The 70,609-nt window shown below is 34.3% G+C and overlaps 5 protein-coding genes and 1 long non-coding RNA gene across 8 annotated transcripts; 3 read left to right on the top strand and 3 right to left on the bottom strand.

Moving 5' to 3' along the window:
- Positions 1-10,559: 10,559 nt before the first annotated feature.
- Positions 10,560-14,375, top strand: TPR10 (ankyrin repeat family protein). Its single transcript, XM_016349919.3, has 13 exons — positions 10,560-10,764; positions 10,852-10,914; positions 10,992-11,162; positions 11,276-11,407; positions 11,520-11,659; positions 11,848-11,934; positions 12,218-12,343; positions 12,553-12,705; positions 13,036-13,098; positions 13,445-13,546; positions 13,672-13,842; positions 13,948-14,027; positions 14,132-14,375. Exons 1-13 carry the CDS (start codon positions 10,734-10,736, stop codon positions 14,187-14,189), a joined length of 1,377 nt encoding a protein of 458 aa, XP_016205405.1. The 5' UTR covers positions 10,560-10,733; the 3' UTR covers positions 14,190-14,375.
- A 220-nt stretch (positions 14,376-14,595) lies between these two features.
- On the bottom strand, positions 14,596-17,995 carry LOC107645802 (E3 ubiquitin protein ligase DRIP2). 2 transcript variants are annotated; one of them, XM_016349920.3, is made up of 7 exons: positions 17,545-17,995; positions 17,364-17,463; positions 17,061-17,295; positions 16,436-16,920; positions 16,302-16,352; positions 15,615-15,687; positions 14,596-14,997 (listed from the first exon to the last, which is right to left on the bottom strand). In XM_016349920.3, the coding sequence occupies exons 1-7, from the start codon at positions 17,651-17,653 to the stop codon at positions 14,824-14,826; spliced, it is 1,227 nt and encodes a 408-aa protein (XP_016205406.1). In that variant the 5' UTR covers positions 17,654-17,995; the 3' UTR covers positions 14,596-14,823. The 2 variants fall into 2 exon arrangements, with proteins under 2 accessions (XP_016205406.1, XP_016205408.1); XM_016349922.3 differs by having other exon boundaries at positions 17,061-17,290.
- An 878-nt stretch (positions 17,996-18,873) lies between these two features.
- On the bottom strand, positions 18,874-21,114 carry PR4 (pathogenesis-related 4). The gene is made up of 2 exons (XM_088489462.1): positions 20,842-21,114; positions 18,874-19,131 (listed from the first exon to the last, which is right to left on the bottom strand). The coding sequence occupies exons 1-2, from the start codon at positions 21,107-21,109 to the stop codon at positions 18,941-18,943; spliced, it is 459 nt and encodes a 152-aa protein (XP_088345588.1). The 5' UTR covers positions 21,110-21,114; the 3' UTR covers positions 18,874-18,940.
- Positions 21,115-26,693: 5,579 nt separating this feature from the next.
- Positions 26,694-28,811, top strand: LOC107646452 (uncharacterized). The gene has a single exon (XM_016350635.1). The coding sequence runs from the start codon at positions 26,694-26,696 to the stop codon at positions 28,809-28,811; it is 2,118 nt and encodes a 705-aa protein (XP_016206121.1).
- Positions 28,812-39,477: 10,666 nt separating this feature from the next.
- Positions 39,478-45,257, top strand: LOC107646453 (mediator of RNA polymerase II transcription subunit 14). The gene is given in 8 exon segments (XM_088491265.1): positions 39,478-40,058; positions 40,316-41,392; positions 41,932-42,029; positions 42,118-42,292; positions 42,427-43,420; positions 43,527-44,527; positions 44,686-45,056; positions 45,058-45,257. Coding segments are annotated over 8 exon segments (3,990 nt in total). The 5' UTR covers positions 39,478-39,845; the 3' UTR covers positions 45,119-45,257.
- Positions 45,258-59,817: 14,560 nt separating this feature from the next.
- Positions 59,818-63,949, bottom strand: LOC110263189 (uncharacterized). Of its 2 annotated transcripts, XR_002348376.2 has the most exons (4): positions 63,647-63,949; positions 62,511-62,615; positions 62,311-62,419; positions 59,818-61,815 (listed from the first exon to the last, which is right to left on the bottom strand). It is a non-coding gene; the product is annotated as an uncharacterized LOC110263189 (long non-coding RNA). The 2 variants fall into 2 exon arrangements; XR_015886110.1 differs by having other exon boundaries at positions 62,511-63,949.
- Positions 63,950-70,609: the final 6,660 nt, after the last annotated feature.

Here is a 70,609-nt window from a genome sequence, read left to right as displayed (position 1 = left end):
GTTAGAAAGTGTGTTTCAAATTGTTTTGCATTGAAAATTTCAAGCAAGTTCCTTTGTACTGGGTTGGTCAAAGTTTCTAGTTTCAATGTTGGTGAAATTCTCAATGCAAGTGGATAATAATAATAACTCTTGCTTTATATCATTTATGATTATGAATATTTAGTTTATTTGTTGTTATTCTTTGTTTTTGTACTGATTTTCCCAATTTATGTGGTTTGAAAATTTGTAGGAGAATGAGAGGGAGAACATCACAAGCAATTGTATTCAACAAATTTGATATTGCTATTGTAGAACATTATAATTTTTATTGTTAATTTTTTTTTCTATTGATATTTTTTATTTTTATAATTTTTATGAAATTGGAATAATTGTTTGTGGTTGAACATTATTTCTTTATCATTTAAGTGCATTTTGATTTTTATTAGTTATAAAGATTGATGTTTGAAGTTATTTATGAACTTTTAATTATAAATTATGGACAATTTATTATGTAAACTTATAAAATTTTAAATTTAATTAGTTTAAAATTATTGAATTTAAATATTTAAAATTATATATTAAATTTTTAATAATTTTATATTTAATTATACCGGTTAAACTCTGGTTGAACTCCGGTTGAACTTTTGAACCATTGAACCAGTCACTCGACCGGTTTGGTTCTCGCAACCTTGATTATAACTACGGCTGGTCATCGATCCCTGGTAGCTGAAGAAACACAGAAGTGCTATATGGAAGTAAAATAAGTTTTTATGATCCTCCGGTAATGCCATTGCTGCTCGCTAGTCGCAAGGCTGGAAACTCAAAGAAGATCTCGCCAATTTGCATCTACGAAACGGGTAAGTAAGGGATGAGAACCTAAGATTTATAGCAGGGTGCTACACAAAAATTCAATGGGGTTCCGCAGCCCTAAGTCTAAGACTTTGCACAATTATGTAGGTAACTCACGCAAATAGGTATAAGCACGAGTATATAGCAGAATAGTAATCAAGCACGAAATACAAGAAGCAGAGATAAAACACAATCACATGTACAAGTAAGCAATCATAAACATAGAGAATGCAATAACCCAGTATGATTTATATCTGGTTCTATGCAGGCCATGAACTCATGCGTCGGTTGACTACCTGCAACCCGACGTTATCTAGGAACTATTCCTAGATATGGCTTCTTGATTGCGTTCGTTCATGCATATATATCTATATGGTTAAGAATACCACCAGTCCATGACAACAGGCAATCTTCGCAAAAATTGGTGCCATAATATACGCACAAAGGAGAAATTGAGTTTTAGCAGTCAATGAATAATACCCGCCTCCAAACAACCTCAAGCACATTGGGGTTTACAGTTCTTTTCTGCCTTTCTTTTGAAAATTTGTACCCAATCATTTCTTAAAATATTTCAGCCTTGTCACATATTTTACCATTTTACCCTTTGTATTTTGTACATTTTTTATTTTACCCTTTTGTACATAACTTCATTTTTCTAGTTTTTTTTAGACTTTTAGTGACGCTTTCACCACTAGTATTATTACTTCACCATTTTACCCTAATATTTTTTTCTAAAAAACTTTTTTACCCTTTATTAAGTTAATTAATAATTTTAAATTTTGTCTTTATACCTAAGATTACTAATATTCCCCTAAGTAATCTAATATTACCGTTTAACCTGATTTAGCGTCAAAATATTATCGGGTTAATTCTAACATTTTTCTATGATGAAATTATCCAAAATACTTTTAATTAACGTCAATTCTACCCTTAAGGACCTAAAATATCATTTTATCCTTTATTAATTTATTTACTTATTCTAATTACTGTTTTTTACCATTTTACTTCTAATTTTTACTAAAGATTTTATTTAGACTCGAGATTTTATTGTAATTATAATTTTGATACAATTAATTTATATAATTACTAATTTATTCTTCATGACACTAAGTTCAAAAATTTTACTTATCTTTCAATTAAATTATATTTTTAACTCTCTTTTTACCTAAAAATGATTATAATACCCTTTTTAATTTTATACCTTTGTTCCATAGGATTAAAATCAGTTTTTTAACCTCTTTTAAACCCTTATACACGTGACTTTCATGATCATTTAGTGGCTGAATTTCAAGGGGTGCAGTTTTTTATTTTTATTCACTTTTAGTGACTTTTAAGGCTTGAAACTTAAACTTCAAATACTCCAAATAATTTTAGTGGTTTCATACAATTTTTAGAAGCAAATAAGATTCATATATCACTCAAATAATAAGACAAAATAAAGAAGCACCGCTGAATTTACAGATTACAAAATTAAGTACAAAATTACCACAAAGTGACTTATATGAATACCAAATCAAGCATAAACATATTCTAACTATTCCTAACCTACCCTTACCTCTTATTTAATTCAATTCTTAAACCTTTCACACGCTAAGAAATCTGCACACAAAGGAAGGTGGTGGTGGTGCAGTTTCTTTTTTGGTCGAAAAGTGTGATAAAAATGTCAAAATCCAACCACATTGAGCTCGAATTTCTCTAGCTTCTTAGGCATGCTACATGGGTGATTCAATACTAATTTTCTATACATGAAGGAGAGTAAGAACTCATCATAACTACTGTTAAAAAAGTAGAAAAAGAAAGAAGAAGGAACAACAATTTACCTTGTCAAAATTTTGGTATAAACACAAGAATTATCGAAAACGGAAAAAAGTTTGTGTGTTGTACGGATTGAATACTTGAAGAACACATGAAGAACAATGAAAGAAGAGTTGAAACAGGGGGCTGGGGCGCAGAGAACAAGTGCAAGAATTTTTTTTTCTCTTTCTCTCTCAAAAATTCAGTCAAAAGAGTGTAAAAATGTGTAAAGTGTTTTCTAAATTTTGTGACCAATGCTTCCTTAAATAAAAAATAAAAGTCTTGCTGAATTTATGATGATAAAAGAGGTTGAAATTTTCGTGGTCATGGATTGGACTTTAATGAATAAGGGGCGTGAAAATGAGAAAGCTTAGTCAGCGCTTGCGTGTCGAGCTTATCCACAATTAACCGAGTTAGTTACTCGAGGTTAAAAATACAGCAGAGAGGGGTGAAAGGTTGAGATAGTCTCAGCTTAGAGGCTGAGAAGGAGAGACAAGTTACTTGAGTGGCAAGTAAGAAGATTTGGGGTCTCTAGAAGTCGTTTGCAGAATACTAGACAGAAATTCGGTTCAGAATACATTTTACCATGTGATAAAATAATTAATGGCTAAGATTTATTGTTAAAAAAATAAATCATGAATGAATATCTAATATTAATCTTGGGACACAATTACTAAGGTAGAAATTATTTTTACTATTGGTTTCGAAGTTTTCGGTTAAAATAATTTTTCTCAACGCACACAAAACCGTCGTTAAAAGTGAATTTCTGTCTCAAAAAGTATCGAATGAGGAAAATAAACCAATGGTAAGCAAATATTTATTATTTACTAGTCAAACTTGACTTAGGGGGATTAGTTATTCTCATAAAGTCAATTTTGACCTTATTAATGGCATTTTTCTATTTATTTTTTCTTTAATTTTTATTTTTTTTACCATTGTGTCAGCCTCACTATTTCTTATTGGGCCATGATTCGAAATTTTGCAAAATAAATTTTAAAATGGCCAGAAAAGTCTATTTACTGAAAATTGGATTCTTACAGATGATACGTGAACGAATACTGTTGCGACACATGGCACAACTGTCCACATCAGCATGTCATGTGTCATTGGTCAACACATTATCATACCATTACACGTGTCCAAACTATGGAGTGACACGTGTCACTAACAGTCCATGTCATCAAGTCATGTCATTACACCGTTAACGAAAAATAGGTTAGATATTAACATAATACACTTTTATCAATCTCAGAGACGTAATTAATGCAATTAGATATTCAAGGATGATTTTAATGTAGAGTAAATGCCCAAAATGGTCCCTTAAATTCAAATCGGTATTCGATTCAGTCCTTAATTTTTCTAAATGACCAAATAAATCCCTAAAATTCAGAAACGTGCGTCTCCATTAGTCCCTCCCAGAATTGCCGTCTTAACGTTGCTGATGTGGAACGTTAACTGCCATGTGGGCATTCCAGCTGTATGCTGATGTGTGCCAAGGTTGAATTTGTTTCAACTTGGTATCTGGAATTGCCTAATATTACCCAAATTAGTCCATTTCAATTATAAAACCCTAATTTTCTTCTCTTCTTCAAACTGTATGCTACGTTCTTCTGTTCTTCGACTCTCCTTCTCTTCTCCGACTCTCCTTCTCTTCTGTTCGACCTCTCTTCTTCGCCGTAAAACCCAAATTAATTTTTTGTCTGTGTGAGTGATGATGGGTGGTGGCGAGAAAAGCCAAAGTAGCTCAAGTAGGAACAACTCTGCAGGCAGACCTTATGGCAACAAAGGAATGCGAAATAGGGGAGGTAAGAACGCTGTTTTCTGTAATTGCGGGCTTCGAACGGTGATAAAGCACACAACAACTGCAGAAAATCCTGGTAGACCATTTTATGGTTGTCCGAACTATGAGGTAAGGTTATAGCTGTGAAGAAAATGTTAAGATGGTTTGAGTTTGAGTTTGGATTCACCTGCATTTTTTACTTTGCAGTATAGAATTCACTGTAATTTGTTTCACTGGGCTGATGGATGTGAAGAACAAGTTTCTGCAGCACCCATTCCACTAGAAGTTTTGCATGAGTTGAGTTGGAAGATGACAAGCTTGGAGAGTGATGTTAAGACAGTGAAGATGATGACAATGGTGCTATTGGATTTTGTAGTTACTTTTGGTGTGTGTTTAGGTTTTAGTTTGTTGGGGTTTATATTCAACAAATGATGATTATGTTATGAAATTTTAAATTTCTTAAGTGGTATGTATTGTCTTGATGAAGATGGAATGAAATGAAATGAAACACTAATTTGATATGAGTTCAACTCTTGATGCTGCACTTATTTTGCTAAAATTGTGTTCAACTAAACCAGAAAGAGATAAATCACAACATGAACTAAACCAAAAACTTCATTAATTTAACATAACTAATTCCGGAACATGGAACAAGTGTTGTTTGTGCTAAAGCACATTGTGCAAAACATACTATCACAACCCAAAACATCATATGCCATAACAACATTCAAAGGCCATACATACAAGTTTCAAAGGTTACATTACAAAAAGACAGCATTGTTTAACCATAACATTCAGCTACAACAACATGAACTCAAAAAGCCACCACACTTTGTGCTAGTTAGACATTTTTTCTTGGTGGGTTGAATCTTGGAGTTGGAACAAATTTCAAGAAGGAGGCCAGTTTTTCAGAGGTTGCTGCACTAGCTCCCTGAATAGTCTCTCTTGAAATCTCAGTCGGATGTGGAGCAGCCGCAGTAGTAGCAGCAGTGGATGAAGTTGTCCTCTTAACAGGGAGTTTGTCTATGCGTCTCTCACATTTAGTTCTCAGATGGCCTTTCTTTGCATTCTTTGTAGTCTTTACAGCATATGATATCAATAACAACAATACAAGTGTCATTATATGGATTTGTTTGTTTCCAGATTTATTAACTCAAGCTCTAATTTTGATTAATGTTTGTTTTTAATACTATTACTACCTTAGTTGCAGGTTCTTGTTCATCTCCTAGACCCCCTTCAGCAGCAACTTCTGTTTGAGTATCAATTTGTCCTCCTTCAGCACCAACCTCACATTCTTCAGTAACAACCTCACCTTTGTTACCTTTAGAACCAGTGTCACCCTTATTTGCAGCATCTTCAGCAGCCTTTGCAGTAGCTGCTAGCTCATCAGCCTTTTGTTTCTTTGCTATTCTACAACTCCTTGTTGTGTGACCAACATCTCCACATGTCCCGCATGTGAATTTGTCATATTTTCTCTTCAATTTTGTTGCTGTGCGCTCTTGGCTCCCCTGAACAGGTGCCTCATGTGCATCTTTTTTTCTTGCATAATGTGATGGCCTGCCACGGGGTTTGCTCCTTACAGGTGGTAAGCAATGGAGGTATTCTGATGTTTCCCACAACTGTTGGCCTCTTACCGGATTGATATGGTACTCATAAGTCTTGTTGTATGAGCCCATTGTTAGCCATGCATGGACATAATTCTCGGGTCTACCATTCATGATTGAAATCGCAGCTATTGCATGATGACAAGGTAACCTTAGCACATAATAAATTTGAGTAACTAAGTGTGTTGATAGGTATACTACGGTGCAATTACACAAAAAAATAAAAACAATCAAACAAAATAGTACTTACCCGATAACTGCCAAGACCTGCAGCTACATGTTTGGTTTCCCAAATCAACCACCACATTATGTGGTTCACCATGCACTCCAAACATCACTTCAGCCGCATCTCCAGACTACATTAGTGTATAATACCTGCTGTAATACCTTTCCTTTGCAAGTCTACTTTATTGAATCGGAGGTAAGTGTCCCACATGGCTAGAGAGTTTCAGTTTGTTCCTTGCCATACTAGTCATGGCATACCTCCTAACCTCCTCCAGTAAAGTCAAGACGGGCTTACATCTGTATAGTTTGGTGGCAGCGTTGAACACCTCACACATGTTATTGCAGACATTGTAAACCTTTGGAAAGTCCTTGTAGTGAGCCCTAGTCCATGCCTGCCTAGAAAACTTGTCTAAATATGCCCACGCCTTCTCATTCACCCTCTTTATAAACTGCATATGCCCGTTGAATTCCTAGACAGTCATTGCTCTAACACACTTCCAAAGCAAACTCTTCAAGTGTGAGTCCTTCCATTGTTTCTGAAAGTTTTACCAAAGGTGCCACGCACAGAAGCGGTGATGCGCACCTGGCATAACTTCACGCAATGCTGGGATTAAACCCTACAAGATAACAAAGTAATCACCTAAAAACCTGAGCAAATAACAGATTCTTGATTTTTACCAGATATATAATAATAAATTGAAAAATAGGGTCTATTTTGAACTTATGCGCTTAAGGATTCTTAAATTCTGCAATTGCCATAACAATAGTATATAGGTTACCATATACTTAAATTCTTAAATTCTAAAGTTCTTAAATTCCTAAATTCTGCAATTCTCCAAAATAGTCCTTCGAATTTTGTTCATTAATCCAAAATGGTCCTTAAAATCATTTATCGTGCCTCTAATTGAAGCATATAGGTTACCTTCTGCATGTCAGAGATGAAGCACCAACCATGCTCTGTCTGATCTCCAATGTCTTCATGCAAGGGCTCCAAGAACCACTTCCAGTTGTCTTTATTCTCAATATGAAAAATTGCCCATGCAATTGGGTACACATGACTGTTCACGTCCTGACCCATGGCGCACAGCAGCCATCCTCCATAATAGGTCTTCAAAAAAGCCTCATCAAGTCCTATCAAGGGTCTGCAGCCACCCACAAAACCTTTCTTGCATCCATGCAAACACACATAAAACCTTTCGAAGACACCTTCTCCGTTAGGCATTGGACTAACACCTAACTTGACAGTTGAGCCCGGCTTAGATCTCAACAGCTCCCCTGTATAATCTCTGAGTTTAGCATATTCAACAGCTTCATCACCCCTCACTATTTTCCTTGCATCACCCAAAGCTCTTGTAATTGTAGTCCTAGACAGTTGTATTCCAGTTTTTGCTTTAAAGTAATTAAACACCTCACAGTGTCTAAAAGCTGGGAGCTTCCTAACCTTCTTAACAAGTACATCAGTTACCCAAGACCTAGTTGCACATCTATTCTTAAAAGTTCTCTCACATGTATGATCATCATTAAAGGTCTTAATCTGCCAACATCCATTCGGTTTGCTATAAGAACAAAACACCATCTAGGGACAATCTTCATTCTTGCATACCACCCTACATCTAGTAGTATCATTTTTCTTGTACCTTACACCCCTACCCTCTTGCAATGTATAATTTCTAACCCCTTTCTTAAAAGCATCCCTAGTGGTAAACTCCATACCTAGCTCTAATCTCACATGTCCAAACTTGGCAGTATCATTGAAGATGAGATTCGCAGCTGGGTCTGCTTCATCTTCAGAGTCTGGTGGAGTCTTCAGTTCATCAGATTTCCAGCTATCATCAGAGAAAGACACTGCCATACAGATTCATACATTACATCACCAACAGAAACAGAATAAAATCAATACATATGCACATTAATTATAATATACGTTACATACATTGCAAGTTTTCTTCATTCTCATCATCATCTACCTCCTTCTCATAATCATATGCATCCATTGATGGGGGACGAGAAGTATCTTCATCATTAACAACCTTTTTCTTGCCTTTGTCATTGTCACTGGCAGTCTTCCTTTTTCTCCTATCGCTGCTAGGACCAACATCATCATTGTTGTCACTGCTTGAGTCCAGAGAGTCAAGTGGCATGTGTGGCTTGCATAAACTGTCCTCTGCAGACTCATAAGAATCAGATGAGCTATCAACATTCAAGTGAACTGGCTCCTTGCTTGCTTGTTTTCTCCAGCCTTGTGATCTTGTGATATACCTTCTAGGCATTTTAGTAGACGTGTTGAATTTAAAGTTAATAGGCTTGGATTGTTTCTTTGATGCGCTGTTTTTTTTTATTTGTACATTCTTCGTTGAGGGAGTGGGTTGAGACCAAACTTTCTGAGATACAGGTTTGGATGTAATGGGATTTGGTTGGGATAGAGATTTAGGGGACTTCGCCTGTGAACATGATTTGTGGCCATTAAAATTGAGGGCAGTTGAACTTCGTGGACTGGGTTTCGAGGGAGTGGGCTGGGAGGCAGTGGGCTAGGGGGAAATGGGCTTGGGAACAACGGGCTGTGTCACACTGGGCTGGGAGGCAGTGGGTTGGGGAGGGGGGGAATGGGCTTGGGAGCAACGGGCTGTGTCACAGTGGGGTGGGGGGCAGTGGAGATGGGGCAGTGGGTAGGGGACAGTGGACTTGGTGCAGTGGATTTTAGTTCAACTGGGATAAAGGTAACTGGTTCTTCAAGTTGACTTAATATTGTACTGGTTTTCTTCACAGATTCAACACCTTCTACTCTATCTTCTTCCATGCCTTCCATTCCGACCTTCTGGCCTATAGCATGATCCTCCTCAGACAAATCCATTACATCAATTATCTCAGGAATCGAAGTTCCGTGCTCAAAATAGATGTGGATGACGTTGTTATTCTCATGGCAGTGCTTGATCATACTAATAAAGTCCTGGTCTACTTTCAATCTCCTAAGACCAAATTCCAACACATGTTTAGGCTCTAGATACCAACATGCTTTAGCCTTATCATACCCCAACTCTTTATAATAACCTGTTACCACAAACACGTCAAGATAGTCTTCATCAACTCCAACCCATTCATCATACAAGTCAGAAGTGTAGATAAAATTTTTCCCAGGATCTGTCTCAAATGCTCCACCATGGTGGAAAACAAGTTTCAATCGATCAGGCATCTGAAGTTTACAGCACAATGCACAAAACAGACAGGATTATTCATTTTGTCACAAAACAGCCATATTGCAAAGAACTAGAAATCAAACTATATTTGTAATAAGAATGCATATATTTACTTCCTATTGACTATAACTTAAACCAGACTATGATTTATGTGGTTACAACTCTCATATTAGAAACCCTAAACCCTAACATTTGCGCCATCAACAACCACAACACTCTAAACCACTCCCTTACATATACAACAACGCATTCACACATAAGTATCAAGAACCCTCAATGAAATACAAAAAATGGAAGAAAATGATCAAGTTGAACTGTTACCTCTTACCGTCGGCAGTGTACGAAGGTGATGCTTCGTCGATAACTTCTTCACTGACCGGAGAGAACAGATTCCAAGGATGATCCTCGGCGAGGAAATGTTGAGTGGGAAGTATGGGAGAATGAACGGACGTCGGAGAAGAGAAAGCTTTTCTGAAGTTTTGGTGGGAAACGTTGAAGTGGAAGGGGGGGACCAACAACAATTGTTTATTCAAAGGGGGAGAAGATGTTATTTCAAACGACGTCGTTTAATGGAATGCCCACATGGCAGTTAACGTTCCACATCAGCAACGTTAAGACGGCAATTTTGGGAGGGACTAACGGAGACGCACGTTTCTGAATTTTAGGGATTTATTTGGTCATTTAGAAAAATCAAGGACTGAATTGAATACCGATTTGAATTTAAAGGACCATTTTGAGTATTTATTCTTTTAATGTATGACTCCAATCTTAAAAACTATTTTAGAATTTAATTCTTATTATTCACGTAATAAATATAAAAATTAGTCATTTTTATTAATTTGACAATACTTAATTAAATCTACCGTAAATGATTTACATTAATATTATATTAATTTTTTTAATTTAAATTTAATAAAATAATAAAATTTAAATCTATACCAGATTAATCTTTAACCTGTTAAATTAGAGAATAATGAGAGAAACCAAAAGTATGCGAGGGAGAATAAAAAGTTAAAAAATAAAAACTAATCAAGTTGGGTTATGAATTATGTTTGGGCTCTAATGAAGCGTAATCCGAAACGGTTCTTCATTGAAAAAAAAAAGGGTGTGTATAAATACGATACATTTTGAGGCTAACAAAGTCACAAATACGTCAAACCTCAACGACAACGTGTTCAAGGTTTTGGGTTTTTGTTTTCCATTGACACCGAGAGACTCACTCACCGTTCATTCATAAACCCCAGAAACCTCCTTAGCTTTCTCTCTCTCACTCACTCTCACTTTCAAGTCAGTGTTCAGTCGACACCTATGGCTCCCGATGCTTCCGACGCTCTCGCAGGTTTCATATCTCTCTCTTTCTCTTTCTCTCTCTTCATATCTTATGAGGTTGTATTGTTTGTTCTTCAAAATGTAACTTTTGATGCAGTGAGGCAGAAAGTTCAGCAATTTCTGAACGCTGCTCGCACCGGCAATCTTGATATCCTCAAGAGTAAGAGCTCACTTCACTCCGATTCATTGTTCATCATCGCCCTCCAAACTGCACTAATCTTTTCATGCTTTTTCTAGATTTAGCGACTCAGCTGGACGAGTCCAAGGATTTGGCCAAGACCGTGGACTCAATTAAGGACGCAAACAAGCGAGGAGCCCTGCACTTCGCCGCCCGCGAAGGCCAGACCGAGATTTGCAAGTACTTGCTTGAGGAATTGAAGCTCCATGTCGATTCAAAAGACGATGATGGTGTGTGCTTCTCATTCTCATACACATGCTTTGCAATTGATGTATTTGAAGTTTGAACAAGCTCTTGCTGATTAGCAAGATTCTAACTTTTTGGAATTGGGATTGCTTTTCAGGGGAAACTGCTCTCATTCATGCTGCTCGTCAGGGGCACACTGCCACTGCTAAATATCTCATTGACCGTGGTGCTAATCCCACCATAGCTAGCAATTTAGGGGCTACGGCCTTGCACCATTCTGCAGGGATAGGTTGGTTCTGACACTGTGTGATCTTGCAAAACTATTATTAAATTTTGTTACCTGGATTCTTTTTTGTTCTGTGTTTTCTGACTTTGTTTTTGTAACTTTTGCTTTGTTGTAGGGGATACTGAGCTGCTCAAGTATTTGCTTTCTACAGGAATTAATCCTGATTTGGAAAGTGATGCCGGAACGCCTTTGGTTTGGGCTGCCGGTCATGGCCAACAAGCTGCTGTCAGTGTTCTACTAGAACATGGTGCAAATGTAAGTGTATCTGTATATTGCCTTCTGTTTGTTTGGGATTTTTGTTAAAAGCAGGAAAGAAAATGAGATTTTTCACACATCCCCCATAATCTTCAAATGCTTTCCTCTAGTTGATCTTTGGAGCTCCCCATTTTTGTAGAAGCTATGTAGTTTTTTTAACGTTTCATGTTGTTGGTATTATTTTGCAGCCTAATGCTGAAACCGATGATGGTATTACCCCACTCCTTTCATCTGTGGCAGCCAGCTCGCTGGCATGCTTAGAGGAGTTAATTCAGGTAACCAGACCATTCTTAAATTCTCAGTTTTAGGTTAATTGAATGTAAATGGTTAATCTAAACCGAAATACTAACTAGTTCAGCTCCTAAAAGGGAGTAGGTGAGAGATGGCAGGCACAAACTGATTTATTTATTTGTTATTACAACTTAACTTTTATGTACTGTTTTCATGGGTGTATTAGTATGTGGGTATATCTTTGTTGGTAACATGTTACTTTCTTCCCTATGATTTTTATCTTGTGCTTCTTTCTGGATCCTAATATTTGAATTTTATTGTATGCAGGCCGGTGCGAAAGTAAATATTAGTGCTGGCGGAGCAACTCCTTTACACATTGCAGCTGATAATGGCAGTCTGGAAATTATAAATTGCTTATTGAAAGCTGGAGCTGATCCTAATGTGTCCGATGAGGTGAGAGACAGATATTGTGTTATCTTTTTCGCTCATCACCATCTTTTTTTAGGAGCTTAGCAATCATTTAGTTTGTGTCTCCATGATCTATCCAAACTTTCAGTATCATTCATTTTTTTTGTCATTGTCAAATGGAGTGCTTCTGGTTGTTGTAAACACTGTGGTTTTGTTAATATTTGGAGTAAAATTTGAATCTGTTTGCATTTCAGGATGGTGTTAAGCCAATACAAGTTGCAGCTGCAAGGGGCAATCGTGGAGCTGTTGAGATATTGTTCCCCTTGACATCCAAGATTGATGCCGTTCCTAATTGGACTGTTGATGGGATAATCGAGTATATGCAGTCTGAAATTAAGAAGCAACAGGTACTGAAAGTCTTGAGTTCTCATTTTCCAATTGGTTTGAGCTACGCCATATCAGTGCTGCAGGAAAATCAAATAATTACAAAACTGCGACGGCAATAACTACATATTTCTTTACTGCGCCACTATTGCTTATAGCTTTTTCAGTTTCCTGAAGTAAATATATTCGTATTATATTATTTTACAGAGAAGAAGGCCTTGAATTTTACCATGGTTTTACAATTTTGTGCCGACAAACAGATTTCACTACTAGCCCTCTTTGATGTTTGTTTGCATTTTTTTCCTGGCCTTTTTTTTATAACTATTTAATAAAATGATAAGTACGATTTGCAGGATGAATCAACAACTAGCCGGCCGAAGGATACTACTGTGTCTCATCAGAAAAATGTCCCTGAGGTGTGCATTTCCTTTCTTAATTGCATATTAGTTTTACTATAATCTGTTTTATCTGTACTATTTAATGAATATAGCTGCCTAGTGTAAAAATTACAATACAATAAAATAGACAAGTACAATTCAATTATGAAAGTAAGTACAATTCAATTATGTTTAGTCAATCGAGACCCCCCCCCCCCCCTTCTTCTCTCTTTCCCCCTATTTTACTCTCTTAGATAATCGGTAATGCAATATTCATTGTTATAATACATGGTCAACTATCTCTCTAGCGAAAGTTTTTAGGTCTGCACATGAATGACTTTTTATTTATCATTGCATCTTGCATAATCGGTTGTGAACTTATCAGGTGGCACCTGAAGCCAAAAAGAGAGCAGCAGAAGCAAAAGCAAGAGGGGATGAGGCCTTTAGGAGGCAAGACTACAACATGGCTATAGATTCTTATACCCAAGTAAAGTCTCCTGTTCTCTCATTTGACTCTTGAATTTCTTCCTCTTCTGTGCTTTCATAATGTTGTGTACTTACCTAGTGATGGGTTCCTTTGAATAACTTCTATTCTTTGCCATGGGTTCACAGGCAATTGATCTGGACCCTAGTGAGGGTACTTTGCTATCCAATAGAAGTCTCTGTTGGATTAAGTTGGGTCAAGCTGAGCATGCTTTAGCCGATGCAAAGGCGTGCAGAATATTAAGACCGGATTGGCCGAAAGCCTGTTATAGGGAAGGAGCAGCTTTGAGAATTTTACAGGCATGCCCTTCTATCAATCCTTTTTCCCTTTTACATTAGCATCAGGATGTGTCAACGTAGTTACTATGTATTTGTAGAAACTAAACTTGGCTATACTTGTTGCAGAAGTTTGATGAAGCTGCAAATGCTTTTTATGAGGGAGTAAAGCTTGATCCTGAGAATAAGGAGCTAGTAAATGCATTCAGGTCTTCATACTATTTCATAGAGTTATAGACAAATACTTCATACGTATCACTATTCACTCACTTTGATCTTGGATGATTGTATCTCGATGTGTCATTTTTTACAGGGAAGCTGTCGAAGCTGGGAGGAAGTTTCATGGTACAAAAGCTCAGAATAATTCATAATATGGTCTTTACCAATGTCCTTGTTGAGGGAAGAGAGACCAACATTGCATATAGAGCAGCATTATTCATGTAATACTATTTGCTATAAACAAATATTTAAGGGGAAAAAAGAGAGGTGGTGTTTTCCACTTGTAATGAGTGTACTCTCGTACGGTTAGTTAGCCATTAATTTCACTTATTTCTTGAGATTGTTTGGTGCTCTGTTTGACATCATTTTTTTGTTTACTTAAATGAAATATTTGAGTCATAAGACCAGAAGATTTGCAAAATTTCCCAAAGGGTTTATGGGTTTTAAGAAAACAAACAAACTAACCCAACCAATCAGTTTTGCCGTAATTTTGATTTTTGCGGTATCACTATAACACCATGTCATATGGAAAAAAGGAAAGAAATAAACAAAAGAAAAGAGGATAGGATAGAGTACACTCTTCAAGTAACAGCATAATAGAGTATAAGGTGCAAAATTGGAGGATACACGCTATCGGGTTGTGAGGGAAACAAACTAAAGGGATTAAGAGCTCAACAGAAATCAAAGAACATATTCCTTTGCTTGGATATATCAGATATTTTTATCAAGTAGTTGAATGTCTATGTAAAGAAGGAAGGCAACATTGTAGTAGGGCGGATGATAATCTCAATGAGGTACGACCTTTCGACAATATGATAAAACCATGACAAAGTCCTTAGCCGAGGAGCCCACAGATGCCGGCATCTTCTTTGTAGTTGACCCTGAGCAGAACCACAAGTCTACTAAGTTATGCAGCTGCAAATTTGGCAACACAGGCTGACCCCGGCACATTATTTCCACCTGCACAAGAAACATACCATGTTACTGATACTCATGTCATGATGTCATTTCTCTCAGAAATTTAAGCTAATAGAAGGAGACAATATAAATGTTTGGATTTGGATTCTCTAAAGTTTGAATTTCACTTTAGAGAGGAAAGTGTGATCTCTCACCATTGATTTCATAGGTGGGATCAATAATAAATATGAAAGAAAAACTATTCAATGGTAGAAGATTACACTTTAATCTCTAAAGTGAAATTCAAACTTTAGAGGATCCAAATCCTAAATGTTTATATCTCTAACATGCTCCCTCAAGCAAGAACCTCTTTTGGCTTTGCTTATTTTTTTGTATAGGACTTATTTTCTCTTTTTATTTGTTTTATGCTATTTTTTTTCTTTGTTGGGATTCACCAAGAATCGAACTCTAGACCTTTCGAATATAGAGTTCTGATACCACATTATGGTACTACTTCTTCCAAAAGCTTAAACTAATAGGAGAAGACAATGTGAATAGTTATATCTCTAACATCCAGCAAATTTTGGTATCATCCATGTAATTCCAGTTTATTATTTGGCCTCTCCTGTAGCAATTTTTCAGAGATAACCAAGTAGCAAAATTAGAAATCATAAGCTCACCTCTGCTTCATTTGTTAGATTAAGTTTCTTCACAAGATACTTTTGTATAAATGAGACAGGCACAGTACCATCCCTGCAATAATATTAAAAGGAATGAATCATATGCTTACGACCAATGTGAAGGGGAAAAAACCTGTTATGCTGTCCAAACATAGATATAGAAAAGACAGTTGCTTGCTACAACATAAATTGTGGGTGAACATACAAAATATGATCAATGAGGCAGGCTTGTGTATAACTATCCAAGTTCTGTAAAAATATAAACGTAATATGTCAACTTAGATGTACAAGTTGAGTGCGCAAACTGTAATTCATGATGAATAGAGTTATGTATTAGAGACATACATATCTTTCATACAGTTGCAGTCTTTTTGTTTTCCTCTTAGGTTGCTTTTAATCTGCAAGTTTGAATTTTTTTTTTTTTGGCCTAGCAAAATTGAAGCGCAATTTCAACTACACCAACAGCTTTGAAAATCCGTTTACAAAATTATGAATGAACAAACAAAACCACATATTTGTATATTTTTGTTGAAATATAGAGGAATTTTGGCACATAGAAAAAGGAAAAATATGTTAACTCATGCTCCAAACTCCAAAGTAACAGTTTCTAAATTGCAAACTCAAGCAAAAACTTTAAGGGTAGGGGAATTGGACAAGCAAAAAAAAGTAATGAGTTGAGAATATTACTTTATTCTTAAATAACATGCTGAAATCTGTGGCAAAGGAACATCTCCCTTCCTGAATCATAACATCAATCCAACTCATTAGGATCCACAGAAAATAAAAACCTCATGGTTTATGCATATATCAAATTAACTTACTGGTCTTCCGAAGCAACTAAGGAAAACCAAATAGGACTGTTTTTCCCATCACACCTGCTCCCTGTTGTATCTGAGGCAGATGTCTCAGATGCTTCTGCTCTTTCCTGAACAGGACGCAGCGGCCTTTTTTGCTTCACTGCAGATCCTGAATGCAGGGTGTGTCCCTCCTTGTCAGCTCCGAACCTTTTATGTCTATTATCCTTGATTTTAGTTTTAACCATGTGAAATGCACTCTTCAATGAAGTAGGTAGGTCTGATTTGGTTGTGGTTGCAACCATGTCTAGTCCACCATAAGCAGTTGATGGAGACTCTAACTTGGCATGAGGAGTCCCTTGTGAGTTTGATTTGGAGGACTTTGTTCGATTGGCAGCTTCAACGAGACAGTTCAAGGGCGTCCAGAGATCACCCTTCCCTTCTGCAAGTTCCATACTGTTTTCTGTATCTTCATTGGGCCTCTTCTTAGAAGGATCAGCTACAAAAGAACCCTACAACAATGTACTGATCATGCATTGCCAGTATCACAGGAAAACAGTAACAACTATCAAGAATTGAATTCCATGAAGTTACAAGTTCAGTCCCAGTGTCCATGTCACATGTATGACTTTCATTTTCAACAATCAATTACCAGATTATGTTCACCATATGTTTCTTCAGCTGCCTTTCTTGTGCCAGATTTTGTTCTCTTGCCTGTGAAGCCAGTCTGATTTGAAACCTTGGGAGCATTAACCACCAATGATGAAAGTGATCTTTCCTTCCTCTTTGCAGGCAAGGTTATTGAAGGAACAACTTGGGGAGCATCGATTTTTCTTCGCCTAAAAGGGAATATTTTGGCCCTAATATCTTGCAAATTGTGGTCTGGCCTGCATGATTACTTATGAACAGAAGGAATTTAACTAGAAATTGCAGAGAAACACGAATTTAAATGAACCTGAGTTTTTGGAGTGGAAGGCATCCGAGATCAACATAACATACTGGACAACAATCCATCTCGTCATCTGAAAGCTTCTTATATATGCACTTCCTGCAAACTGGTTCAGAACTGATTTCAGTTCTCAGAATATATGAACAAGTAAATGGTGGTGTTATAGAAGGAAAGAAGAAAGACCGACAAGTGTGAAGGCAGAGGGAGATGGTGGTGGCGTCTCGGAGGAGTTTGTGGCAGAGTGGGCACGTGATGCATGCTTGCAGCTTCTGCCTCTTCACCTTCGCCATAACCATCTCAATGCGGATCTGCTTTCCAACACACCAACCCACTCTACCACTTCGTTTCTGGATCGCTTTCTTTTACTGTTTTACCGTTTCACTTCACTTTGCACCAACTCAACTCAAATGCGCCTATTGTTAACTTAAATCTAAATCCAAGTTATCAATCTCAATTTACAAGATATTCTTTTTTGGTCGGCGGCGGGCGGTAAGAGTTAATTTATTACAAATCTGAAGACACTTGTTTAATTCGAACGAATCTGTTTATAGGATACTTATTACGGTGGCACACAAAGCTAAGCTAGCCGCAAACCACATCCTTGAAATGTTTTTTTTGTTTTTGGACTGATCGAGCATATGTTACGAGTTTTTTTTTTTGATCAACTGGATTAGACAGTCTCTAATTTTAGGCATTACTCATGTATTACACACCCACACAACATACTTACACACACTACATGAATTCATTAAGGGTTCATTTTTTCTCTTATAGGACTTGAACCCGGGTGCAGCTATTTGCGAGGCAGCCTCGGCTGCAGCATATGTTACGAGTTTAAGCATTTGTTGCACTAAATTAAATATTCTTGAGGACCAACAGGCCCACAGTCAGTGCCCTTGGGAGCACGTCAGCATGGGCTAAACCTTTGTTTAAACACACGCCTTTGTTTAATTTCAAGATATCAAGAAAGTGATAGGGTCACTTGGCAGATAGGATTTGATTGAATCCTTCCCCGATTTCAATAAAATTCTAAAAATTCTTGCGTCCTGCTTGCATGAACATAATCATCACGGAGTAATGCGCTTACTAACGCCATAACAAGTTGATAAAGATTTGAGTCACCATAAGTTTATTATTACCATAGTGTTCCTTTTAAAAAGAAAAAAAAAAAATCCTACATGACGAGTTACGTGAATCAACTAACATTTGGATATTTTAATAGAATTTTTTAATCATAAATATAAAATTGTAAGTTAATTTTTTTAATTTATTATTTAAAATACATAAATGTAATTGAATGATGGTGTAAAACTATTTATATTGTTTGTGTGTCAATATTAAAATCATTTTAAAATTTGTAAACCGTATAATTAAAAAGTTGCATTAATAATTATACCATTGTGTTTAATGTTTATGGCTAATTATAGACAAGTCTACAAATCATATATCACATTGTTATTTTATTTAGTCATAATTCGTAAACGAAACACCATACCAGCACAATGGTAAAGGGTATAATCAAGATGAGTACATTTATTTAGTTACTAATAAGAAGGGCATATAAAAGATAAAAAGAAGCAAGCTTAGTCACCACAGTCAACAAAGTCATAGTTGACCGTGAGATGGCCCTGAGCATTCCCATTACCATCCGTATCCAGCTTCTGGAAAACACCGATGTCCAAATCCAGCCCTCCATTGCTGCACTGATCAACGATCCTAACCGTTTGTTGAGCATTCGTTCTTGTGTTAGTGACCTTCAAGCACAGTGGCGGAACTTGAAACAAAATTTTGGGGGGGCCAGATAGAAAATAATTGTCAAAATATTTTTAATATGAACCCCATTTAAGATAAGCTCGTCTAATCTCATCTCTCTGGTTTGGGTGATATTGCCAAATTTAAAGCCGTTTTTCAAGATCTCGTTCCAAAAAGTTAAGGTTAATGACGCCAGGACGTCGCTTGGATCACCAATCTTGGCGAGGTTAACAACCCCACTATGGTGACATAGTTTAGATTCACCAATCTTGGCGAGGTTAGCAACCCCACTATGGTGAAAATAGCCATAAACCCATCTTAGTTGGCCAAGCCAAGGATGCACCTCTTACTCTCAAAGAGCCTAGAGGAAAATAAGCACACAGCTTATTTCATATTCAAAAATCAACTTCAACTCTATTTCATAAATAAAAGGTACATGAGTTATTTATACTAGTGGGAGAAGGAAAAGCCTTCATAACTTGGACGATGTGGGACTAATTCATAACACAAAATTCACTATCTTAAACAATATGGGACTTGTATTCCCTTATTACAATTAACTAATATAATTAACCTACTAACTCTACTATCCACACCAAAAAGATTTCATTGGCGAATCCATGCCAAAAACCTACACCCACAAATCAAATAAAATTCCACTAAAGCAAGGTGAAGGCCACAAGGACCGACCTTGCTCTGATACCAAACTGACGCCGGGACGTTGCTTGGGATACCAATCTTGGCGAGGTTAACGTCGCTTGGAATACCAATCTTAGCGAGGTTAACAACCCCACTATGGTGACATAGTTTAGATTCACCAATCTTGGCGAGGTTAGTAACCCCACTATGGTGAAAATAGCCATAAACTCACATTGGTCGGCCAAGCCAAGGATGCACCTCTTACTCTCAAAGAGTCTAGAGAAAAATAAACACACAGCTTATTTCATATTCGAAAATCAACTTCAACTCAATTTCATAAATAAAAGGTACATGAGTTATTTATACTAGTAGGGGAAGGAAAAGCCTTCATGACTCGGACGATGTGGGACTAAAATATAACACAAAGTTCACTATCCTAAACAATATGGGACTTATATTCCCTTATTACAATTAACTAATATAATTAACCTACTAACTCTACTTGCTCATGCGTCAGTTAAAGTCATCAGATGTAATTTTTTGAACTTTTGAAAGTTATATCTCACTTTCTTTGTGATTTATTAAAGTAGAAGAACTATCTACAGGTGTTGATATTGTAAAAGTTATATGTTCTCCTTCTTAAATATTAGTCTTTCTCTTAAAAAATGTATCAATTCTTTGATTTTTCATTATTATTTTATATAAAAATTTGTAAAATATGTAAAGAAGAAGTTAGAAGGACAAATATTAAAATTTATAATATTTATTGAATTTTTTTTATCAATTTATACAAATACAATAATATTAATACTTATTGAATATTCTATTATTTTTTATTATATAAAAAATTAAATTAAATAAATAGTAAAATATAAAATAATATTAAATTAAATAAATAAAAATATCTATTTTTTATATTTGAACTTAAAGATAGAGAGAGTGTTGTTTATTGAATTTATTAGATACTTTAAGTCATAGTAAAGTATTTAAGTCAATTGAACTATTTTTTATCTTCTGAAAAAGTACTACTAAATTTTTTATAAAAAGTTTGGGGGGGCCATGGCCCCCCCTTGTCTGAACTAAGCTCCGCCACTGTTCAAGCACTTCCCACAGGCTGCTTGGCCCGTAGGCCCAACAGGCCCACAGAAAGCAGTCCAGCCATATTTCTGGCGCCATGCGAGGGGCTTACCGGCGTCCCAGGTGGCGCAGTACGCACTAACCGCATTCAAGTCCCAGTTATGCTGCTCCGGGTAGTATAGGTTATAAGTCGCTCTCACATTCGTAGCACTCTGCCCTGAAACTACTCCCACTAAAGCACAAATTGCACACACTACCAACACAACAAGCTTCGCCATTTTCATTTCAATCTCTCTTCACTACTTCTAACACACACTTGCCTGCTTCTATTTATACTGCTTATTGCTTAATTAGTCTTCAATTAACCGTGAAATTATGGAAATGCCTACCCTTGTTGAAAAGTATATGATGCGTGAATGTCATGACTTTTACTAGCTTCACATCTTATCATTACAAGGAAAAAAATTTCAAAGTCGTCAGTCCTACCTGCAGTCATTCTTGAAAATGTCTTCATGATAATTTAGATCTGGATGTATTATATATTAAATAGTTCAATCAAATATGTTAAACTAGTTAATGATTCTCAACTATTATTTTTATACGACGAATATTAACGCGTTATGAGTATTTTTCCTTAGTTACGTGAAGCTAAGGGTTTAAGGATGTTGTCTACTAGCTTCGTAGACAGCACGCTGCACACATGGCTTCTGCTGATCCCATATCTTATCAAAGAAAAAATTCCAGAGTCTTCGAGGATGAAACAAGTAAAAATTCAATGAGGTTAATCTAGAAAAGCAATAATGGCGGTTTTCATTATAATGAGTGTTCTGATGGCGGATGGGTTTGAAGTAGTCATATTTCAGAGAACTACTTGTACGTTTTGGAAAGCATGATGGTAATCTCTAATACTAGGAAGACAAAAGAAATAGTTAGAATTTATTATTTATTAATTATCGTAATAATATTAATAAATGATAAATAATATAAGTTTTAATTTTTTTTTTTGCTAGCATTACTGATTAACTATTATTTTTGTTTGTTTTGAAAAAGTATAAGTATATAATAAATTTAGTGAACAATGTAGTTAAATATACAGTAACTTCTCTTCTTTATTTTTTTTTATTAGGTTAATTTTACAATACATTATTCACATTGTTTACTAAACAAATAACTATTTTCAGATTAATTTCTATGCTATTATGATGTATAATAAAAAGAGTTTTACTAAGTAATTAAGTTGATCGATATAATTATGAAAAAAGAGAGTAAAATTTATTATAATGAGAAGAATGCTAGAAGTAACAATCTATTATTAACGGGTAATATATATAAAAAAGTCCACAAATCGTTTGCCGTGATAGTGTGAGTATTTGTACATGATATAAGCTAAGGTAGATGCTATAACAAAATGGAGTAAAAATATTTTTGGACAAGATATTATATATGATTAAACGATAAAATTATGACATGCGATATATATTCGTTCAAACTTAATCTTTTTTAATCGAAAATGACTAAATTAATTGAATTGATCGATTTTTAAAAAATAAAATAAAATAATTAATATTAAATAAGGATATTTTTACTCTTTTATATATATATATATAATTTTATTTTACCTTTTCTAAAAAATTGGTTAGTTTAGTTGGTTTTATAATTTTCAGTTCTGATCTTACCTGGGAAATAGATCGGCTTTAATTCCTTAGAATCGGCCGAGCTATGGGTTGCAAGGTTGAACGTCCGTCTCTTAGAATCCGAGCTTCTTGTCTTTGTTGTTTGTGTGAGAGCACGAGCAATACAAAGAGGGTGGAGTGTACCTGCAAAGGCACTCCAATGCTTAAGTCAGTATAGTGTTAAATTCAGAACTGTCCTTCAAAGAGATACTTTACCTTTCTTTTATAGATATTTCTTCGTCCGTTACATTCTGGGTGATCAATTGTCGGTTTCTGCGATGATTGGTTTTGTAACCGATTTTGTCATACCGTTTGAGACGTCGGTTATGATAAGAGTATTGATGTCATCGAGTTATAGCTCATAAGATCAGAGCAGTAACGAAAAATGACGAGTTATGGTGACTGCCAATAACGGTCATGAGGCCGAGTTATAGCTCGTATTAATGGTGACCATATCACAGCCCCCAAGCTTAGCCTGAGGAAAGTTTTTTAATGAAGCAGGTTGAGCTTTTGTGATGAGTTATAACTCGGTAAAGTGGATTACTGAGTGAGCCCCCAGTTCAACGTACTTCATTAAATTAACTTTGTATTGTGCCACGTGGGAAATCGTGCCCATTTTTTATTGAGGAGAGAGAATGAGTGGTAGTTCATTAATATTTTGATGGTTTCCAATGCTCCTTTCGCCGTTTGATGTGATTGAGGCAGGGTGATATTTGGAACGTTTTCGATTGTGATTAATTATTTCTACTGATTGGAATTTGGGCGTTTTGATTTTCTGCTTCTGTTTGAAGAATGAGCAAGAGAGGTATGGTTATGTCTGTGTTCTTGTGATTTCTTTCTTCCCTCGTCTCTTTGTATTTCTTGGTTGCATGTTTGTTTTACTGTTTCTGATGGAGTTTGAGAAGGAGAAGAAAGTTAAGATAGATTGGTCTTATGACTGGGTTGGGGATGATGTGAGGTCTCGGGTGTCGTTGTTCTGTAATGAGGCTGCGGTTAAGGAGGTGGATGTGAATAAGGTAGTGAGGCAGAATGCTGGAGTTGGGGTTGAGTTACTGCCATGTAGTGTTAATGATATGGTTTATCACCGGGGTAGAGGCTTTGAGTTTTTCTATATGCACAGCTGTGTTCTTGAAGAGCTGAGAGTTAGGTTACCCTTTACTGATTTCGAATGTCAGGTTTTGAGACAGTTGAACTGTGCTCTGTCGCAGCTTCATCCAAATGGGTGGGCATTCCTTCGTTCTTTTGAAATTCTAATGGAATTTCTGGAGGAGGTGCCGTCTGTGGACCTGTTCTTTTCGTTATTTCAAGCCAAGGGGGTGTGGAAAGGTGGTTGGATAAATTTCAATAGCACTCCTGGATTTGGCATTTTCAGATTGTACAAATCTTCTTTCAAAGATGTTAAAGAGATTTATTTCAAGGTTAGAGGTCTGGAAAAAGATTTTTCTTTTTTCGTAGATGAGAATCTGGCTGAGAAGTTCCCATTGTATTGGTGCTCGGAACCTCAAAATATACTCGGACCTGAAGTTATCTCTCAGAGAAATATTTGTTTGATTGAGTTTCTTGTTGAAAATATTGGTCAGGGAGACCTGATTTCAATGTATGAGCTTCTGAAGTGGGAAGAGGATAAAGATGCTGTTGTAACATATTTGGGTGAGTTATAGGGTTGTTGCTAATGTGTTTATTTCTTTTCGTCATATATCTGATGTTATTTGTGTTTTGCAGGTGGTAAATATCTCGGTGTTTCAGCCGCGTCCCTTAGGACACGTTTCAAAAATAAGAATCTGGAGAAGGAGGTATCATCTTCTAATGCTGAGAAGGTTGCTGGGACTAGCGAAGTTACTCAGCCTCGTCAAGGTCGGAGGAAGGTGATTGCGAAAAAGAGAAGGAAGTCCGACCTTGTTGAGTTGTCCGATGATTCTGATGAAAAGGAGTTAGGGGTTCCTCTGGAGGAAATACAAGCTTTTATGGGTAATAAAAAAAGGCTCCATGAAATTTCTGAACAAAGTGAGGCATTTTCTGTGTGGGGAAAAGAGTATTCTTATATGGCTGTGGTGGACGAGTATTGTCATTCGTCGGCTGATGTTTCTCTCGCAAAGGAGGTTGGGGACATGGCTATTGGGCAGTATATGCAGGTAATTGGTGACCGTGTTTGCTTTATTTCTGTTTTCTCTTTGGTAGTCTTATAAACTTTGCTTTATTGCTTTCTCTAGGTTGTTGGTCTGCGCCTTGCGAGTCTTGGGCGTAGCCAAGAGTTGAAGTATAAGAGAGTTGTTACAGAAAAAGGAGAGGTTTCTGTTTTGAAGGAAGAGTTGGTTAAGAGTAAAAGTGCTGCTGCCGAGCTTCAGGCGCGTTTAACTGAGACCGAGAAGTTATTGAAGGAGACTAAAGATAGTTATGCTAAGGATGTGGAGGATTTGAAGAAAAAGGAAAGTGATTTGGCGAGTATACAATCTCGTCTAATTGAGGTGACTGCCCAATTAAAGGAGTTGGAGAAGAAAAAGGTTGATGAAATTCTGGATTCTTTTGTTGAGGGGTTTGAAAGGGCTTTGTTACAGGCGAAGTTTTTGGCGCCAGAGGCTGATCTGTCCGGGATGGACCCTGGGAAAGTCGTTCGTGATGGCAAGATGGTCGAAGATGATGGTGACGTTGAAGATCAGGCTGATAATGTGTAGTTTTTTATTTTGTTAGTTATTTTGTTTTATTCTGTAATGGATAGCTATTTGAACTTTGATGTTTGTTATGGATTTGAATGTGTTTGAATGGTAGTGTTTTCCGTTTAGGGAAAAGCTGTTTGTTGATTAATAGGAAATGATCATGAGGATATTTCATTTCGGTTTGAGAAAACTGCCGAGTAGGGGCAGGTTGCGATTTTAGACGATTATTGTCATTTTCCGAGCTATATTGATAATTGATAGTACATGATTGAATAGAATTAGGTGTTATTGATGATAAATTTGTATTTATTTTGAATACAAATTTGCAGGTAGGCTAGCCTCGTTAAAACCTCTCCAAGCAAAACCATTTGGGACAAAAACTTGGTAGTAGGATTAAAAAGAAACCTTCCAATTGATCAATCAGTATTGATCAATCAGTGTAGGAAGTTTTTTTGGTAGTAGGATTATTCAAATGGACTAGGAAGTTTTTTTGTTATCCTGCTATATTGATAATTGGTAGTACATGATTGAATAGAATTAGGTGTTATTGATGATAAATTTGTATTTATTTTGAATACAAATTTTCATATGCTAATTTATTTATTTCTTTTCGTCATATATCTGATGTTATTCACATCCACGGGAAATAGATAATTTCAGGTCCGAGTATATTTTGAGGTTCCGAGCACCAATACAATGGGAACTTCTCAGCCAGATTCTCATCTACGAAAAAAAGAAAATCTTTTTCCAGACCTCTAACCTTGAAATACATCTCTTTAAAATCTTTGAAAGAAGATTTGTACAATCTGAAAATGCCAAATCCAGGGGTGCTATTGAAATTTATCCAACTACCTTTCCACACCCCCTTGGCTTGAAATAACGAAAAGAACAGGTCCACAGACGGCACCTCCTCCAGAAATTCCATTAGAATTTCAAAAGAACGAAGGAACGCCCACCCATTTGGATGAAGCTGCGACGAAGCACAGTTCAACTGTCTCAAAACCTGACATTCGAAATCAGTAAAGGGTAACCTAACTCTCAGCTCTTCAAGAACACAGCTGTGCATATAGAAAAACTCAAAGCCTCTACCCCGGTGATAAACCCTATCATTAACACTACATGGCAGTAACTCAACCCCGTCTCAAACGGTATGATAAAATCGGTTACAAAACCAAACATCGCAGAAACTGACAATTGATCACCCAGAATGTAACGGACGAAGAAATATCTATAAAAGAAAGGTAAAGTATCTCTTTGAAGGACAGTTCTGAATTTAACACTATACTGACTTAAGCATTGGAGTGCCTTTGCAGGTACACTCCACCCTCTTTGTATTGTTCGTGCTCTCGCACAAACAACAAAGACAAGAAGCTCGGATTCTAAGAGACGGACGTTCAACTTTGCAACACATAGCTCGGCCGATTCTGAGGAATTAAAGCCGATCTATTTCCCAGGCAAGATCAATTGGCGCCCACCGTGGGGCCGAGAAGATCATATTTTTTCTTTTGGTCCCATCACCTCCATATGCATTCATGGCTGACATGCCGCCTCCTCCACTGTCCGAACTCATGCGAATGGTAGCTGAGCTACAGCAAGCCAATCAACGAATGGCCGACGAGAACCAAATAATGGCTGCCCAGATCGCTGAACTAAACCATGCTCAGATTGAGCACAACGATGCTCATCGTCAACAGATAGAAAACGAGGAACATCAGTCCCAACCCTCTCATGTCTCGGAGACTGCTCGAGGCGAAGAGCAACAACCCGAAGATGAAAAAGAAGAGGCTGACGACCTTGTAGGTCCCTTCACGGAACAAGTGATGAACTTCGAACTGCCGAAGAGGTTCACTCTGCCACTGACCCTCACGCCTTATGACGGACTCGGAGACCCGAAGAAGTTTCTAAAGAAATTCCGATCAATAATGATCGTCAATGGTGCATCAGATACAGTTTTATGTTGTTGTTTTCCGAATTATTTAGACGGCCCTGCACTTGATTGGTTGTGTGCTTTGCCTGCAGGTTCCATTTCACGGTTTCAGCAGTTGGCGAAGTTATTTGAAGAACATTTTGCCGGATCCGCAATATACTTGCACGATTCCGATTACTTGAATACTATCAAGCAAGGACCGAATGAAAGCTTAAAGGACTACATGACCCGCTTCACCAAGGTCGCAATCAGTATACTAGACCTCCACCCCGAGGTCCATCTACACGCAATTAAAAGCGGCCTTCGACCCGGAAAGTTCCAGGAGACAATCGCAGTAGCCAAGCCGAAGACTCTAGCAGAATTTTGCGAGAAGGCAAAGGGACAAATTGATATCGAGGAGCTCAGACAAGCTCGGAAGTCTGACAAGTCACATTTCCGAGAAGACGATAAGAGCTCAACCCCTAAGAAGAGTTTTAAACTAACACCTCGATTTGATTCTTATACGCAGTTTAACACTAAGAGAGAAGACATAATCAAAGAGATCTTGAATTCAAAACTGATCAAGTCACCAAGAAAAGCCGGTACCTACCAAGATGCCAAGAACGTTGACAAGTCGAAGTATTGCGCCTTCCACCAGAAACACGGTCACAATACTGATGACTGCGTGGTCGCCAAAGACCTTTTAGAGCGACTGGCAAGACAAGGACACCTCGACAAATACATCGGGGGTCACATACAAAAGCGCGGATCTAGCTCCACAACAACCGACCTCTCTGAACAAAACCGAGGAAAAGAGAAGGCATCTCCAAGACAATATGAAAGACCACGAGGTATAATCAATTGTATTTCAGGAGGATACGCTAGTGGAGAATATTCGAATTCGGCAAGGAAAAGGTCGTTCCGAGCAATATGCTCGGTAAACGGACCACAGCAAGACGCAACAATCACCCATCAACAACCAGAAGTGACTTTCACACACGCCGACTTCAACTCCAGCATACAAAATTTAGACGACCCTGTGGTAGTCACCCTTCAGCTAGGGGATCTGTTAGTAAAAAAAGTACTCTTGGATCCCAGGAGCAGTGCCGATGTTCTGTTCTACTCCACATTTCAAAAAATGAAGCTCAGCGACAACATGCTACAATCCACAGGAGGAGACTTGGTCGGATTCTCAGGAGAACGAGTTCCAATACTCGGATCAGTGTGGTTACAAACCACACTGGGTGAGCATCCTCTTTCAAAAACTAATGATATTCAATATTTAGTTGTTGATTGTTTCAGTCCATATAACCTTATTCTTGGCCGACCTTTCTTGAACAAGTTCGGCGCCATTGTTTCTACAGTTCATCTCTGTGTTAAGTTTCCACTGCAGGACGATCAGGTTGTAACAATCCACGGGGATCATAAAGAGGCACGACAATGTTACAACATCAGCATGAAATTCCAAAACCGCTCAACTCAACAAGTCAACAATGTCGACCTCAAGCAAAACGGCCATTCACTAGCCGACCTTGACCCAAGAGCTGATTTTCTCGAACGACCAAAACCTTCCGACGACCTACAAAAAGTCTATTTTAATAATGACCCTAACAAATTTACTTACGTAGGTACATCAATCAACAAATTTGAGTTACAGGCCATAACAACCTTCCTGCAAAAACAAGCCGACCTTTTTGCGTGGACACCTTCAGACATGCCCGGCATCGACCCCAAATTATCAGTCATAAACTAGCAATAAACTCGGCGGTACGATCGGTCCAGCAGAAGAAAAGAAAACTCAGAGAGGAGAAAAAGAAAGCGTCACTAGAAGAAACCCAAAAGCTCATCAACGCAGAATTTATCAAAGAAATCAGATTCACTACCTGGTTAGCCAATGTGGTAATGGTAAGAAAACAAAACGGTAAGTGGCGCATGTGCGTTGACTTCACTGATTTAAACAAAGCATGCCCAAAGGATTCTTACCCTCTACCATCCATAGACTCTTTAGTAGATAACGCCTCAGGTTATGCTACTTTAAGTTTTATGGATGCGTATTCAGGGTATAATCAAATACCCATGCACCCCTCCGATCAAAATAAAACGGCTTTTATCACTGATTTCGGTAACTATTGTTATAAAGTTATGCCATTTGGATTAAAGAACGCAGGTGCAACTTACAAACGCCTTATGGATAAAGTGTTCGCTAAACAGATCGGCAGAAATATCGAAGTCTACGTCGATGACATGGTCGCCAAAACAAAAGTCGGACATAGTCACATCAGCGACCTTACAGAAATCTTCGGCCAGATTCGCCAATACAACATGCGCCTCAACCCCGAGAAATGTGCATTCGCCGTTCAAGGGGGTAAGTTCTTAGGGTTTTTACTAACATGCAGGGGAATAAAGGCAAATCCAGACAAATGTCGAGCAGTGCTGGACATGGCCAGCCCTAAAACAGTCAAAGAAGTTCAGCGCCTCACAGGACGACTTGCCGCACTTTCCAGATTTGTTCCTTGCCTAGCATCCACTTTTATTCATTTTTTCCAAACAATTAAAAAGAAAAACAGATTCGAGTGGAACGACGATTGTGAGAAAGCCTTTTCAAAACTAAAAACAACTCTCTCACAACCGCCGATTTTGCAAAAGCCCCTACAAGGGGAAGACTTATTTCTATATCTGTCAGTTACTGATTGGGCGATAAGTTCGGCCCTTGTTACAGAAAGAAACAAAGTTCAGCATCCGATATATTTCGTCAGTAAAACTCTCCAGCACGCCGAGCTCAATTATCCACGGATAGAGAAGCTCGCACTAGCACTGATATTTTCGGCCCGCCGTCTCCGACCTTACTTCTAGAGCCACGTTATACATGTCAGAACCGATCACCCACTAAGACAAGTATTACACAAACCAGAAATTGCAGGAAGACTTATAAAATGGGCAGTCGAATTATCTGAGTTCGATATCAGATACCAATCCAGAGGACCAATCAAGTCACAATTCCTGGCAGATTTCATCGCTGAGCTCACAATACCATCAGAGGAAGATCATACAAAACAATGGACTTTGTATGTAGACGGCTCTTCAAATAATGGGGGCTGCAGAGCAGGAATCCGTCTGGAGGCCGAGGACGGATTCATATTGGAACATTCAATACGCTTAGCTTTCAAAGCCAGCAACAACCAATCCGAATATGAAGCATTAATCGCTGGACTCCGACTTTGTCTAGATCTCCAAATCTCGACGATCAAGGTATATTGTGATTCTTTATTAGTGGTACAACAGGTAAACGACCTTTTTCAGGTAAAAGATCCTCTCCTCGCTAAATATCTGCTATTAGTAAAGAAATTATCAACAAAATTTGCCAAATTTGAAATAGAACATATACCACGCAAACAAAATCAAAGGGCAGACATCTTATCTAAACTCGGCAGTACACAGTCCGAGTTATCTACACTACAACAGTTCACCATAACATCACCCACTGTTACTCTGACAAATATGTTAAGTGTTACACAGGTAAAAGACTGGAGAGACGACTTTATACACTATCTACAAACAGGTGCTATACCAGAAGGGGTCGAGAACCATAAAAAGTTCCGACGACAAGCATCTTCCTTCACAATATTCAACGGGACACTGTATCGACGAGGTTATACTCGGCCTCTACTCAAATGCCTTAACAAATCGGAAGCTGAGATAGCATTAGCCGAGGCACATGAAGGAATCTGTGGCACACATACAGGTGCTCGGAGCTTAGCATCTAAGGTCCTCCGAGCTGGTTTCTTCTGGCCTACTTTGAACCAGGACAGCCAACAAAAAATCCGATCATGTAACGATTGCCAAAGACACGCACCACTGATACACATACCCGCAGAGCAATTACATCAATCAGACATCAGTTGGCCATTTAACTGATGGGGTTTAGATATACTCGGTCTGTTCCCTACGGCACCGGGCCAGGTAAAATTTCTCATTGTCGGCATTGATTATTTCTCCAAATGGGTGGAAGCCCAACCTTTGGCAAAAATAACATCCCAATAAATGATTTCATTCGTTTGGAAAAACATTATTTGCCATTTCGGCATACCTCAACATATCATAACTGACAATGGTCGCCAGTTCGCCGATCAGAAATTTCAATCTTTTTTGCAGAATCTCAAAATAAAACACATTTCGCTTTTGTTGAACATCCTCAAACAAATGGACTAGCTGAGGCCGCAAATAAGGTCATCCTACATGCACTTAAAAAGAAGCTAGATGATGCCAAAGGGCTCTGGGCCGAGCTTATACTTGAAGTCCTTTGGGGATACAACACCACCAACAAACATCAACAAAGGAAACACCGTTCAGGCTTGTATATGGCTCCGAGGCTATGATACCACTGGAAATCTCCCAAAGCTCATTCAGAACACAGCTCGGCAACCAGGAAGAAGTTCGGAGAACCGAACTCGATACCATCGAAGAAGTCAGAAACATCGCAACATTAAGGCAACGCGCAGCACAACAAGCAGTAGCTCGCCAATACAACAAAACGGTTAAAAGCAGATCCTTCATGCAAAGAGACTTAGTACTTCGTAAAATGGAAACTGCTCGGAAACCAACCTCACATGGAAAGCTCGCAGCAAATTGGGACGGTCCATACCGAATATCAGAAGTTCTCGGTAATGGAGCATACATACTCGAAACAATAGATGGTAAACTACTACCCAATACCTGGAATGTATCCTCCCTAAAGAAGTTCTATAGTTGAAAGTCAGGGACAGGCTAGTACTCTTTTTCCTACTACCAAGTTTTTGTCCCAAAGGGTTTTGCTTGGAGAGGTTTTAACGAGGCTAGCCTACCTGCAAATTTGTATTCAAAATAAATACAAATTTATCATAATAACACCTAATTCTATTCAATCATGTACTACCAATTATCAATATAGCTCGGAAAATGACAATAATCGTCTAAAAGCGCAACCTGCCACTACTCGGCAGTTTTCTCAAACCGAAATGAAATATCCTCATGATCATTTCCTATTAATCAACAAACAGCTTTTCCCTAAACGAAAAACACTACCATTCAAACACATTCAAATCCATAACAATATCCAAAAAACAAACATCAAAGTTCAAATAGCTATCCATTACAGAATAAAACAAAATAACTAACAAAATAAAAAACTACACATTATCAGCCTGATCTTCAACGTCACCATCATCTTCGACCATCTTGCCATCACGAACGACTTTCCCAGGGTCCATCCCGGACAGATCAGCCTCTGGCGCCAAAAACTTCGCCTATAACAAAGCCCTTTCAAATCCCTCAACAAAAGAATCCAGAATTTCATCAACCTTTTTCTTCTCCAACTCCTTTAATTGGGCAGTCACCTCAATTAGACGAGATTGTATACTCGCCAAATCACTTTCCTTTTTCTTCAAATCCTCCACATCCTTAGCATAACTATCTTTAGTCTCCTTCAATAACTTCTCGGTCTCAGTTAAACGCGCCTGAAGCTCGGCAGCAGCACTTTTACTCTTAACCAACTCTTCCTTCAAAACAGAAACCTCTCCTTTTTCTGTAACAACTCTCTTATACTTCAACTCTTGGCTACGCCCAAGACTCGCAAGGCGCAGACCAACAACCTAGAGAAAGCAATAAAGCAAAGTTTATAAGACTACCAAAGAGAAAACAGAAATAAAGCAAACACGGTCACCAATTACCTGCATATACTGCCCAATAGCCATGTCCCCAACCTCCTTTGCGAGAGAAACATCAGCCGACGAATGACAATACTCGTCCACCACAGCCATATAAGAATACTCTTTTCCCCACACAGAAAATGCCTCACTCTGTTCAGAAATTTCATGGAGCCTTTTTTTATTACCCATAAAAGCTTGTATTTCCTCCAGAGGAACCCCTAACTCCTTTTCATCAGAATCATCGGACAACTCAACAAGGTCGGACTTCCTTCTCTTTTTCGCAATCACCTTCCTCCGACCTTGACGAGGCTGAGTAACTTCGCCAGTCCCAGCAACCTTCTCAGCATTAGAAGATGATACCTCCTTCTCCATATTCTTATTTTTGAAACGTGTCCTAAGGGACGCGGCTGAAACACCGGGATATTTACCACCTGCAAAACACAAATAACATCAGATATATGACGAAAAGAAATAAACACATTAGCAACAACCCTATAACTCACCCAAATATGTTACAACAGCATCTTTATCCTCTTCCTACTTCAGAAGCTCATACATTGAAATTAGGTCTCCCCGACCAATATTTTCAACAAGAAACTCAATCAAACAAACATTTGTCGGAGAGATAACTTCAGGTCCGAGTATATTTTGAGATTCCGAGCACCAATACAATGGGAACTTCTCAGCCAGATTCTCATCTACGAAAAAAGGAAAATCTTTTTCTAGACCTCTAACCTTGAAATACATCTCTTTAAAATCTTTGAAAGAAGATTTGTGCAATCTGAAAATGCCAAATCCAAGGGTGCTATTGAAATTTATCCAACCACCTTTCCACATCCCCTTGGCTTGAAATAACGAAAAGAACAGGTCCACAGACGGCACCTCCTCCAGAAATTCCATTAGAATTTCAAAAGAACGAAGGAACGCCCACCCATTTGGATGAAGCTGCGACGGAGCACAGTTCAACTGTCTCAAAACCTGACATTCGAAATCAGAAAGGGTAACCTAACTCTCAGCTCTTCAAGAACACAGCTGTGCATATAGAAAAACTCAAAGCCTCTACCCCGTTGATAAACCCTATCATTAACACTACATGGCAGTAACTCAACCCCAACTCCAGCATTCTGCCTCACTACCTTATTCACATCCACCTCCTTAACCGCAGCCTCATCACAGAACAACGACACCCGAGACCTCACATCATCCCCAACCCAGTCATAAGACCAATCTATCTTAACTTTCTTCTCCTTCTCAAATCCCATCATAAACAGTAAAACAAACATGCAACCAAGAAATACAAAGAGACGAGGGAAGAAAGAAATCACAAGAACACAGACATAACCATACCTCTCTTGCTCATTCTTCAAATAGAAGCAGAAAACCAAAACGCCCAAATTCTAATCAGTAGAAATAATTAATCACAATCGAAAACGTTCCAAATATCACCCCTGCCTCAATCACATCAAATGGCGAAAGGAGCATTGGAAACCATCAAAATATTAATGAAGCTACCACTCATTCTCTCTCCTAAAAAAAATGGGCACGATTTCCCATGTGGCACAATACAAAGTTAATTTAATGAAGTACGTTGAACTGGGGGCTCACTCAGTAATCCATTTCACCGAGTTATAACTCATCACAAAAGCTCAACCTGCTTCATTAAAAAACTTTTCTCAGGCTATGCTTGGGGGCTGTGATATGGTCACCATTAATACGAGCTATAACTCGGCCTCATGACCGTTATTGGCAGTCACCATAACTCGTCATTTTCCGTTACTGCTCGGATCTTATGAGCTATAACTCGGTGGCATCAATACTCTTATCATAACCGACGTCTCAAACGGTATGATAAAATCGGTTACAAAACCAATCATCGCAGAAACCGACAATTGATCACCCAGAATGTAACGGACGAAGAAATATCTATAAAAGAAAGGTAAAGTATCTCTTTGAAGGACAGTTCTGAATTTAACACTATACTGACTTAAGCATTGGAGTGCCTTTGCAGGTACACTCCACCCTCTTTATATTGCTCGTGCTCTCACACAAACAACAAAGATAAGAAGCTCGGATTCTAAGAGACGGATGTTCAACCTTGCAACCCATAGCTCGGCCGATTCTGAGAAATTAAAGCCGATCTATTTCCCAGGCAAAATCAAGTTCAATAAAAAACTAAAGTTGACAAACAATAAAATTATACCAAATGTCATACTTTCGTTGCTTGATCGTAATATAATTTACTTAAAAACATTTTGCCTTCATTTCATTTAAGAATTCTATGGTTTTATTGTATAACTAATAACTTAATGAAAAGAAGTGTAAAAGAAATGTAAGGTAGCTGACGAAGGCTACCGTAAGAAGTTTAACTTCTTTGAAATTTATCACCTCATCGCAAAGAATTGAATTTTAAGACCGTTTATTTTTCTAATTCCTTAGGTGGTTGAAAATCAAAATTGTCTTTAACCTTTTTTTAATTCAAAATCATTCTTAATATTAAATTTTGTTTTAAAATTATTATTTTTTTAGTTTCCAAACAAAAATATTTTTTGTTAATTTATCACATCTATTTCTTAAAATCACCATCACTAAAGCAAGCAGCATTAATTTTCTCAATTTTTCTTTCGCACACATTTATCATACACCCATAATCTTCTCATTACTTTCACTCACCACACACACCTACACATCATTCGCACCCACACTTAGAGAAATACAAAAGAGAAAGGAAAAAAAAAAATACCAAAAGACGAGAAAAGAATGAGAAAAGGAGAAGATAAAGAAGAGAAAGAGAAAAAAAAGAATTGAGATATAAAAGAGTGAGTGAGGAAGATCCACTACAAACAAAAAAAAGTTTATGATTACGCTCTTTTTTTTTTGTCACGCTTTAAAAGTATGGCTAAAAATGATCAATGGCCACGCTTTTATGAGGGTGGCGATTGATTAGAGATTTAGCCACGTTTTTTCTTGTTACGTTTAAAAAACGTAGCAAAAGGGATCTATGGCCACGCTTTTATGAGAGTGGCAATTGATTCCAGATTTGACCACGCTTTAAAAGCGTGCCTGTTTCTCTCTATGGCTACGCTTAAAAAGCCTAGCCGTTTCTTACAATTCTTTTGGCACGCTTCAAAAGTGTGGCAAAAAAGTTGCCAAAAAAAGTTTCAAAAAAGATATAATTAGTTAATTACATTGCACACCTTCTTCGAAACTCTATCTTTCTCCTTCGAACCATAAACTCTTGGAACCCTTTGTATTCACCCTAAAAAGAAAGGCCCTTCAAAAGAACCCTAAACTCTTCAAAAGAATCCCAGCACTCCGCGACCCCAGCAATCCAAAGAACATCGCCGGCGCTTGCAATGCCTCTGTCGGCGCTCCCTGTTCTGGCACTCCCACCATCGCTGCTCCCACCCTAAACCCCAAACCCTCATTCGGCGATGACTCTCTCTGGCGGTGACTCCCTCAGCGCTCACTATTCGTCACAAACCCTCCGTTGATGCTCCTTCCGCTGCCTCTGCCTTCCGTCGGAGCATTGGAGATGGTTTGTTGTTCAAGGCCGCTCCCTTCCATCGTCAAGCTCGAGGGGGTTGTTGTCACAACCGGCGAAAAGGACGAAGATGCCATCCTCGATCTGTAATCCCTAACTCATACTTTTTCAATAAATCTTCGATCATCATTTAATCATTTATTTTGAATATTACAATAAATTTGTGCTTTTAATTGTTATTACTCTTTTCCAATTTATTTTAGAAAATTGAAGTTTTATCGATTTGAAAAAGAAGGGAACCGATGAAAGGAGAGAACCGCAGGTACCATCAAGTTCCCAAAGAACAAGGTTACCAGCAAGGTTTGGCTTCTCATCTAAACAAAATTCATTTGTGCTTATTTGTTTATGTTGTTTATTCTCTGGTTCATTTGTGCTTTCCTAGTTCTTTGATTCTTCAGTTCATAAGTAGTTAGAGAAGTTTAAATGATAAGTATTTGAGCCTCATATAATAATGTCGAACGTAGTTCTTTTGCTGTTATTATAGTAGTTAAATCTAAGAAAGTTAATTGGTTCATTTGTGCAACTAAATTTTGTTCTTTTTTTGTGTGTGTTTTTATGCAACACAAAATCATTAGTGAGTGTGGTTCTTTAACTATAAGCATTCTAAATCATTGCAAAAGATAATTCATGTATTCCATATTTTTTTTTATTTGAAAATCATACTGGAACAATATAATCTGATATAAGAAGCTATTAATGCTCTAGCTTGATTTATATTTATAAGAAATTATGAACTGATTGGTTGAATAGCTTATCCTAGGATCCTAAACACTTTTGTCTCTCATGTTTCAAAGTGACCATATATAAATATTGATGAACTCAACATATTGCTATTTGCTGTCGCTGCTACCTCTTATTCTGCTTCTACTTTGCTGCTGCTATCTGACTTTGTGTTCCAATCTCAACTTCAGATGTCCTCTTCCCGTATTTGCAGAACTTCTCTCAAGAGCTTCAACAACTTAAGGAGTATTGCATGAACCAAAAATTCATTGATTCAATGGTAAACTGCATCTAAGTCGACTCAATAACAACAAGTTCAATCTACATGGTGTCGCCCACACGAGTCGAAAATAACTACCGTCTCGAAAAACAAGTTAGAATCCTTAACTTTAAGTGTTTGGATCTCACGTCCATATTCAAAACCCATCATGATTTCAGATTACAACTCGGAATAACAACTTTTTTACCGTTAATTTTTTAAAAAATAAATCTAAAATAATGTCATTATAAAATTAATTCATCTTGTTTGATTGTATTAGAAATTAAAAATTAAAAATTGATTTAAGAAAAAAAACTTAATTACACTTTTAATTCATTTTAAAAAACCAAAATACCTTCTTTATAACTCAAACAATGTTAAACTTTAAGAAAAATTTAAAATTTTTTTTTCGTAGATTCTATTTTGATTTTTGAGAGACTAAAAAATTCTTGTAGCATTAGTTTAAAAACAAAAAACAAAAACAAAAAATTCCCTTGTAGTTCATATTTAAAGTACTAAATGGTCAAATTAGTCCCTAAAAGATCACTCGTTTTTCAAATTGGTCCTAAAAAAAATTTTATTAATAAAACTCGTTCCTAAATACTCTTATGTTTAATTTTTAAAATATTAAAATAGCCTTTTAAAATTAATCTTGGAAATAATAAAATGCTCCTTTAAAATTAAGGTTGTTTAATTATGTTTAAAATTTTATATTATAATTTTAAAATATTAAAATATTTTTTTAGAAAAAAATATATTTAACTATTTTTGTTTATTTCAGTCTTTATATGTATCTTAAATAAAAAAGATATTGAGACATAAGTCAATATTATACACTTTACACTAAATACAATAAAGAGAATTATGTAGTTTCTATCGTCTTTCAATTTGTATCTTTCAATTTCTCTCTCTTAGTATTAGCCTATCATTTAAACACAGTCTAATAATTTTATTTATATCTAAAAAGCTACATTTAGCTTTAGATAAATAACTAATGAGATTATTATTATTATTATATTATGTTCGTTTGCTTTTTACCTAAGTATATATGTTTTTTTAATTAAATTTATATAATATAAATTTTTTTATTATTGTGTTTATATTTAATATTATAATTTGGTTTCACACAAAATAAAATTATTACATATTTGTTTGCTATTTATATATATATATATATATATATATATATATATATATATTTTAAAATTAAATTTATATAATATAGAATCTTGTATCATTTTGTTCATATTTAATATTATAATTTTATTTCACACAAAATAAAATTGTTATATATTATTTGCTTTTTACATGAGCATATATATTTTTTTAATTAAATTTATATAGCACAATATTTTATCATTGTGTTCATATTTAATATTACTTTTTCAATATTCTAATTTATTTTTTTTTCTGAGTTTGGTGCAAGAATTTTAACTTATTTTTTATGTATTATTTATTTTAATTCTAAAACTCAGTTACTTTTTTTTTGGTATAAACAAGTTACTTTTAATATTTATATACTATTTTTTTGTTTTAAACTTCAGCCCAATATCTAAAATTTATAAAAAAAATTCAAAATTTATAAAAATAATGATTAACCTGATAAAATATAGACCATTCAATTAAAATATAATAAATGAAGAGTTTAGATTTAATGAATTAATAATGTGTGCAGCACTCCATACTTAACCAGAAGCGTTTAAGCATGAGCTATTGTTTTGGTGTCATTTTCGAAAAAGATCTTTTTTTTTAATGATATTTTTTAAAAGATTTTGTTATAAAAGTAAAAGTAATTTTATGTTTGAATATCTCATGTAAAAAAATCTTTTTATCTATCAATTATATTTAGATAAAATAAGATAAAAGTATTTTTTGTTCATTTATTATGTGAAAATATCTTTTTTATTTAAGAAAAAAATCTTTTAAAAAATAGATATAAATTGTAGTTTCTCAAAAAAATATATTTTTTATTTTTTTAGTACTTTAACTTTTACTATTAAAAGTATGTCAAATATACTAATAAATAAAAAAAAATTTTATTAAAAAAAGATTTTTTTTAAATATTAATTTTAAAATATTTATTTTTAACAAAAATACGTGAAAGGTATAAAAAGGGGAAGGTCACATGGCGGCAAGGAAAAAAAAAAAAAATCGAATTGAGATTTGGTTAGAGGAGACCAAGCTTAAAAACTTCCCAACTCAGTTGAAAGTAGCACCACCGCTTGGCTGAATTATATTATATCAGTGTATATGGTCAGTGAAGACAAATCATATTCACTCAAGCACAATCTTAATCATCTTAACCATTTACATTATTTATATTATATCTGAATGGTAAAGACTAACGGAACATCGAAGTTTCGCTCAACTACAACGGGATACCAGAACCGCTTCCTAAACTATTAGTCCAACGAAACCATATAAGCCCTGTTCTGCTTCCTACTCATACCTGCTTCTTGCTACCTTGCTCGCTCTCATTGGAACAAAATTGGGGAAATTTGCTGCGTAGGCTGCAACGAACGGAATAGAACGGAACACAGATCGGAAAAGAGAACCCTAATTTCTGAGGATTGAGAGACAGACATGGCTGCGGAGTTAGGGCAACAGACGGTGGAGCTGTCGACCCTGGTTTCCCGAGCTGCCCAAGATTCATACAGCAACCTGAAAGAACTGGTTGAGAAATGCAGGTCCACCGAATTGTCCGATACAGACAAGAAGATCAGTATCCTCAAGTTCCTCAGCAAGACCCAGCAGCGCATGATCCGCCTCAATGTGCTCTCCAAGTGGTGCCAACAGGTTACCCCGCCAAAAATCAAATCTTGCTATTTTTTCTTGCATAGCACTACTCTTCATTCAATCCATTGGTCTCTCTACAAATTCCAAAACTTTGTGTATTTGGGAGATACATAATTGATAATGAATAGAATTAAGGGGTGGTTTGGGGCACTGGTTGAGCTGAAAACTAAAAGCTGTTATAAATCAGGGAAAGGAAGTTTTTTCTTTCTTTCTTTCTTTGTTGGATGGGATGTGCTTATAGGTTTTTTGCTGTGTAGGTTCCTTTGATAAAGCACTACCAGCAGCTGGCTTCGACTGTTTCAAATCACGATATGTGTTTTACTCAAGCTGCGGATTCTTTGTTTTTTATGCACGAGGGGCTTCAGCAAGCCCGTGCTCCGGTTTCTGATGTGCCCTCTGCCATTGACATTCTCTTAACGGGGAGTTACCAGCGGTTGCCTAAATGTATAGAGGATGTTGGTACTCAGTATACCTTGAATGAAGAACAGCAAAAGCCTGCTTTGAAGAAGCTGGACGCGCTTGTGCGGTCGAAATTGCTAGAAGTTTCTCTTACGAAGGAAATTTCCGAGATAAAAGTTTCCGATGGTACGGCATTGATTAAGGTGGATGGAGAGTTTAAGGTTTTAGTGACTCTTGGTTACAGGGGAAACTTGTCCATGTGGAGGATATTACATTTGGAGCTACTTGTTGGTGAGAAGAATAAACCTATCAAACTGAAATTAATGCGGCGCCATGTTCTCGGGGATGATCTAGAGAGACGAATGGCTGCGGCAGAAAATCCATTTTCAATATTGTACTCGGTTCTTCACGATCTATGTGTTTCACTTGTCATGGATACTGTCATCAGGCAAGTGCAAGCTCTTCGACAGGGAAGATGGAAAGATGCAATTCGATTTGAGCTCATATCCGAGGGTGGAATGGGTCATGCGGCAGGTTCCAGTTCCATGCAGAACCCTGACGGGGAATCTGATTCATCCGGTCCTCGAACTCCTGGTTTAAAAATCATATACTGGCTGGAGTTCGATAAAAATGCTGGCATGTCTGACTCAGGTGCATGCCCATTCATAAAAATTGAACCTGGGCCAGATCTTCAGATAAAGTGCATACACAGCAATTTTGTCATAGATCCACTAACAGGCAAGGAGGCAGAGTTTTTCTTGGACCAGAATTGTATTGATGTTGAGAGGTTGCTGTTAAGAGCTATTAGCTGCAACCGGTATACTCGTCTACTGGAAATTAAAAGAGAACTGGGAAAAAATAACCACGTCTGTCGAGCAGCAGATGATGTTGTATTCCAGTCTCACTTGGGTGGACCTGATGTTGAATATAAACAGGTTAGTGTACATTTGTTAGGGAACATTTGGAGTATCAATTTGATATGCTACATCGGGCAATTTTTTTATTTTTATTTTTATTTTTATTTTTGGGTTTTGGCATATGTGGTTTGATGCTTCTTGTTTGGTATCACCCCAATTTGGGGTTTTCCTCTGTTAACATTCTTGTAACTTTCGAGAACTATACCGTGAATTACGGATATTTGACTATTTTCGTACTTTGCCACCATAAGTACTTCTCATCATTCTTGCATGGACTATCTGTAGCTAGATTCTGATATCTTCTGTCTGTTATGTATGTATGTATGTGTGTGTGTGTGTGGAATTTCCGCTGCTTGGTAAATACTTTGCTGCTGAACACTTTTGACATGTAGTTAATTTTCCAGTAAACACAGTTGGCCTTTAAATTTTGCAACCTATGATACGATTTGTGGCTGAATTTGTGATACCCTTTTACAAATCTTGTAATATTATATCCTACCTCTTTCCCATTCAACCATTCATTAAATTTTAAAAGATGAAGCTGCTTTTGTCTGTAGAAGGATGATAAATGCTTCAGCAAGGAATCTGAAGGGTATGAGGTGTTGCGTGTGCGTGCCTATGCCTCATGTTTTTTTACTCTTGGAGTTAATATCAGGTACCTTACTTTTCTAAGATGCTTTTAACTAATATCTTAGGCATTTGAGTTTAGTTTCTCAAATTTATGTCCCTGTTATGTTATTCAGAAATGGCCGTTTCCTTCTTCAATCATCGCAAAACATAGTTGCTTCTTCAGCATTGTTAGAATGTGAAGAAGCTTTGAATCAGGGATCTATGACTGCAGCTGATGTATTTGTAAGCTTGAGAAGCAAAAGTTTATTGCACTTGTTTGCATCTATCGGAAGAGTCTTAGGGCTAGAGGTATATTTCCCTGTTTTCATTCCTTTTATTGTTAAAAGAAAAAGACAAATTCCCAAACTATTTTGGACTGAATTTAAGTTGGTTATTCAGAAATGACTTGCCTAAGACCACTGGCTTATTGGGCATTCTTGTAGGTATTCGAGCATGGATTCAGTACAGTTAAAGTACCCAAAAACATTTTGAATGGTTCAGCAATGCTAATTATGGCGTTTCCAGACTGTGGGAGCTCTTATTTCCTGATGATGGAACTTGATAAGGATTTTAAACCTTTGTTTAAGCTGTTAGAGACTCAGCCAGATTCTTCTGGAAAAGATACTTTATTTGGTGTCCTTAATCAGGTGCTGCGGGTCAAAAGAATTGATATAGGACAGCTGCAGGCACTTGAAGATGAAATGAATTTAAGCCTGGTTGACTGGGGAAAATTACACTCTCTTTTGCCCAATGCTGCTTGTCCAAATCAACAATCTGTACGTGAGTTTCTCTCTGATATTCGACTTGAGAGTTCCATACAGAATGCAAAAGGTCATCCTTCAGGTTTTTCATCACTTGTTGATGAAGTGTTTGGACTCGAGAAAGGTTCTTCTGCATATCCATTCTCTGTTCAAAATCATGGATCCCTACCTTCACATTATGGTTCTGTCCCATTGAATCTCCATAGTCTAAAAGCTGGGACCCCATCTCCAAAGTGGGAAGGAGGCATGCAAATATCTCAGGTTAACAATGTAACAAAACCTTCAGGTGTTACAAACCACTATAGTGATTCCATGTTCTCATCAGGCAGTGTGAAGGGCCCAGTTCAATCCAATTCTGTTGGATCAATTTCCACAGGACAAGGAAGGAGCGCAGCTGGGAAAAGGTTATTTGTTTCAAAGTCTGAACAGGATCTGGCTTCTCTTAAATCTCCGCATTCAGTTGACATTGTGTCCTCAACTGCTATGGATGAAGATCAACATAGAGTACTGAGTGATTCCTCTAATGATGGTTTAGGTGGAAGTCTGTCATCTCGACTATTATCTCCTTCTCTACCAACTAGTTGTCGCATATCTGTACCTAATTCCAAACCTAATGGACCTCAAGCTGAATCACTCAAGGCTGCTGGAGCCAATTCATGTGCTTCAACTCCCATATGTAAGATACTTTCTTTCTTCTCTTCAACTTTATCATATAATGTATTTGCATGCTGTTATATATATTACCTAAAAACACACATCACTGCCGAAATGACTATTTGCAGCCCAGGCAATGGAATCCACAGGCAATGAAGATGTTATACCCAAACACGATAAAAGATCTTGGAAGAGAACAGCTTCAGATATGTTGAATTTGATTCCATCTCTTCGGGGTCTTGAAAACAACTCAGCAATTTGCAAGAGGAGAAAGATTTTGGATTCATCTGGCTCTCAACTGTCTTTGCCACAAGGGTTTGTACCTACTGAAATGATATCTAGGGCTGAAGGATACAGCTATGGAAGTTTGATTGCAGAAGCAAATAAAGGGAATGCCCCATCTAGCATTTATATAGCAGCCCTGCTTCATGTGGTCAGGCACTGTTCACTTTGCATTAAGCATGCTAGGCTGACGAGTCAAATGGATTCATTAGATATCTCATACGTTGAAGAAGTGGGTTTAAGGAGTGCATCCTCTAACATTTGGTTCCGACTTCCATTTGCCGGAGGTGATTCATGGCAACATATATGCTTGCGACTTGGCAGACCTGGTTGCATGCATTGGGATGTTAAAATAAATGATCAGCACTTCAGGGATTTATGGGAGCTTCAGAAAGGGAGCAGTGCTACACCATGGGGCTCAGGTGTTCGAATCGCCAATACGGCTGACATTGATTCACACATACATTATGATCCAGATGGTGTTGTTTTGAGCTATCAGTCAGTTGAGGTAGATAGTATAAAGAAACTAGTGACTGATATACAAAGGCTTGCTAATGCAAGAACTTTTGCCCTTGGCATGCGGCAATTGCTTGGGGTAAAAGCTGATGAGAAGTCAGAAGAGACAAGTTCTGATTCCAAAGTATCGGGTACAAAGTTTGCTTCAGACACTGCGGAGAAAGTTACAGAACATATGAGAAAAGCATTCAAGATTGAGGCAGTTGGACTGATGAGCTTGTGGTTTAGCTTTGGTTCAGCTGTCCTTGCTCGTTTTGTTGTTGAGTGGGAATCTGGTAAAGAGGGTTGCACAATGCATGTATCTCCAGACCAATTTTGTCCCCATACTAAGGTAGATTTGTTTTTTTGTGAACTGATTTCTGTTTGTTTCTTTCCTTTGACTACAGCTGGTCGATTTCTTACATACTCTGGTTACTTATGCTACTTATTGGGTGTAGATACAACAATATCATTTGATCAGAATGTTTTTTATGCTTTTACTTTATACAGTTTCTAGAAGATTTCATAAATGGAGCTGAAGTTTCATCGCTTTTGGATTGCATTCGGCTGACTGCGGCTCCCTTGCATGATCTGGCTGCTGCAACCAGGCCAGCTCGAGCTGGTCCTGTTCCAGGAGTTGCAGCTGCTCTATCTTCCATACCTAAACAAACTGGTTATATACAACCACAAGGACTTCTTGGTAGCTCAACTTCAAACATTGGCCAGCCTACCTCTGGTCCTGCGGGAAACACTGCCATGTCTGCTCCTGGTGGTCTTACCAATCAAACCCTATCCATGTTAGCTGCAGCTGGGCGAGGTGGGCCGGGCATTGTTCCAAGTTCACTTTTACCTATCGACGTCTTTGTTGTGCTCCGCGGTCAACAGGAAACAGTTTGCTGTTGACATGGGTTGCTTTGCCGGTGATCAACACCGCCTAAAGTAAATAATTATTCTATTTAATATATATTTAAAAGTATTTTTTTGTTGTATGAAAAAGAAATATATGTTACAAGAATGAAAAACTACTCCGGGTAAATGTATTTTTTATTCTATCAATTATATTTAGATAAAATAAGATAAAAGTATTTTTTTGTTCATTTATTATATGAAACCATCTTTGCTTTTAAGGAAAGAAAATCTAAAAAAAAAAAGATGTAAATTGTAATTTTTTAAAAAAGATATATTTTTTATTTTTTTAGTATTTTTACTTCTACTAGTGTATGTTCCCGTGTTCTATACGGGATAATACATAAAATTATATAAAATTTTTTATTAAAATTTAAATAAAAAAAATATATAGTAATTATTTATTGAATGGTTATCTCATTTGTCCGCTTAAGTAAGTATTTGGAGTTCGAATCTCGCCTTGTGTGTATCACAATTCATTAGTTAGCGACAAATCCTTAATAAATAGAACATCAATATGTGGTGGATTAATTCTCGACTTGCCAAGTTAGAAAATCCATATAAAAAAATTATATTTGTTTTTAAAATAGATTAATTTTTTATTAATAGAAATACTTATGAATTTTTGTCTTTGTTGAAATTTACTTGGGACAATTTTATTTATTGCTATCGTATTCATTCTTGAAATCAAAACAATATGATCAACATTGTTACTTGTTAAAACTTTATATTTTATGAAATAATTTTTAAATTTTCAAATTCATAAACTTATGTCATTACAAAAGTTATTAGATCGATTAATATTTTTTAGTAATATAGTGTATCGAAACACCATCGTTGAGTATTAGTTAGTGTGAAAAGAAACCGATAACAATTTTGTTATTCAATATATAATTTATTCTATTGAAAAATAAATTAATATTTTCTAAACTTGTAAATACATTTTCTTCTAATTTCTTACACCATTTTATTTGACAATATTTACCATTAAAAAATAACAAATGACCATACTATCTTATAATATATATGATGTACAAAGTAATTTCTTATCTTAAAATTAATTTTGGTTAGTGAGATAAAATTTAAAATATTTTTTTATTTTCTTACTCAAATTTAAATTTAAATTTAGAATTGATTAACAACTCATCATTTTTTAATTTCAATAAAAAAATAAATTGGTTAGATGCAAAATATTCCTCATTTAATAATTTCAATCATTTAAATTTTAATTACCAAAAATTGAGTTAAAAATTAATTATAAACTTAATAATCGATAATATATATATATATATATATATATATATATATATATATATATATATATATTAGTACGTAAATAATAATATCCAATGTATTGATTATTTATTTTTTTGACAGAATTAATGTATAATATATTGAGCATTGATTTATTATCCAAATTTTTTTTTATAAACTTTGTAATATGTGAAAATAACAATCTTATTTTTTATTATTATTTAAGAAATTCTTCATAATTTTTTAATTATATAATTAACTTAATTAATAATCTTTATTATTGCTTTTATACTAAAAAATGTCAATTTATACTATTTACATATTTTTTTACTACTAATAAATAAATAAATATTTGCACTATTATACTTGTTGTCCTAAATAATAACTTAAGTTATTTATTTTGTATGTTAAATTTATTAAATGTTAAGATGAAAAATTAAAATTGTTCAATAAATTATATAAATAGTCATTACAGAAAAGAAAAAAAATTATATATCATATATAATAATCCTTGATATATATAGTGTCATGTATATATTAAGATTCTCTATTTTAATTATGTGAGTGATTATTGTTATTTTCATTTTTTCGTTACATTAGAAAATAATATTTAAAACTAAAAAAGAGATAATTAATTTTTTTAATTTGAATTAAAAATGTCTTGTAAATATATCTAACTTTTACATATACTAAGTGTTATAATATTAAATAGTATAGTATTTGCTATAACAATGATTCAAAATATTAATTTAAGATATATTTGGGTCTAGTAAGACCTCAATGCAAGCAAGATCAACTAAAATCTATTGTTAGGGTCCCAAATCTGACTTAGGTTCATTACCTTAAAGGCCCAATGTAGATGAAGTCCACGCGTCCCCTCTTAAATCGGCTCAGATTGGATCTCTGTTGCTAGTTAGATATGGTAATGAGGACTCGGGGGAGCGTGAGAAACCCACTTTCCATCCCTCATTCCTATTTAAAAAAAATGTCATCGTTCTTTCTCCGTCATTACAAGTTCCTGTTTAATTACCCCTTAGAGAACGTAGATCTCTTCGGGTATCTACAAATATTCTTTGAAATTTTTTTAAAAAATTAACACAAAAAGACATAATATAATAAATCATAAAATAATCAATTCAATATAATTCAACACAATTTATAACATATTCGTTAGGAAAAATAACATTTCAAAAGGAGAAAACATAAAAAAATAATCCAACATAATAACATAACATAATTTTTTAGGACGATACTGAGCGAGTAGTGACGGACTTGATGAGAGGTAGAGAAAGTGAGTTAGAGAGAGAGAGAGGATCAAGGCTGAGAATGAGTCTGGAAGAAAAAGAAAAAATTCGAATTGGAGGCAGAAATTAGGGTTACTAAATTCAAGAAATGGATTTACGTATATATAAATTAGGATAAATTAATAATTTTATATTCGCGTATATTTAATAAGTTTTATGGGGGCGGGTACTTATGTCCGTGCCCCTATTAGGAGTGGCAAACGGGAAAGTCCGCCCTGTCTCGCCAAAAGCCCGCCCCGCCTAGTAAGATGGTCCTGAATTTTCCCCCCGCTCACCTAATGGTAGGCTCGCGGGATCTCTTTTTTTTTATAAGCTATTAAATATTAAACAATATATATAATTTCACAACAATTTCAATAAATTTATAATTTTTAAATTCACGCACATTAACGTCTTTATAATTATAAATATGTAATAAATATAATTATAAATCAATTTTTTTGAAACAAAATAATAAAACCAGCATTATCCAAAACAAAACAAATATTATCCAAAATATATAATTAAACATCTTCAAGTTTATAATCAATCAAATATAAAACATAATCCAAAATATAACTTAAAACTTCTTCAATTATCATCTTCATCCTCTTGTAGATCAATAACATCATAGAAATTTGTAAAAAAATGGCTCTACCAAAATAAAAGCTTGGCCCAGCGGGAAAGCCTGCCCTGCCCTGCGGAAGCCCACCAAATCTCGTGGATTAAGCGGTGCAGGGTAGGCGGGATTTTTAAGTTTGGTGGTTATAAATTTCCAGTCCAACCCGCATTTTTTTGGCGGGTTATGCGACCAGCTCGACAGGTTTCGACCCGTTTGCCACCCCTAGTCCCCATCCATTTTCGCGTGGCAGGTCGTGAGGATTTCAGGAGTCCCCATCTAACTCCAAAACGCGAGTAATCCCTGCAAATACCCGTTTCGACTGTTTTTGTGATCATCCTTATTGCTAGTATTCATTGGTTCGTGACGTGGAGCTATTTTAGCCACTCAATAAATTCTCATATAATCAAAGTTTAGGTTATATTTTTATAAAGTTACATGTATCCTTGTTATAACAATATTAATAAAAGATAAATGGATAAACACTAAACTATTGTTTGGATATAAGATAAAAAATAAGAGGAAAAAAATGGAAAGAAAAGTATATTTTTGTGTGTGTTGTTTAGATGAAAAAAATGAATGAAAAGAAAATAGAGGAAAAAATTTCTTTTGCTTAAATGGAAGGAAAATTAAGAAGAGAAAAAATTATAATAGAAAAAAATTATATTAATGTTTTTATATATTATATATAAATTATAATTCAAATAGTAACTCTGTATTTTTATCCATTTGCACTTTTGAATCAATTTTCTTCGCAATTTTGAAGAGAAAAAATTTACGTGAGCTCCATATACACTTTTATGTTTTTCATTCAATTTCTTTGTTGAACCAAATAATGAAAAATTAATTTTTCCATCCATTTTCTTCTCCAGCATGTTATTTCTCTACAAATTCTTCTAATCTAAACAATGCATAAATATGTCACATTTTTATATATATAACAATAACTAATATCACATATTAGGCTAATTTATGTTGATAAACCAAAGTCACCCTAAAATTACCTGAATCCCTAAACCTAATAACGTTACTTAGTTGTCTCCATTTACATTTTCATATAAATCGAATTTAATGAATTCGAATTAGGGTAATAAGTAATAAATCTAATTTATATTTAATAATTTACCTCTAGCTTATGGTAAAAATGTAAGATATGATGCCAAAAAAAAAAAACTAAAGCGTCATAAATTTTTTACTAACAAAAAAAATATTTTTTTTTATTTTTTAGACACGTATCTATTTTTTTAAGTTATACATTTTGATTTATATAAATTAATGATAATTAAATGTACAAAAAATACTAATTAATAAAGGAATAAAATTTAAGATAAACATGTCCTGAACAAATTGAAATAAAATAAAGACTTTTAATTATGATCATTAATTATAATTACATATATTTATTTCAAGATTTATACTTCAAAAACACAGTATATTAATATTTTGTATTTTTATTTTTTAATTTTATACTATCACAAACATTAGTTACTTTTCAATAATGACAATACTTTTAAAAAAATAAACATAACTAAATTATCTTAAAATTATATAATAATTTTCAACATAACAAAAATAATATACAATTACCTAAAATATAATATTTGTGTAGTAACTGAAATTTAATAGTCAATATAAAGTAATATATAATATCATTTCGTAATCAAATAAGTTTTTAATCAAAAAATTTAATATTTATATATAATAATATGACAAAATAAATTAAAGTTTGCGTTTAATCATAGCAAGTGTTCAAGTTTAAATTTTTATAAATTAATTTATTTGTGTTAAAGTGAATTGCGCAATAAAAAATTCATAAAAATTTCATATATTGAAGTAGACAATAATTTATTTATAAATACAAAAAGTGTATTGAATAAGTAAAAAATTATTTTATTTTAATTTGGTCCATAATTCACATGATTTGAATTTAGCTCAATATATATGATTTGATTTTATTTGATTTAATTATTAGTTGAAAATATCTCAGTTGCCTATTTTATTCATAGATTTATTATTTTAATAACTAATAAATTAATCAAATTAATTAATTAGTACACACAATAAATTTGGGTTAATAAATTAAAAAAATAAATTAAAAATACTAACAGAATATTAAAATAAATAAATTAAAAAATACTACCAAATCAAGTTGATATAAATTACAATAAATTATATAATATTTAAATATTTAATCAAATTAATTAGTTGATATAATTAATTTATCGTAATAACTTATAGTTAATGAGTTAAAAGAAATAAATCGAAAAACATTCTCAGAAGCATGCTACGTTAGCTTTATCGCTAAATACAAAAATTCGATTTTTATATAATAGAATAGATAAATTTAAATACGTAATATTATTCTTATTAAAATTATCTAATTATATTTATGCACCTTAAACTTTTAGAGAAGATTATTAATGACATATTATTGGTCAAAAAACTTATTAATAACTCTAGAGTCTAAATAATAACTTGATGTGAATTTTTTTTTTATTTTTTACATTAACTTTAGATAAAAAAATTAGTTCTGACATATAATTGAAAACTTAAAATGCAATTAATAAAAAATTTTATCTATAATTATTAATGAGATGTAATCTAGATATAATGAGAAATAAATCATATAAATAGAGATTTTGCATAATAGGTAAAGTTAAATTCAAGGATAACGATATTTTTTAATTGATTTTTTTAATTTATTTAATAATAATAATAATAATAATAATAATAATAATAATATTTGTCTAACTTAATTTAACTTTCTCGTAGATAATTCTTAATATATTTTATATTCATCTACATTTAAAAAAAATAAGAAAGAAATGAAGGATATACAATCTTTAACACGGTACTCTTTTAGGAATTTAGAAATCTGGAAAAAAAAAAGCCTTGAAAAACCAAATAGTCACCTAACTTTCTTTGCCCTCAATTCTGTGACCTCATTATGTGACCTCATTCCAAAAAACCCAGGAGAGTAAAATATTGCTTGACTTGCTTTTAAATACAATAGAGAAGAGCATACAACTTTCATCTCGTCACCGTAATTCCACCTACCCAATTACTACTGTTGTCGTGTCTGCTCCGCCGCCGTGTGCGTTGCTATGCGTCATCTAATTTAATGAATTTAATTAGAATAAATAATAAATTATTTATTTTATTTTAGATTTCATAAATGAAAAAATCAATTCACTGATATAATAAATTACAATTAACGTAGTCTAATTGATTAAGTAATATAAATTATAATAAATTATATTAATATTTAAATATTCAATCAAATCAATTAGTTGATATAATTAAGTTATTGTAATAAATTGTATTGAATGAGTTAAAATAATTAAATCGAGAAACACTCTCTGGAGCATGCTACGTCAGTTCCATTATTAAGTGCAGAAATCCAATTTTTATATAATAGAATAAATAAATAGAATAAATAAATAAGTAAGTATTTGCACTATTAGACTTCTTGTTCTACATGATGACTTAAGATATTTGTTTTGTATGTTAAATAATATAAATAATATTTTGTATCTTATATTCATTAAATATTGATATTAAGATGAGAAAATTATGTAATAAATTTTATAAATAGTAATTATAAAAAATAAATACTTATTTATTATAATAATAATTCTTAGTATACATAGGATCATGTATATATTAAGATATCTATTTTAATTATGTGAGTAATTATTGTTATTTTTATTTTTTTATTGTATTAGTAAATAATATTTAAAACTAAAAGAAAGAAAAATAACTAAAATATTTTCTTAATTTGAATAAAAACTCTCTTATAAATATAGTAAAAATATAAGATGTGATGTAGAAAAAAAAGCTAAAGCGACATAAATTTTTACTAAAAATAAAAATATTTTTTTGTTCATTTTTTTTAGACACGTAACTATTTTATTCAAGGTATAAATTTTAATTGATATTTTACCAAAAAAAGCAATCAATACAAAAATAAAACTTAAATAAGGCAAACATATTCTGAAAAAAATTAAAATAAAATAAAAACTCCAATTATAACCATTAATCATAATCATATATATTTATTTTAAAATTTATACCTCAAAAATTCAGAATATTAATATTTTATATTTTATATTTTTTCAATTTTAAACTATTATAAATATTAGTTGTTCTCTAATAATAGCAATCCTTTTAAAAGAATAAACATAATTAAATAATTTTAAAAATATATAATGATTTTTAAAATAACAAAAAATGTACAATTTCCTAAAATATATTATTTTTGTGTAGCAATTAAAATTTAATTGCCAATATAAAAGTTATATATAATATCCTATCATAAACAAATAAGTGTTTAATCAAAGAATTTAATATTTATATAATATAAAAAATAAATTAAAATTTGAGCTTAATCATAGTAAACACTCAAGTTTAAATTTTTATAAATCAAATTTTATCATTTTTTTCTCGAAGTAACTTATACAATGAAAAACTCCTAATGCATGATTGATACTCAAATAATAGAAATAATATATTAATAAATAAAAAATATTATTAAAAGTTAAATATACAGATAAAAAATTATAACTTGCAAAAATATTTCTAGAATTTATTACATAAATATTAAAAGTCATGTATTTATATAAATTAAATTATATTAAATTGTAAGATACTTAGATATTTAATTAAATTTAAAAATAAATAGTATGCCAATTCAAATAATTTAGATTGAAGATAAAAAAATATATATAATCAAATTATATCATATAACATAAAATTTCTATAAGTTTCTTTTATAAGAGATTTAATACAAAAATATTTATCATCGTCTGTTTAACGTAACAATTTAAATTTAGGTGAATTGTTCCAAAAAAACACTTTTTTCGAATTATTTATTGTTAATATCAGGTCAATTTTATAACATTCAATAATGACATAAATGATTATATTTGAACCATAAAGTTAACCTAAAATAAAATATAGAAATTGTTAGAAGCATAAAAATAGAAAAAAATATCAAATTTAAATAATGTAAAAAAGAATCTAATATATAAAGATGTGAATTGTAAAAATAGAGGGATACATATAGAAGAATAGCATGTATAAACTTTTTTTCACTATATCATAATTTGCTCCCGTTATACGATGAATTCAGCGGCAGTCGGCAGCTCCAAAAGTTTGCATCGATGCACCTCGAACACATGACCTGATTTCTTAAGCCGCAAGTATGCCGAGCACATTGTCGTCCAATTCCATCAGCAATGGTAATGCCTAAATTGAGACATTTTCGAGTTATAAACAAACAATTAACGAAACACTATTTATCCATACCTTCTTATTTATCCATAAAAGAAATTTTACATAAAGAAAAAAAAAGAAGAAAAGAATAGTTGAAATAGCAAGAGCGATAAAAATGATGATTATTATCATTTTGTTTGGCCGTCTATATATAGAAGACCAGAAAATCATGATTATCTAACAAAATTAATTTGTATTTATTGCATTTAATTTGAATAAGCAAGAAATTGTCATATTTTAGTTTATTATTTAATTCACATGATTTGAATTTGACTTAATACATATAATTTAATTTGATTTAATTATTAGTTAAAAATATCTCAATTGCTTATTTTATTTATAGATTTATTTTTAATAATTTAATCAAATTAATTAATTAATATACATAATTTATACCTAATTTGATTTAATAAATTAAAAAATACTACCAGAATATTAAAAGAAATAAATTAGGAAATACTATTAAAACAAATTGATATAAATTATAATAATTATGTAATATTTAAATATATAATCAAATCAATTAGTTGATATAATTAATATCATAATAAATTGTATTTAATGAGTTAAAAGAAATAAACCGAGAAACACTCTCAGAAGCATGCAACGTTAGCTCCATCATTAAGTGTAGAAATCCGATTTTTATATAATAGAATAGACGTTAATTCATATATAGTATATAAATAAATTTAATTAGAATAAATAACAATTTATTTATTTTATTTTAGACTTTAAAAATGAAAAGAATAATTCACTAATATAACGAATTATAATTAATGTAGTATAATTAATTAAGTAATATAAATTATAATAAATTATATTAAGAAAAGAAATATTTAAATATCTAATCAAATTAATTAGTTGATATAATTAAGTCAGTGCAATAAATTGTATTGAATGAGTTAAAACAATTAGATCGGGAAACACTCCCCGAAGCATGCCACGTCAACTTTATCATTAAGTACAGACATCTGATTTTTATATAATAAAATAGATTTTTTTAATTACAAAAAAATCTTTTGTTACAAATTAATTGTAGCTTTTGAAACAAATGAATATTTTACTACAAAATATTTCGAACTTTTGTAACAACTTCATCTTTTGTCACAAAACATTATAAAATTTTACAACAAAATACTGATTCATTACAAAAGCCAACATAATTTGTAACAAAATGTATTGTTGTTACAAAATATTGTTATTATGTAACAGTCACTAATTTTTGTTACAAATACTTCATTTTCTTGTAGTGCATTCTCCATCTCCTTCCTCTCATCGATCTCCTCTCTCACTCCCTCACTCACTCACTTCCATCCAGTCACTGCCCTGGTCGCCATTGCAACTTCTGGAAGCTGCCTCCATCGCACAGCCATCGTCGCTGCTGCAACTGGTCTCGCCTCTTGTCTTCCTCACGCAGTACTATTCCGTCGGCGCCAGCTCTGTTCCACCACGCTCCTTCCCTTTAGTCGCGTCAACCCTTTCAGTCGTGTCCTGTCCCCTTATATGCTCACTGCTCAGTCTGCTCTCTTCTAGGTATTTTTTTTAACTGTCATTGTTGTTAGTTAATCCGTGAACTGTGATTTTTCATTACTGTGTGGTGTAGGAATGTGAAGAATTTTGAATAGTTTATCATATGACATTTTATGGTTTTTTTTTTTTTAATTTGACTTTTGAGTTTGTATTTGAAAGAGATCATAACAATGTGGTTTATGTAATATCTTTATTTTGGATAATATTTTAAGGTTAATATTAGATTATAATTATGTTTTAGTGTGTGTATCTATATTTTATGTATTATTTTATTAAAAACGGGTTTTCGGTTGAATTACGGTCGAACTAATTGAACCATAAATTAATATTTAAAGCGGTTCGATGACCAGTTAAGTTTCAGAACTTTGTTCTAATAACACATGTATTGTAGGTACCCGCAGTTTTCAACTTTTGTTTTTAATGAGAGAGTAGCTTTGCAAGAGTGGTTATGGCTAATAGACTATCTTAGAGTGAACTTTGCAAATTTTTATGCATAGTTTTCATTATGCCTTTATGCAATGAAAATGGACATTATTGGGTTTGTTTGAGATAAAATTGAGTTGGATTTTTTTTTCTTAAGTAAAAAACATTTACATGGATGAAACATAGTTTATCAAAAGACATGTAAATGTTTTTTACTTAAGAAAAAAAAAACATAAAAAAATTATATAAATTCATTTTTTAAACTGAAAATATATAAATTTGTCTCTTAATCAATTAAAAAAATTTGGATAATCAAAATATAATCTATAATTTCTTGTAAAAAATTATAAACAAATTAGTCTATCTAATAAAAAGCAAGCTATGTCACCAAAAAGTAAAAAAATAAAAATAAATTACTAAAAATATTTTTAAGAATCTAAGTGTCAACAAAAATAATTTTAAATGACAAAAATAATAAAAATATCACCAACAATTTTAAAATTATGATAAAAATAATCAAACGTGAATAAAAACAACAAAGCACATGTCTAAAATGTGAAAATAGCATATTATTTGAATTTTTTGGTATAATTATACTTTAATTTTTCAAAAGGATTAAAGCTTTTTTTAATATTATTAAAAGTTAGTATTCTAGGATTAATATTAAATGGATTAAAATGCTCCTTTATGTTTAAGTTTTTTTTATTATATTACAAATTAAAATTTGAATTTAATTACAAAAAGACTAAAATACCCACTAAATTCATTTAAAAATAATTATTTTTTATCATTAATTTCAAAAACACTAAAATACGCTTTTAAAATAAAATTTATTTAATTGTATTAAACATAGTAAATGTGAACTCTAAAAATTAAAATTCTCTCGTAATAATTTTAAAAAGAACAAAGCAATTATTCATACATACACCCATTAAACATGGGTCTAGTCTACACACTGAATAAAGACTGTATAAACCACAGAATAAACTACATCTAAGTCAACTCAATAAGGAGAAGTTCAATCTACATGACGTCGCCCACACGGGTCGGAAATAACTACCGTCTCGACAAATAAGTTAGACCCCTTAACTTTAAGTGTTTGGATCTCACGTCCATATTCAAAACCCACCATGATTTCAGATTATAAGTCGGAACAACAAATTTTTACCGTTAATTTTTTAAAAAATAAATCTAAAATAATGTCATTATAAAATTAATTCATTTTGTTTGATTGTATTAGAAATTGAAAATTAAAATTTGATTTAAGAAAAAAAACCTTAATTACACTTTTAGTTCATTTAAAAACAAAAAAACAAAATACCTTCTTTATAACTCAAACAAAGTTAAACCTTAAGAAAAATTTAAAGTCTTTTTAGTAGATTCTATTTTAAGAGACTAAAAGATTCTTGTAGCATTAGTTTAAAAACAAAAAATAAAAACAAAAAATGTCCTTGTAATTCATATTTAAAGTACGAGTAAATGATCAAATTAGTCTCTAAAAGATCACTTGTTTTCAAATTGTTCCTCAAAAATTTTTTATTAATGGAGCTCATTCTTTAAAGATTTAAATTATTCATGGTAGTCCTTTCGTCATTTTCTTTGTTAATGGGTAAAAAATTTGCTAATGTGACACGTTAAGTGACACCACAACATACATCTAGGTTGTGTTTGGTTAGTGGGTGTGTCTACACAAGACAGAGACTCTGTTTGATTGTTAAGGCACACAATTTTAAAAGACACGCTGGTACACAAATTGACATAAATTACATGTATTCACTGTACCTCTAATAAGTTGAGACACAAAATTAATGTTGAGACACTAATTATTTTGATAATTTTACCCTCCCTTCTCCTCTCCATTTCAACTTCCGTTTCTTCTCTCTTCATGGCCAACCAAACAGAATCTCTTCTCCCCTCCCTTCTTCTCCCCATTTGAACTTCTATTTCTTCTTTCTTCATGATCAACCAACCTCCTCTTACTGAAGTGTCTCTGCCACTGTCATTGCTACGGCCTCACTTCCTCCTCATACTCTCCATCCAGATTGGGTTTGTGTCTTCTTTCTTCTTTCAAATCTCCAGATCTGCGACTTGTGTCTCTGCCATGTCGCAGGCGAGCCTCTATCATCGACCCATCGTGCCTCCATCTTCATCTCTGTTCATCCTTCTATTTGCCCCTTTCTGAATTTTTTCCTAAAATAAAGTTTTATTATTAATCTGTGCTATTTTTAGAAAAAAAAAATTATTGTCTGAATGCTATGAACAATTTTTTCCGTTGGCTTCTATGTTGTTGAAATATCTCACCTCCAATTAATTTCTTAATTTGATATTCCACTTGTTCATAGTCGCTTCAACAACTTAAAATTGACGCAAGGGATTCAAAATGGGAATCATGCCAATTAATTACTTGCTGTTTAATTAGAAAGATATGTATTAAATTTGTTGTTGAAATTATTAGAATTTTTGTTATTTGGATTTTTTTTATGAATAGAGATGAAAGAAAAGAATCAGTGTAACTGTTGAAAAAATATAGATAGTGGTGATGGTGATAAAGATAGATGATGAGGGTATTATTGATTTTTTAAAGTTTGATATGTATACGTATATTTTGTAACTATGTCTATATAGTTCATGTCTCTGTGTCCATGTCTCATGCTATACACTAAACAAACGGAGCCAGGATGCGTTTGTTTACAGCCACGAGACATTGAGACAGAAACAAAGAGACACAAAATCGTATTTGACATATGAAACATGAACAAAGACATTGTGTTAAGAGACACCGAATTAGTGTATTTTGTGTTTATCTAATCAGGAAAGACACAGAGACACTAATAAGAGATACAACTTATTTTTTACTTTTTTCTTTCATTATTCTTATTAATTTTTACTAATTATAACTCTTATTATTATTTTTTTCCTAAATTTTTTGAATAATAAAATTAATAATAAATTACTCTTTCATAATTTGTTCTAGTTTATCACCAAACAAAATACAAGAACATCAATTTGTGTTTCTGTCATTTCTGTCTAGTTCTCAGTGTCTTGTCTTGTCCTGTTTTCAAAATCCAACGCAACCTAAGAGTCTTAATTGACTATTAACATTATAAATTTATGAAAATTGATCAAATCAAAGTTTAATTGAGGGGAGAACTTGAGGTATTGGAATTTCTCAATTTGGGGTTCATTTAATCTAATTTCATTAACTAATAATGTTAATAGTCAATCACTACAAAAAAAAGGTTTAGCTAGTGAAAAGGGTGACCATAGGTCTATGGTCACGGTTTTTGACCTATGATCACGGTTTTTCCACCGTGGCCTATTCTGCCATAGCCATAGACCTATGGTCACGGTTTTTTTTATCTATGGTCACTGTTTCTATGGTCACGGTTGTAGTGTTCATATTCTGGTACTTTAGACCATATTTTTTTACCGTGACTATAGGTTAATCTATGGTCACGCATAAAAACTGTGACCATAGCCTAATTTATGGTCATGGTTTTCACCTTGACCATAACCTCTATGGTCACCCCCACATTAAAACCGTGACCATAGCCTTATCTATAGTCACGGTTTTTACCGTGACGATAGCCTCTGTGGTCACCCCACATTAAAATCGTGACTATAGTATTATTTATGGTCACCCTTCCTTAAAACAGTGACCATAACCTTATCTATGGTCACGGTTTTTACTATAGTCACGGTTTTTACGGTGACCATAACTTATCTATGGTCACCCCACCTTAAAACCGTGACCGTAGTCCATAGTCTTATCTATTGTCACAGTTTTTACCGTGACCGTAACCTATTTTGTTTTATGAGAATTAATTTTTTTTAAAACATAATCACATTCCAAAATGATGGTAATCAAAAAATAAATCTAAAAATGAAAAATGATAATCAACAATTAAGATAAATTGTGATTAAAGTAACCAACTAACATATAAATATAGTTGAGTGAATACACTTGTCTCAATCTCAGTTTTATATAGTGATATATACACTAACACTAAGTAGACACTATTAACAGAATTGTTCCATAGGCGTGAGAGCAATACAATTTAGACTCTGCCAAGATAGATTGTTTCTGGTATTGCTATTCTTCCTTCTCAACGCTCGAGAACTTTTGTTTCAGCCAATGTTCTGAAAATCGGACCGGATCGACCGGTCGGACTGATTTAACCGCGAACCGGCAATATTAATGGTCTGGTCAGGCATATAAAACCGCTAATCAAAAAACCATTGAACCGGACGAGAACCGGTCGGTCAGACCAAACCGAAACCCGGCCGGTTTACACAAAAGAGGGTAGCTCCTTCGTTTCTTTCTCCCGTTCTCCCTTTCTTTCTTTCAGTCAGAGAAATCACACAAACGCAATCACAAAACCCTAGCACTGTAAGCCTACACCACCGCCACAAGGAGTGGCATACTGCCGCCGTCCGTCGCACTCAAAGTTCGCCATCCGTCATCTAGCTTCTCTCGTGCTCAAAGTCTTCAACCCCTGTTCGCTGTCACCGATCGCGGTTGCTTCCTCGAGCTCGGCGTCCGTCGTCTTTGTCTGCTCAGCCGCGCTTCCGTCGCCGTTTGTTTGCCGTTCACGTTCGCGTTCGCTCGGCGTTCACCGTTCGCGTTCACTCGCTGTTCACCGTTCGAGTTCGCGTTCGTCTGGAAGCCACGTTGCTCTGCTTCAAACTCTGCGACCAACCCGCGCCTCCACTCAGCCGTCGAACTGCTCTCTGTTGTCCCCGTCGTGTGTTTCCTAAACCCGCCACCAGACAATACACTCACACAACACCAATACTCTTCTTCAAACTCTGCAACTTCTGATTTCTATTACAATAAGTAATTATTTGATTTGGTAGTGGTTTGGATTTTTTCATAGACTAAATTAAAGTTACAATAGTTATGTTCTCTTCTCTATCACATTGAAATTAAGCATTGAATTCTCTTATTGCGTTTTAATTTTACCGCACTCAACATGTTTGATGAAATGCTTTAACCATATTTCTGGTTGGTTTTATAATTTCTAGCTTTTAGAAACTTACTAAGTTGATTGCATGTGAAATTAAAATAATTGGATCATAGTAATTAGGAAATTTTAGCTGTACAAATAGCATCTTTGCAGAAAATATATTAGCATGATGATTCCACTTGCATTAGTGTTCTTCTGGTAAATTTTTTAACTGTTATTGTGAGCTTGTTAATTTGCTAATTGTTCTTGTGTTCTTCTGTTACTTTTAATTTTTTTTGTTTTGTTGTGATTTTCTGTTTTTGAATTTGTTAAGTTGATAATTTGGTAAATTGTTGTGCTGCTATTGTTTTAATTTGTCAAATTGTTAGGTTACTGCGACTTAATTTGTTGGATTTTCTATTTAGGTCTTGTTCTTGTTTATTTGCTAAATTGTTGTTGTGTATTTATTGTTTATTTGCTGGATATTGGTGATCATTGTCGTTGAGATTATTTACTATGCAGGTTTAGTGTCATCACTGTTTTGAAATGTTTTATAATGTACTCATGTTTGTTGCTGTTTTGTAATTGCTGGTTATAAATTTAGTGTGATTATTGGTTAATGTTTTGTAATGTTTGGTACTGAATGCTGATTATTGAGTTCAGATATGGTTGTTTATTTTGACTTAGGTAAAGGGACTTATGGTCATTTTTTCCTGCGTTATACCGATTCAAATGATTATTTTCAGAGGATGAGCACTTATTTATGTATCTTGAGAAACTGTCTTTCTGTGTGTTATGAGCATTTGGTGAAGCCTGTATTGTACCTATTCAAAGCTTAGTTTTACCAAATGGTCTTCAAAACAACTCATCCAAAATGCTACTGCACAAATCCAAGTCTATTGTCTCTAAAAGCCTGCATGCACCTTCATTTGGTAAAGCCTTTCTAGCACTAGTCCACTACCAACTTTGTTATTAATAACGTTATCAAATTTATTTATCCGAGTACTATGTTTATTTTTTAGTTGGATTTATGATAATTCATTTGATATTCTTCCTATTCTTGTCAGATATTTCTTTTAACATTTTGTGTACTAATGAGGAATTGTACTTGCTTGGTATCATGCTTTCATCTGGCAATTTTGCATTTAATATAAAAAAAGAAAAATCCTAAGAGAGTAATTCACCACTCTATTAGAAAAGCTTCATACTACCTTATACCCTCAACTTAATACTTGCATATTTATAATTTATTTATTATTCTATTTTAAAACGGTTTTTTCGGTTGAATCACCGATTAGACTGATTGGACCAGTAAACCAGTGAACCAGTAACTAAAGCAGTTTGATGACCGGTCCGATTTTTAGAACCTTGGTTTCAGCCACTTTACCATATGAAAGCTCAGCACCTGCTTCATTAACATGCAAAGCAAAGTTACATTAGACATAAATTAGTATAACTAAGCTAAAGTCACATTAGACATAAAGAGAACTACTTCTAGTTCAGAAGTGCTCCACAATAAACTACCAAACAATAGGGAGAACGTCATTTAGATGTAATTAATACTAAACATGAAATTAAAGAACTGACATGAAATTAAATGTTCAGGCAATACAATCCAAGAGAAAAGACTTCTTTGTTTGGAAGTCTAATTACACACTAGTAAATTAAGTGCAAGGAATAAGTTTAAATTTATTTTACATTGGCAGACCTGGATACTAAGAGCTTGAGGCCATGTTTATTATAATTAAAAATACTGTGAAGCAGCTTAAAAACAGTATTATCTAAGCACAATCCTGTTTCGAATTTAAGGTGTGAAGCAATTTCAGGCAACCAATCGTGACAACATTTAACAGTAACGGTTAATGTAATCATAATGATAAAATAGTAAATAATGGAGTACCTCAACCAGAGCGACTTCCTTCCTCGGCAAAGAACCCAACGATGGAAGGGGAGAGTCCAACATCCTTTGCTCCTGCAATTAGCGCAGCTTCAGTCCATCCCAACTTTATCTGCAAAATTAGAACCACCGCAATTTCTCACTCAATTAATTCGTAACATAAATGAATTAATGAAATGAAAGAAGGAAGAGAGAGTACGAACAACATGAGTGAGGGAGGCATGGAGCACGCGAGATTGTTCGTCCTGGTTCTGGGATCCTCATCAGGCGACGGCGATGGCGATGAAGATATATTAGACGTAAAATTTCTATGTGATTACATTAACCAAAAAAAATTTAGATAAGTATAGGGCATTACTAAGGTATCTCAACTCTTACCGTCATCTCATTTAAACGTAGCCTATTCCAACTTTGTAATATAACCTTTAATGTGTTACGTACATGGCTTAAAGCTACTTAAGGCATCCATGGATCCCAGATGGTTCTCACGAGCATTTCTTAGCTAGTTAGCCTGATGCTTCTACCATCTTAAGAATTTAAATTAATAGTTTAATATCTTCTATGAGATCGATATGGCTATGTTTTCTCTCCTTTGGTTTATTTCATGCTTCATGTTGGGTTTGCTTTGAATTAATATTAGGACTGCATTTTCTTTGTTTTAGATCGTGTTTACCCTTTATTATTTATGCAGCTATCAGACTCTATTATCTCCTTGTCAATTCGTTTCTAAGTTTTTATCTTCTGTTTATTTATTATTAAGTCTTCTCCTTTCTACTTCTGGTTTCCTTTCTTCACAATCAAACTATGAATTTCAATCTTGCAAAGCCCCATTATTTGGTTGTAACAAATTAACTAAGTAACAAATTACTTTCAGCAAAAAAGATTTCAGCAACACATTTCACGCTCTAACTATTTGGTTGTAACTATTATTACCCATCACATTCTGTCCCCAGTTAATTATGAAAACGCACACGATATTCATTATTCTTTTCAGATATTGAAGGAAAGAAGAAAAGACACCAATCGTGACTTTCTTGACAGCTAAATGCATAAATAGTATGTCTACTTTGGGACTCTGTTAATTATTTCTATTTATGAAGTTTTTGCAGTGCACTTTAACAATCTTAAGAAACAATTAGTTTATTCCAGGGAGAAAAGAAACAGAAATGGTAAAGGGAAGATTCCACATTGAAGTGAAAACACAACTGCTTACCAGTACCACATACCAAAGCAAGTTAACTCTCTAATATCTATTCAAGAAATTTAGTACAAATGCAGCAGAATATACAAGTCGAAATAAACAGCAAAATATTGAATAAGCATCCAACCAAGTAATTACCTCTTGTTGCAACCGCCATTTCCCTCTTACTTGTCCGCAGAGCCTCTATAATTCCCAAAAGAAAAGAGTGAAAAAAATGCACAAGTAGATAGTCAATGCTAAATCTTTGAATTCCTAATTTTGATTAAAAAAAAAAAAAACTTATAATTTCTAATTTTTCCACCTAACCAATTTTTCCCAGCACTCACAATCTACAGAGATGTATTATTTTATTTCCTTTTTTCAAAAAACAAAAGGTACGAATTTGAATGCGAGTTGCAAAATTCAGAGTGCGGAGAAAGTGCAAAAACGAAAGAATGACACGATATGAGAAATGAGGAGGAAGAAAAGGTGGACCTTTGGGTTTTCTTCTTGAAGAGTATAATAATAATTTTATAATTATACTCTTGTATTATAAAATATGGTTATTCCTCAAATTATTTAACTAACAAATTAAAACAATAAAATAATTTACAATAGTAAATAATTTAAAATTTCATTTTTTGGGTTTTATATTTTGAAAAGATTGAATAATCTTTTCGTTGTCAATACAATTAAATATCTCTCTTTTTATATATGTCACTAAACAATCATTTAAAAATTCATCTCTCATACGGTTGCGAAGCCGACTCTTTATGAAATAGGAGAAAAAGTTCTTTCAACTGATGTAGTTGCTACAGGCCAAACTAAAGCTAACTTCAAAAGAAAAAACACTAATGGATAAACAATATTTTTTCGAGTCTCAACCGATTTCTGGAGTAATACCCCAAATAGGTCCCCCAAGAAATTTACTGTCGGACATATTTGTCCCTAACAAAATTTAACTAAAATTTTTTCCCTGACATTTTTAGTTATACACCAGATACGTCCCTATGGCAGTTTGACCCGGTCAAGACGTCCTACGTGGAGATTAACGGACTGACGTATCAGGTTAACTGCCACGTGTCACCTCCAGGACAATTTAGTCCCAATCCAAGATGGACAAAACCACGTCGTATTGGATCATGAGGCGAACGACGTTGTTTCGTAGAGGACAAATTCGTCCCCACCATGAAAGACAGAGTTGCGAAACGGCAACGTTTTAAATGAGGGACTTATCTGTCTGTTTGAGGGGACTTATCTGCCTGATCATTATGCTTTTATAGGGACCTATTTGTGTGATAACCTAATGTTTGGGGACCTATCTAACCTATAATTGGTGACATTACCCTCAAATATATTCATTGTCTTTTTTTAGTTTCATTGAAAACACAAGCTGATGTATCTGGACCTGGTAGCTTGCAAAATTTTAATCCTCCCTCTCATGACACTCAAAGTGAAGATTCTCCTTCACATGTCACAAAAAAATATCTCAGGCAAGCCAAAAGTATGCTAATTTTGAATGACTTAATGCGTATGTTGAACGATGACTTGGAGGAGAGAGTGAAGCAATCAGAAGATCTGTTGTTGAAGAAGAATGAGGATAGCCAACTTGTGAAGAAGCATACTGTTTTTGCTTTGTTTAGGGGTATAATAATTGGGGACATTGGTAGCTGTAGTTGTGTTTTGTATGTATATAGTGATTGTTTAGGCAAATTTTAAATTGTGTTGATTATCAAATTGTTAGATTGAAATGTCTCATTATATTTAGATGGATATGCATGAAATTAATTGTGGTGAAATAGTATAAAAGAAACACATTGCTTTTGGTTTGAACAATCTAGATGCCACTGGTTGCAGCTGCCATGGTCTCAACACTAACACTCTTCTGAGCCTTGGGCCGGATTACTATTTGCCTTGGATGTCTAAAAGGTTGCTGAGCCTGGAATAAACAAAATTATTATGAGGATGTTTCATACAGATTTCAACATACGCATTAAGTCATTCAAAATTAGCATACTTTGGGATTGCCTGAGACATTCTTTTGTGACATGTGAAGGAAAATCTTCAATTTGAGTGTCATGAGAAGGAGGATTAGAATTTTGCAAGCTACCAGGTCCAGATACATCAGCTTTGTATTTTCAATGAAACAAAAAAAGACAATGAATTTATTTGAGGGTAATGTCACCAATTATAGGTTAGATAGGTCTCCAAACATTAGGTTATCAGACAAATAGGTCCCTACAGAAGCATAATCATCAGGCAGATAGGTCCCCTCGAACAGGTCAGATAGGTCCCCCATTTAAGACGTTGTCGTTTCGCAACTCTGCCTTCCATGGTGGGGACGAATTTGTCCTCCACGAAACGATGTTCGCCTCATGATCCAATACGACGTCGTTTTGTCCAACTTGGATGGGGACCAAATTGTCCTGAAAGTGACACGTGGCAGTTAACCTAACACGTCAGCCTGTTAACCTCCACGTAGGACGTCCTGACAAGGTCAAACTGCCATAGGGACGTATCTGGTGTATAACTAAAAGCGTCAAGGACAAAATTTTAGTTAAATTTTGTTGGGAACAAATCTGTCCGACGATGAATTCCTTGGGGACCTATTTGGGGAGAGCACCAATCCCATTTAAGTTTGAGAATTGACCATCAGAATGCACATCTAATATGAAATTCTCAAGTTGACTATCAAGTGCCAAAAGTTGAGTAGAAGAAAATTCTAATGGATAGAATTGAGCTAACTGGATCAACTTCTCCTTATCAAATGCAAGAAATGAGTGTCTTGGATTCAGACAAGTTATACAAAGAAGTAATTCAGTATTCACCTCTGTAAACCAACACAAGTAATACACAATACCACCTGACCTAAAAGCTATTGATTCTTAACTATTGATTCTTATTCAATCACAAACCATTCCTTTATTCTAAATCCCCATTCAGCCATTTCCCACCCCAAAAGCTTCTTTATTTATAATATACATATGCTATAATTAATTGGTTACAGGATTGAGAAATTTTTGTTGTTTACCACTCTTGATAAGTTGATAGGTTGATTTGGGTTCCCAATCATGTACCAAGAGACAAACTAAACTCCAGGAGGATGACCCAGTAGCGGTGTGGCGCCAACGACAACAGAGAAGAGGATTGTAGACTAAAATAGAAGAACCAGTCAACCAGAACTCCAGAAATCCAGAAGAAATTGATGTTTGTTGAAGAAGAAGGCAGAACCGCAGAATCAGATGCTGAATTGCTGAGTGTCAAAGGAAGGATCGCAGAAGAGGAACGCAGCGGCAGATCCACACAAATTAGAAGCAGTGACGGAAAAGAAGGTAGAACCTAAGAAGTGAGAACCACTAGACGCGTCATGGCGGCGATGCAAAGAGAAACCGACGAAGGACGGTGACAGAGCCACGTGGGAGAATCGCGGCGATACAAGGAGTCGCGGAGCCGCGGAGTCGCAGGGAGCAGAAACGCGGAGTGACAGCCTAACAGGGGAGCTAGTGACACTGCCACACAGCCCACACTGGCGGAGCCCCGGAGCGGCAGAAATGCGAAGTAGCCGAGTAGCGATCTGGCGGCAGTAATTCTGACCTTCTGGGGCTTGGAGGTTGGAGGGCAGAGGCTGGAGTAATTAGGGATTTGAAATTGGAGAGAAAGGGAGAAGCAGAACAGTTTAGGGATTTGGGGCGGGGGAAAAAGTCATTATATAATGGAGGCAATCTTGACATTTCACTAAGAATTACTCTTTATTATTTAAAATTTGACTGGGGGCAGTTGCCCCCACTGACTTATGCATAAATCCGTCCCTGCTTGTGATCATAGTTATCAAAACTGGATCGTACCAGACCGACCAGTTCGACCAAAAAACTGATAAACCGGTGGTCTGGCCGGTTCGGCTTACAATGCAAACCGCTTCTGCAATTAATCCGGTCAACGGTGGTCAAACCCGTTGAAAACCGGACGGGTCAACGCGAACCGGGCGAATGAACCGCGCGTCTCCACGGTGCACTGGCGGGCATGCTGAATCACAGTAGAAGCACCTTGTGCTCCTTTGCCATTAAGCCAATCATTCTTCTTTGGTAAATATAGGCTAATAATAATATATATAATAAGAAAGTTCACATGAGAATGCTCTAAGTCTACAACTATACACTAATTCATATGTCTAAGATTAATTTTATTTATATGTAACTTTTTTTTAGATTAGACCTATTAAATTAAAGGCTAATTTATATATATATATATATCATATTAAAGTAATAAGCTAATGAAATTTATATATAATTTATTTAAATTTAAATAATATGAAATATTAAACCCTAATTTTTATTTTTCAATAAATATTATATTATAATTTTATATATTTATTTAATTATTACCGAGTTAAACGGTTCGACCACTGACCCATCGGTTCAACCACTAACCCAGTGACCCAATAACTTCACCAGGTCGATTGCCGGTTCGGTTTCGATAACTATGCTTGTGATTCGTGAGTGTACAAAGGGGTTGGAGGCGACCAGTTGGACTGTGGAGAGACGACCGGACCATAGTGACGGCGATAATGAGAAGAATAGCAGCGACAATGGAGGCTAGGATTGAGCGCGACCAACGTGGTGGTGGTAGAGACTCAGGCTTCCGTTTTTCTTTGGAGACTGGGGAGAAAGAAGGAGAAGGGAGAAAGGAGGCTCTAGCGCTAGGGGGCACTCGCATGCTTTCTGAATGTTCTCTAAGCGATACAGCGTCGTTTCATTTGAACCGGTCGGGTCTCGGTTCAGTCTGACCGACTGGTTTAGCGATTTTCATCTGGTTTTTGAATCAACGGTTTTACCTAAAGAACCGAAACATAAAATCTATCGGTTTACGATTGGACCGGTTCGACTAGTCGGTTTGATCTGGTTTTCAGAACCATGCTAGCAACTGATGAGCAGAGGAGAGGGGCTGGCGACAGGCAACGCTTTGACGGCCACGAGGAAGAAGCTAGTGACTAATAAGCAGACGAGAGGGGCTGGAGCACGACCAGAGGTGGCGCTGTGCGTGACGGGGAGGAGGGTGCGTGGCTGACAGAGAAGGAATGGGGATTTCGGCACCAAGGAATATCTTCACCCTTTTCTCCTACGGGGAGAACGACGAGTAAGGGGTTTAAAAAAAATTGAAAAATTGTACTCTATGGTCACCCCTTAAAATCGTGACCATAGGTATCTTTAAGTCACTCTCCAAAACCATGACCATAGATCATTTTAGGTCACCATTTCGTAAAACCGTGATTATAGACTCCTTTTGGTCACCCCTTAAAAACGTGACCATAGACCCTTTTAGGTCACCCCACCATAGACCCTTTTAGGTCACCCTTTTTTAAAAAATCGTGACCATAGACCATTTAAGGTCACCCCCCAAAACCGTGACCATAGACTCCTTTAGATCACCCCAAAAAATCGTGACCATAGAACCCTTTAGGTCACCCTTTCATAAAACCATGACCATAGACTCTTTTAGGTCACCTCTCAAAATCGTGCCCATAGATGACTTTTGGTCACGGTGAAAAACCGTGACCATAGACCAGTTTAGTTCACCCCCAAAATTGTGACTATAGACCCCGTTAGGTCACCCCCAAAACCGTGACCATTAGACCCTTTTAGGTCACTCTTTTTTAAAAAATCATGACCATAGACCATTTAAGGTCACCCCCAAAACCGTGACCATAGACCCCTTGAGATCACCCCAAAAAATCGTGACTATATACCCCTTTAGGTCACCCTTTTTTAAAAAAATATGACTATAGACCCTTTTTGGTCACCCCCATAAACCGTGACCATAGAGACTTTTAGGCCACCATTTTTTAAAAACCGTGACCATAGGTACTCTATGGTCACCCTTTTTTAAAAAACCGTGACCATAATTTTTTTTGTCACGGTAAAAAACCGTGACCATAGACCCAAAATGTTGCAGTGAATTAGAACTAATATGTGTGTGTTGTTATGTTATTTAACGTACTACGTCAACAAACTCTGATACCATTAATAATGAAAGTGACGAAATGACTAACATGATTAATTTAAAATCTTTAAAAGACGAATTTGATTAAAAAATTCTTCAAAAACCAAATTAGAGAAAGAGTGGTCTTTCAGAAATTAATTTAACTATTTACTCTTTAAAATACTAAAATATATTTTACATATTAATTTTAAAATACTAAATTACACTTATAGAATTATTTAAAATTCTTTGATTGCATTAAAAATTAAAAATATTAATTTAATATTAAAATATAATTAATCTTAAAAAAATTTAAAATATCCTTTTGGAATAAAGATTAAAATACTCTTTGAAAATAAATATTTTTTAATTATATTAAAAATTATAAATTTAAACTTTAAATAAAAACTAAAATACCCTTGTAATTAATTTTATAAAAACACAATACTAAAGTAATTTTAAAAGAACCAATTCATATTATTTAACTGTATTAGGAATTAAAAATTTAAAATAATATTAAAAACATTAAAATACTCTTATGTTTAATTTTTATGATATTAAAATAGCCTTTTAAAATTAACTTTGGAAATAATAAAATGCTCCTTTAAAATTAAGGTTGTTTAATTATGTTTAAAATTTTATATTATAATTTTAAAATATTAAAATATCCCTTTAGAAAAAATATATTTTACTATTCTTGTTTGTTTTAGTCTTTATATGTATCTTAAATAAAAAAGATATTGAGACATAATTCAATATTATATACTTTACACTAAATACAATAAAGAGAATTATGTAGTCTCTGTTGTCTTTCAATTTTTTATCTTTCAATCTCTCTCTCAGTATTAGTTTATCATTTAAACACCGTCTAATAATTTCATTTATATATGAGAAGCTACATTTATCTTTAGATAAATAACTAATGAGATTATTATTATTATTATTATTATTATTATTATTATTATTATTATTATTATTATTATTATTATTACTGTTTGGTTTTTATCTAAGTATATATATTTTTTTAATTAAATTTATATAATACAAAATCTTTTATTATTGTGTTTATATTTAATATTATAATTTTGTTTCACACAAAATAAAATTATTATATATTTGTTTGGTATTTACGTGAGTATATATATT

Source organism: Arachis ipaensis, chromosome B6 (genome assembly GCF_059453495.1).
Source record: "Arachis ipaensis isolate K30076 ecotype BB chromosome B6, ASM5945349v1, whole genome shotgun sequence".
Taxonomy (NCBI): Eukaryota; Viridiplantae; Streptophyta; class Magnoliopsida; order Fabales; family Fabaceae; genus Arachis; species Arachis ipaensis.
Note: the sequence above shows the minus strand (reverse complement) of the source record. Positions and strands in the feature narration are given on the sequence as shown.

What these genes read in the sequence shown, in the direction of transcription:
- LOC107646452 (XM_016350635.1), top strand. Translation starts at nt 26,694, where the DNA reads ATGCCGCCTCCTCCACTGTCCGAACTCATGCGAATGGTAGCTGAGCTA.
- PR4 (XM_088489462.1), bottom strand. Translation starts at nt 21,109, where the DNA reads ATGAAAATGGCGAAGCTTGTTGTGTTGGTAGTGTGTGCAATTTGTGCT. An exon ending in CTGTGGGAAGTGCTTGAACA is followed by an intron (nt 19,132 to 20,841) that starts GTGGCGGAGCTT and finishes TTTTGTTTCAAG; the next exon opens with TTCCGCCACTGTGCTTGAAG.
- TPR10 (XM_016349919.3), top strand. Translation starts at nt 10,734, where the DNA reads ATGGCTCCCGATGCTTCCGACGCTCTCGCAG. An exon ending in TACTAGAACATGGTGCAAAT is followed by an intron (nt 11,660 to 11,847) that starts GTAAGTGTATCT and finishes ATTATTTTGCAG; the next exon opens with CCTAATGCTGAAACCGATGA. An exon ending in ATCAGAAAAATGTCCCTGAG is followed by an intron (nt 13,099 to 13,444) that starts GTGTGCATTTCC and finishes TGAACTTATCAG; the next exon opens with GTGGCACCTGAAGCCAAAAA.
- LOC107645802 (XM_016349920.3), bottom strand. Translation starts at nt 17,653, where the DNA reads ATGGTTATGGCGAAGGTGAAGAGGCAGAAGCTGCAAGCATGCATCACG. An exon ending in CTCCCTCTGCCTTCACACTT is followed by an intron (nt 17,464 to 17,544) that starts GTCGGTCTTTCT and finishes GTTCTGAACCAG; the next exon opens with TTTGCAGGAAGTGCATATAT. An exon ending in TTAGTTGCTTCGGAAGACCA is followed by an intron (nt 16,353 to 16,435) that starts GTAAGTTAATTT and finishes GTTATGATTCAG; the next exon opens with GAAGGGAGATGTTCCTTTGC.